Genomic DNA, 72,089 nt, shown 5'->3' with positions numbered 1-72,089 from the left:
AACTAGGTCACTAGGTCAAATCAAAGAAAAACCTTGTGTATGCAAATTTGGTCAGAATGATAGACTTGATGAAATTAAGGTCAATTTTGAATACGGGTCATCTTGGATCAAAAACTAGGTCGCTAGGACAAATCAAAGAAAAAGGTTCTGTATGCGATAGAGGCTGTATTTTTCAATTGAGGTTCATGAAATTTAGTCAGAATGATTGCCTTGATCAAATCTAGGTCAAGTTCGAATGTAGGTTACCTTGGCTGAAAAACTAGGTCACTATGTCAAATTGAAGAAAATACTTGTTCACACTTCAAGAGACCACATTTTTGGTCCAATCTAAATGAAAATTGGTCAGAATATTTGTTTCCATGAAATCACTATGTCAAACATGTTTACACTGTTATGGTGTGTTTCTCAGGTGAGCTTGGCCCTCTTGTTTACTTGTGATATATATTTTATTTAAGAAATAGTTCATAGCAAAGAGTGTTTAAACGCTATCCATGCACGATGGGCGGTTATACGTCGGGCGTAATAATTTCACTCGGGCTGCGCCCTCATGAAATTATTTGTACGACTTATTACCGCCCGATGTATAAAGTGTTAAAAACGGTTTTGCTACAATTTATTTCGATTCTAATATGCCCTTAATCTAAAACAGTAGATAAAATATAGTAGTGCTCTTTCTTTTCGTAACAAAATCTTTGACGTCAACGCACGTTAACGTGACGCCATTCTAGCGTAAGCGTGTTTTAACAGAGACAAGCATATTAGAATGATAAATATTTACTCATTTATACTTATTATATGAAATAATTTGTTCAAACATATCTAAAGATAAACATTTATGTTATAAAATAATATCAATGGATTTTTTTCGTAAGAATAGTAATCATTTTTGCGCTCATTTTTAACCCTTTCAGAGGCATTTACCAGATGGCCAATATATATTTTTGGATTTAACATACCAAAAATATGTTAAAAACGTATGTTGGGCCAAATACTAATAACATGCTTTTAACTTCTTAAATAAGCTTATATCTGCAAAATTGGACTAGACTATAGCATACATTGGATGAAATAACTCCATGCTATACTGTCTCGATGATAGAATCCCTATATAAAAAAGATTCATTTCGATTACATGTAAATACAATGTATGTTATTTCACATAGAAAGGACTTTATTGATATTCCCAAGTATCGCCGCTTTACCAAAGGTCCCCTTTGAAAAGGTCTCACCTAAATAGTATGGTTCACAGTGTGTATATCAGGCAGTTAAATTTGATGATCTGAATGAAAGATGTAGAGGTTTGTTGTAGATAGTATTCATTTATATTAATTATTCGTAATCAAATGGTATCTTCTAGCATTAGTATTAACAAAACTCAAGAGAGCCTTTGAAAGCACAACCCACATTCATGCAGAATAAAACATATAGCATATTCGGGATGTCTGTTCATGTGATGAGATGAAAAGTGTTACACTTTTCATGCCCCTGTCACAGATTTAGGTGGAACTTTATTTCAAATGAAAACTAAATGGTCTCGTTGGCTTCGAATGACTAGAAAATATAACGTCACCAAACGGTTCAAGTACGGGAAGAATGATACGGTCACCCGCATGGCATTTCAACTGTCAGTATAATAAAGCAACATGATAGCAGACTCGGTTAGCTTTTTTCATAAGAGGTCATGGAATTTGAACACCCCTTACGCATCCCATTCTCTGGCTTTAAATTGATGTTTTTTTTACATTCAGGTCAGCCGTCAGTTTACTGTAGAAAGGATCCATTGGCTGAAATGTTCCAGGGTATTCCTTTGTCGATATCTGTCACAAACGCACCAACTAAATACAGTGGTACGTCAGCTCTAGAATGTGAAGAGATATGTCTTAATGATTCCTCTATATGCAGTATGTTTGAACATTACGCGGATTACACGTGCAAAATATTTCTTATGGATGAAAATCAACTGTATTTAGATGCTGTCAAACTATATGATAACGAGGATAAATCTTGGACGCACAAGGCATTCTTGGACGAACCTGTTGTAGACTTAAGAGGAACTTTTATCTGCTGGAAAGGTATCTCATATTATTACAGTAGTTTTGGTCATACTCCTTAATGATGATACCAAACGTTATTTTTTCTATCATATCTTATCTTTCTTCTTTGATATTTCTCGTTTGTTTCGTAAGATTTAAAATGTTTCTCTTTTTGCTTAGAGTCCTTGCATACTAGTATATGTTTGTCCATGTCTGTTTTATACATATTTGTAATGCTAGGCGCTTTGCTGTATTTGTAAAACGCTTTTTACGATAAAAAGTAATATATACACGTGCATATAGGTAGTGAAATTAAATACGTAATATATTAAGCGTAATAAACATGAGTATAATGTTGTGTTAACATATCTTGAATTCAGTTTAAACTTATGTTATTTCTGCAGTTTTTATAGCGTTTACAAAACAAAGATTCACCCAATGAACGAAATGCTGTGTTAACACAGCTTACTTGAATTAATATTTTATATTTGATATCTTGGCTATATGTGTGTAAGGTATTCGTCTGATACGGATAACTTACAATTTCACTGTTTGGTGACATTGACACAAAATGTATTACTAGTGTGTTTTGCATACCATGAACCGGTTTAAGATCCGCAGTGGTGTTTTACCACCGATCAGTCCAAGGCGCTGCCTAACTATAAAAAAATTCTGTCTATGCCGTCTTAATATAGTCTTTGTATTGTGGTGTAAATGAGTATTGTTTGCCACATGTTTGCCCAAATCGTACATTTAAACCTCAGAAAGTAAAGTTATGAAAAACTGATATCTCGTAGTTATTGGAAACCTAAATTATGGTAGGAATTAAATAAAAAGGGGCCATTATTTCAAATCTAGTCCACTTCCTTCAAATTGGTTTGTTATAATCATACTTGATATATCAAAGTAGTATTTCATTTATTTTCATATATTAATAATAAACGGCCTCCGACGTTACTTTTAGAAAAATCATACAATGGTAATTGATAAAAGTTATTCAATAGAGTATTTAGACTTAACATTTTATAGTTAATACACATTTAAAGGTTCATAATGCCTTTATTTTAATTACGGCTGCCAAATTTTCCGCTTAGCTCAAAAGGTAAGAGCGTTGGTCTACGGATCTCGGGGTCGCGAGTTCGATCCTCGGGCGGGGCGTATGTTCTCCGTGGATATTTGATAAACGACATTGTGTCTGATATCACTAGTCCTCCACCTCCGATTCATGTGGGGAAGTTGGCAGTTACTTGCGGAGAACAGGTTTGTACTGGTACAGGATCCAGGAACACTGGTTAGGTTAACTGCCCGCCGTTACATGACTGAAATACTGTTGAAAAACGGCGTTAAACCCAAAACAAACAAACAAAGAAATAAACAGTTATGATCATAAAATATATCACTTTCTTGTTAAATGTTATTTCTGCTAACTACTCCCATTAACATTTGTCAAAGGTTTTAATATTGCTGAATACACTAGACTTTTTTTATTGAATCTATTGTTTCCAATACTTCCATTTTTGGCTCTAACAGTTCATGTGCAATACTAAAAGTAGTGCTAATTTTAACATGTAAGTCATAACATTTTTTTGAAAAGCTGATTAATCTGTTTTTATGACCGAAATTTAAATTTGGACCTTTAACGAATATCTTATATCAAGGTAAACTTGAACATCAAGTAATGTTTTACAGTGGAAAATTGTATCACGCTTTTAATATATAGTATACTTTATAAAAAATAGAAAGTGTAAAAACGTGTAAGTGATTATTATTGTTGACATAATTTCATAATCTAAATGATTAACAAATAAGATATGTGAAAATCGTGCTTTTCATTCCGCGTGTATTGTTTTTCTTAAACGCGATCATATATCAGTAACAGTTGTCTATTAGTGCCTAACCTAAAGACATGTCTCATTCGTTATTTTTCAGACAATAATATAGACCTGAATAAAATTTGTCATTTGAATATACGAGTGACGTAGATCTATTCTTTATAACAACATACTCATACCATAGTAATGCCAGTGTCCTTGATTGTTAGCCCCCTACTGGTTAAAAATCAGTGTCGGGAACTCTAGGAATGCACTTTTCCGTCAGTCATTCCGTCATTCAGTTCGTCAGTCCGCAATTTTGTGTCCGGTCATTCATAAAGGGATTTTAATAATATTTTGCACAAAAGTTTCCCATGATAAGACGACGTGCCATGCGCAAAACCCGGCCCCTGGCTAAAAGGTCAAGGTCAAAATTAGAGATCAAATGGGTGGTTGCGGTTATAGGAATGGTTTCCGTCCGTACGTCTTTCCGTTCTTCTGTCCATCCTTAAGTCCCTCCGTAACTTTTCGTGTCTCCGCGCTCATCAAGACGATGTGCAGAACTATGAGTCAGCCATGTTGGCTCAAGATCAAGCTCACATCTCAAGGTGAAAGGTCAAAAGTTTGAGCCTTCTTTTCTTGTCCGCTCTGTATTTCCTAAACCCCTTGAAGAATAATCACGAACTTGGGTGAAATGATTACCTCGTCAAGACAATGTACAGAACTTATGAGTAGCTATGTTTGCTATAGATCAAGGTTACAACTAAAGGTCAAAGGTTTTTAGCTTTCAATTTTTTGTCCGCGCTATACCTCCGTAAGCCCTTGAAGGTTTTTCAAGAACTTGGGTCAAATGATCACCTCATTAAGAAAATGTGCAAAACTTATGAGTCAGCCATGTCGGTTCAAGGTCAGTGCCACAAGTCAAGGTCAAATGTATGAGCCTTCCATTCTGTGTCCCTTCTGTACCTTCTAAACCCCTTGAAAGACTTTCATGAAACTTGGGTCAAATGATCACCTCATCAAGACAATGTGCAGACGTCATGCCATGTCGGCTCATGGTCAAGGTCACAACTCTGGGTTAAATGTTCCAGTCTTCCATTTTGTGTCCGCTCTGTATCTCCTAATCCCTTAACGAATTTCAAGAAAATTTGGTCAAATAATTATCTTATCAAGACAATGTGCAGAACTTACGTGTCAGTCATTTAGGCTTAAGGTCAACGTCACAACTCAAGGTCAATGCAATGGTTTGAGCCTTCAGTTTTATGCCTGCTCTGTATCTCCTAAACCCCTTGAAGGATTTCATAATATGACATGGCTGTAATATTCCACTTATCAAGACAATGTGCAGAATTTAAAATTCACCCCTGCCAGCCTAATGTCAAGGTCAAAAATCAAATGTTTAATGGTTCCATCAGATACCATCAACCCTTTCACTATCCATAACGGTGGCAGGGGATATAACTGTCTTTCAGACTACCTTGCTAAAATGCAATTCAAACCTCATGAATTAATCTATCCGCCAGGTTTTATTATAGAAATATTTGGCTAAAAGGACAATTCAACCCACTCCCCCCAAAATGAGGCTTATTGAAGGGAATACCTAACACACGAGGCAAATTTTTACTTCGTATATTAGGACTATTTAAATAGCAACTTGTCGTAATTTCAATGATCAAATTATGCAGTGATAACAAAAAGAGAGCAGAATTAAATTATATCGACAAATCAAAGAGCTGGAGTTGGCCAAAAATTGTAGATGGAAGGACGTACATAATAATCGTTGATAACGTGTTAGAATCGAATTAATATATCTCAAACTGTATTTGCATATGAATAAAGTTATTGTTTGTTTTTTAGATGCGTATTATTATATCAATCGGGCTATGCCCTCGTGATATAATTCATTTGCATCTTAATTCCAAACAATGATTTTATTTTATGATAAATCACAGTTTGGGATATTCTGTTTCTTAAATAACTATGATGGCACGTTTCTGATAAAGTCATTTAACCCGTTTTGTATATGAATATAAAGATAATATCAATGACACTAATATCACCTATGTCATTTTTATTATTAAAGAGGGTGAAAAGCCATTTACTTCCTTTTTCCTCTAAATCATAGATGTTTAAATTCAAGTCAGTTTATATGCATTCTGCACTGTATGTTGCATTTATATAGTCATTCTCTTTCCTGTAAATCGCGGCGATCCACATCAATTCAACGCAAATCACCGACACTTCATCGCGACTTCATGCTTTTGGTCGCGACAGAAGTTGTAAAATATATTACGGGGATGCAGAAAACAACGCGCATCCTCGCGGCTCATATCATAAAATTATCCGCGACAGTGTCTAATTGCGGAGAAGCACGGGCTTTGAAAAATCCAAGTAAACCAGGTACTGCAAATATAAGAAACCCTGGAAATCTTCTTCTCTGAATCCATAATAGGTCTTGATATGTGGCTTGTGGTAACAGGGTTTAACTGTCTACCGTAATGGTTCAAATTATTGCCATAGGTTCAGAAATGGTCATTCTCATGTATGTGACATGTATATAATACGGACTAATATAAAAGAAACGTTGTATATCTTCTTCTCTGAATCCAAAAGCTAAAGCCTTGATATTTAGAGAAACATAACTCTGTATTTGTACCATTACGTTATACAAACACACCTGAAATCTTAACACAGGTGAGCGCTTTAAGGTCAATGACGCGCTTTATATATATATTCCGTATGCTCCAAGTTTGCACAAACTGAAGTCTAAAAATGAATTTGTAAACAAACAACATTATAAATGATATTCATTATTTACTATCATGGCAATTTGTTTTACATTCCGGACGCACTAATTTAAAATGCATTATTTTAATTGTTTGAGTTACTGTGTACAGTAGCGGAAGCTTCTGAGACATAAAGGTGACCTCCATTATAAGCAAACAAGATTTATACCACTGATACACCACCTGTAACTTCTTATGTACCATAAAGTACATTCTATACCTACATTTTGCATTGTAATTTTAATTACATGGATGGAAATATAAACCAGACTTACATAGGTTGTTTTCAAATTAAATAAAGTTGGCTTTTTTGTATTTATGAAAACGTACTTGTTTTTCGCCGATATCAAAGTTTTGCTTGGGATTCGCATGTTTCCTCCATTATTGACATATAAGAATTTATATTATTATTCAGTCTTTAACCTAACATACAGATGACGTTGTTTTCGACTTTATGACAAAGGGCAAGTATCCTGTTTTAGAAATGATTTGTTAAAAAGAAATTGTTCATCTTGCAGGTTCAAAGGACATGAAATTTCCGCGAATTCAAACAAAGAGGAAAGGTTTGACCAGTGTTTATATCTCTCTTAATATCGTGGACAATCAGAGGAGTGTGATCTATAGCCCTGGATATCCATTTTACTACGACGCATCACAATATTTCATATGGGAAATAAGTTCTGAAAAATACATAAAAATTCTTTTTTTGGATATTTCCTTGAAAAACGGTTCAGTAAGTATGAGCATGAGAATTTTAAGCTTTAACCAGGTGGAATATTGAACGTAAATCAAGTCCTGAGTAACGATATATATTTAATGCGTAGTTTATAAAACTGTCAGATTTTTTATTCGACAACGGTCCTGCGTAATTTTATTTGGTGTACTTCATGCGAATAAAATGCCTGACAAATATCATCAAACAAAATTTTGGCCTTTATGAATTTTATAACCACTCAAATAGGCATGCTTTTCAGTGAAAATCTAGACTATAACAGTGAAATCTCTATTGACATTTAAAAGACACTGAAATACTATCTTCAAATTTTCACTACTTTGTAACTAAATGTGAATGCGAAACATTAAGTTATGCTAACTGGTGTAATATTGAAACTTATAAGGGATTTATTTCCTTGTATTACTAACTGCGTCGGAACGCCTGCAAAATATTCTTCAATGACCAAAATATTCAATATAAAAAAGAGTTTATTTTTCAACTTCAAACTATTTTTTTCATTCTCGAACACCAAAGGTTGTATTTTCAAAATATTGCAACTAGTTTTAACACGGTCAAATATTCCTTGATCTTACATGTAAGCAAACAAACCTCTATATCTTATGAAGATTGATCTCTTTCTGTGTCTGACCGTTGGATATAAATAAAACGTGTGGATAATCGTGGAGCTGTTAATGAAATATAAACTAATAAGAATTCCCAATTTAATACTTATTTATATACATTCTGAATGTTAATAAATATCTTATTTTTACTATAAATGCACCATAATCCTTATCGACATGATATAGAAAAAGATGCAACATTTTATCCACATTAGGTATCATGAAAACTATATTTGACTTGCGACCCGCAAGCTAATACAATGGTTATTGTCCTTTTTAAATGTCATTTATAAATGCTATTATATCGTGTTCAGACTACGTTTTTAATCCTATATTAAGTTGGGTTTATTTTTTAAACTTGTTTGCGTCCACACTATATGTGGTGTAAACCGTGAATTATGTAAAGGTCAAGTGGTTTCTGTAATGTAGCATTAAAACTACCTCGGGAGGTGGTTTTAATACTATATTAAAAAGTAATACTACATTATTTTACAAGTGTGAACGCAAATGTGAGTTATAACTGGTTTAACAACCCCAAATCCACATATCTTACCTTTTAGCGGAAGAACACCATATGTTTCTCTTTTGAAACAAACAATTCATGCTATGGCTGGCAAAAGTAATTGGAGTGTTGATGAAACAAAAACATTAAATTGCGATATGGAGTCATGCTGATGCTCAAAATGGACTATAGATGGAATGAAAAGAAATTCTTAGATGAACACAGAAGTTTAAACATTGATGACCCCTTCTTGTTTCTGTTAGCCTCATTCTTTGTAACCTTTTTTGCTTATTGCAAAATATTTTCCAACATTGCATGTATATATTTAAACCACATTTCTTTGCATAGTGTGGACACAAACTAGATAATATTTTTATAAGTTTTAAATGTCAGATACCAATTATAGCCAATTAGTGCCTGATAAAAATAAAACCTATCTGCTAGTGTGAACACGGTATAAATTATATATAACAAACTGTAAACGCATTTTGGTGATGCTGTTAAACGATTATTTACTGTCGCCTACACATCCTAAACTATGTATAGAAATGTCAGAGTCGTGAGTTTTTAAAAGCAGTTTAAAACAGAGTGCAAGTAGTTGTAGATCAAATTCAAACTAGTTGCCTTTATGACCGCCATATGTGCATACTGACATGATAGAACAGACTCCAATTCGAGAGAAATGATGGAGAGTTAATGTGCTTTTCATGAAAATGTATATGTGTATCAATAGAATGTTATACATGTTTGCAATATTATAACTTAAGTAATTATACTACCTATATTTATTCTTTCCAATACTTTTATTTGTTAATAAAAATGTTACAAAATGACTATAGAAGCTTACAACTATACTTGAGAACTTGATATAGAAATCATGTTGTTTATTGGTACTGTTTAGCTTCTCAACATGACCATTTCGGCCTGGGTGGTTCCAAAACTCCCATTTTCATAGTCTTTGGTATTGTTTAATCACCCCTTGGATATGGTGCCTGCTTTTAATTTTTGACCGTTTCTGTGATACGCAGGCTCCATAACCTCAGATCCCCTTCCTAAATTCCAGTTTGTTTAGTTCTGCCCATTGTTTTCTCGTTTAGGGCAAACCTTTTACTTTATCTGGGGACCAAACGCCGCTCTTCATGGAATTACACGCCTCATTGAAGGTTCCATGTTCACCGCCGTTTGAATACATCTGCGGATGTCTCAAAACTGCTTTTTGTACTTTTAGCATGTGTAACTGTTGAGTTCTGCTCAGCCCGGGGCTAGAGGGCGTGGACGGTAGCATGCATTTCAACTACCGTCCATGAACAGGCTCAGTCAAACCGAGCCTGCAACATGTTCGTTTATGTCGTGTTGAGCGACCTGTGAAGTTTTCACTTTTCTCTATTTTATTACAGAACAAAAATCAATGTCACGACAGAAAGATTTCCGACGATTTAATCCTAATTTCGAAAAAACAAGCAATATTTAGTTTGGTTAATGGAATGAATGATATTAATCTTTACATTGGATCTGAAAGGAATGGACAAAACCCAGCAATTCGTACGGATTTGACATTACTTTACCTTCATTTTTTGACATATGACAATACAAACGAAAATACAGCTCGAGGATTCAGGGCGCTGGTGTATTCAGAAGGTACGTTGAGCACATCAAAATCCTTAAGTGTTTAACTTCATAACGCAAGATTTGTCTCAATTCAGAATGCTAGATATTCCATAAAGGCAAAATGAGGTCGTTTTAGCAATGATATTGTATACTACCAACTGAAAGCGGAAATGTGCCAGCAAATACACCCAAAACGTTTTCTTCTGTGCACAATTCTCTGCTTTGTTAATAGCATAACTAATTATAACAAGCCTAAAGGGATCAAAGAATATCTGTAAGTAGAAAAAAGTCTATTATTTGTGAAAAATGTTACTATGTTAAGAGGAAATAATTTTACATGATAAAGCACAGTTTGATTTACGTCTTCTGTTGTTAATCGATATGAGATGACACATCAAGTTTAACTTAAAACGCTAAAATACAGAACGAAATAAGAATCTGATGCAGATTCTTTTCGCTGGCTTAGACCTGCGGGTAAAAAGAGTATGTTGCTCAGACTTAAGTTTAGCTTTTGAGAACACTTGCTTAGATTTATTTCGTGTGTTTTAACTTAACTAAGAGAATCACTTTCCGCTTCTAGGATTGATGTTTGTTATGGATGTTGCAGTCACTTTATATCGTGCTTTTAAACGCCTGTCTTTAATTTAAATAGCTGGCAACCTCGATCCATATTTACATATTGTAAATAATTATTATTCGTGATGCAAGCGAGAGTGTCGGCGTCGATGTTTATCACTACTATTTAAATGATTATCATCGCTGATAGTGAAAACAATTTATACTCTCTTCTGTACTTTTTAATAGATACCCCTGATTGTGGGATGCCAGACATAGATAGAACATACAAATGCAGCCAGTCCATTGTACGATTTGCTTCGCACGAACTATGGCAATTTCCCGATACACAGTACGAGATCCATTTCACATACAGACCAAAAGAAGCAGGCTGGTTTCCTTATATTTCAGTTCTATTCGAACAGTTTGAAGTCAGTTGTTTCAAAGGTATATATACATGTAGTAGACCAATTAACTTAATTAATATTTGGTACATTAAGCTCATAAAATAATATATATAGATAAATTATGATAATTTAATTTTTAAAACGAGTTCATATCTATTTTATCTAAATAAACTTCTTTGACATTAGAGGGCCAGTCAATGAATGACGACAATTACGCCGTTCCTAAGAAACGTTAAGCAAAAACCTCATGTTTAACATGGATTTATAAAATATTCACTATTTGGTTAGAAGCTCAATGTCAAACTTTTTAACAAGAGACGAGTTCTGTACTTACCTTTATAAGCCACAGCTGTGCATTGGCAACAGACAGTGGCTGCAAAAAGATGACAGTAAACCAATAAATGCAAAATTAACCAAAAATCTTAAAAATTCTTTGTATTCCGTCCTTTTCAAAACAAGAGGTACTGTTGTACAAATTCCTACACCGCCAGGAAAGTCAGTTACTGGAAAGTTTTATAGAGACGAAATATTGAAAGTTCCTAAGCGAAAATACAAAACAAATGCGTCCAAGGACTGGTCCTCGCGGTCTCCACTTGATCAGAGACAACTCTAAAACTAAAATTGAATAATTTGATTAAACGCCTATTTCCATAGATAATAATAATAATAAGGAGAAGAAGAAGAAGAAGAAGGTGAAGAAAAAGAAGAAGAAGAAGAAGAAGAAGAAAATAAAGACTTTATTCAAACAGTCATGACCGTACCCTACACCCTTATGTCATTTTACGCCTATTGCCGAATACCAGTACTTAAAGCCATATACGGTACCCTGGGTAATGGTGCCATCAGTTATTATCTAAAATTAGAAATGCTACTCACGTCGGTATCCACAGAACCTGTACCAGCTAGAACTTTAAGGCGGCTCCATACCTCAGGAATGACTAGTCTTGCGTAGTTCTGATGGCAGTTCATTCGACAGAGACATCTATTATATGTTTTGAATGTGTTGCACGGAAAAACATTACGATATTAATTTTTTTAGATGATCTCAAACCTCGTGTACTAGTAACTGCAGCAGATATCTAACGAAAATATTTTGGAAATTACTAGAAAAATATTGCTTATTAGAATCTGTGGTTCACAAAAGAGCCATCGTTTAAATGTTCCTGAGAGATGAAAATGTGGTATAATTAAAGCATCCAACTTATTCATCAGGTCTAAGTCCTTGTGACTACTTCCTCTTTCCAAGGCTTATAAATGCTGACATTGCACAAATATGTATCAGCACTTGAGTGTGATATTTTTCAATTTCGTAAGACAATATAAAGGGGGACTACTCTTTAGCATTTACCTCTTAGGTTTCTCGACTTTTGAAGTACGTTGTAATCAAGGGGGTGGGGAGATGGGTGTGTGTGTGGGGGTGGGGGGGGGGGGGGGGGGGGGGGGGGGGGGCGGTGGTTACATTACAGGGATAAACTAAAGGGCTGGGTTCGTTTTTATACACAGACTCTGCACAATATTCCAGCACGATTGTTATTATAATTAGAATGACCGTCGTACTGCAAACCTAAAGATTTTTTTTTGCAGATTCACAACTCATACTGTCAGGTCGTGGAGACATATGGAACCTTTGTAACATAAACAAGCCAAGAGAGCCAATAATATTTTATAAGAAGTTGGCAATTACGTACAGAATAACGAATAACATAAATCCACATTATCCGTTAGAAGGCTTCCGTTCCCTTGTTAAACATATTAAAAGAGAAGACGGCCCTATAGGACCACCACCAATGTCTATTGGCACAGTAATGTATGAATGCATTGGTAAATATTGTTGCTTTATTTTTCCATGCATAGTTCTGTTAAAGTGAATCTAAGGATAAATATACGAATGCAAATGTAAAGTTCAATTTTTGCGTATGTTATTTTCATTCAAACTGTTGTAAGTTTGCAATATTAGCATTAGCCGTGCGCTAATTTCAACTTAATTCATTCGTCGATCTTTAAGGACTTTTATTTATAACAATGTATTTTGATTTTTTTTTATAAGACTATTTATAAATAATTCATCATTTGGTTGCAAGCTTTATTTGATATACTCGTTGTTGTAGATGCCAGTCTCAGTCTTTCTGAGCATCAAACTTGTATTTTGGGAAAACGTTCTGTTGATGAATGTAAGTATAGATGTTAAAATATTTTTCGTTGCAATCTTTCTGGTATTTGAAAGCTATCTATAATGATTCTGCTTGTTTCCTTTGCCTCCTTATGAAATAATTTATAGCAAGAGTGTTTAACACTATTTTTGCACGATGGGCGGTTATATGTCGGGCGCCCTCGTGAAATTATTAGTACGACGTATTACCGCCCGAGTGTATAGAAAGTGTTTTCGCAATAAATTATTTAGCCCTTAATCTAAAACAAGATATAAAATATAGTAGCGCTCTTTGTTGATCGCAACGAAAACTTTGACGTCACCGCACGTTAATGTGTTTTAACAGAGACAAGCATGTTAGAGTGAATGTTATATTTTACTAACGCTTATTGTATTGCCTAATGCCCTAAATACTTACATATCATTTACTATAAAAATGTTTATTCTAGTGTGTGTGGATCAGTTTTCCAAATGTTACATACTCTATTACGATAATGTCACAACTGCGTGGACGAGAGCGAGGCATTGTGAGCACAATGGTGGCTTTTTGCTAACTTTGGACAGTCGAGAGGAGATGAATTACATACGTAGAGCTTTATTGGAATTCATGTATTATAAAGACAGATTCACTAATATTGGTAAGATTTTAGTTTTCACAAAGACAGACAACAAATATTATAACTAATTTATGTAGAGGTTAACACGACCTTCAATGAACTTAAAATGTAACTATTCTACTTCAGGTTTATTCCGTTTCGCAAACAGTGAAGGCATGGTAGAAGAAAGATGGTCAGATGGTACGCCGCTCACATTTACCGCCTGGTAGCTTATTTCTTCATTATTCATTATCACCAATACTTTAAAACCGGTCTGTCGGAAATGGCTGCATGACATAGAAAATTCTTTTCTCGCGGTCCGTTTCTGTCTTCCCGTTCCAATATTGGTCAACCGATTAGATGTCATTGATTATAGAAAGCGAAACAGGCTTCTCTATTTATTATCGCAGCAGCGTTGTTTGTGCCGTGTGGCGGCCGTAAAAAGTCTCCCCGGACATTCAATCAGGGCTGTTATATTTCGATCTTCTCAGATCGTTCAGCACGACTTTTATGTCGTGTTGATGGTACTGTTTAGTTTCTCAACATGACCATTTCGGCCTGGGTGGTTCCAGTACTCCCGCTTTCATAGACTTGGGTTTTGTATAATCACCCCCAGGATATGGTGCCTGCTTTTTAATTTTGTCTTTTGACAGTTCCTGTGATACACAGTCTCTATAGCCTCAGATTCCCTTCCTAAATTCCAGTTTGTTTAGTTCTGCCCATTGTTTTCTCGTTCGGGGCAAACCCTTTACTTTATCTGGGGACCAAACGCCGCTCTTCATGGAATTACACGCCTCAACAGGTGTATCATTGAAGGTTCCATGTTCACCGCCGTTTGAATACATCTGCAGATGTCTCTAAATTGCTTTTTGTACTTTAAGCATGTTTAAATGTTGAGTTCTGCTCAACCCGGGGCTAGAAGGCGTGGACGGTAGCATACATTTTCACTACCGTCCATGAACAGGCTCAATCAAACCGAGCCTGCAACATTTTCATTTTTGTCGTGTTGGGCGACCTGTGAAGTTTCCACTTTTCTCTATTTGCTTTTATCTGCATAAATGTAAATATGGGTATCAAAGTCATAGGAGGCATTTCTATAAGTGCAACTTCGCTAACTTGCTTCATTCACCCACAAACTCAGACACACATGCATGCATTAATTCACCCACCACTCACCCATCAATCCGCTGTCTTATTTGTTCACTCACTCATTCACTCACTCACTTACTTACTTACTCACATCTAGACGTACTCCTTCTGTCCACCCTCTCATTTGTCCACTCATCCATATACTAGGTCACAGTAAGTTGGCAGGAAGCGCCTCTTACGACCCTATACTATATTCTTATTGCTGTATTTGTATACATAATTATATATGTAATATTTTCAGATGAGAAATTATCTAAAGTCTCCTCAAACTCTTAGAGAATTTACATTTGTGATGTGTTTTGTTTAGCTCACCAGAGCCAAAGGCTCAGGGTGAGCTATTAGGATCACTCACTGTCCGGCGTCCGTCGTCCTTCGTCCGTCGTCCGTTGTCCGTCGTCCGTTGTCCGTAAACTTTTACTTCAAACGACATCTCCTCATAAACTGCTAGGCAAATTTCACCGAAAGGAAAAACTTTAAAAATCTTCTTCTCAAAAGTCAGAAGCCCTCAGGGTGAGCTATTAGGATCACTCACTGTCCGGCGTCCGTCGTCCTTCGTCCGTCGTCCGTTGTCCGTCGTCCGTTGTCCGTAAACTTTTACTTCAAACGACATCTCCTCATAAACTGCTAGGCAAATTTCACCGAAAGGAAAAACTTTAAAAATCTTCTTCTCAAAAGTCAGAAGCCCTAGAGCTTAGATACTTGGTTTGAAGCATTGCCTAGTAGACCTCTACCAATTTTGTTCAAATCATGACCCCGGAGTAAAAATTGACACCGCCCCAGGGGTCACTTGATTTTACATAGAAAAATCTTAAAAAATCTTCTTCTCAAAAACCAGAAGCCTAGAGCTTAGATATTTGACATGTAGCATTGCCTAATAGACCTCTACTAAAATTGTTTAAATCATGATCCCGGGAACAAAATTGACCCGCCCGAGGGGTCACTTGATTTTACATAAGAAAATCAAAAATTTTCTAAAAATAAACCAGAAGGTCTAGAGCTTAGATATTTTACGTGTAGCATTGCCTTGTAGACCTCTACAAAATTTATTCAAATCATGACCTCCGGGTCAAAATTGACCCCGCCCCAGGGGTCACTTGATTTTACATAGGAAAATCTTCAAAATTTTTCTAAAAATAAACCAGAAGGCCTAGATCTTAGATATTTGACCTGTAGCATTGCCCAGTAGATTTCTACAAAATTTATTCAAATCATGATCCCCGGGATCAAATTGACCCCGCCCCATGGGGTTACTTGATTGTACATAGAAAAATCTTCAAAATTTTCTTAAAAAAAAACCCCAGAAGGCCTAGAGCTTAGATATTTGACATGTCGCATTGCCTAGTGGACCTCTACAAAATTTGTTCAAATCATGACCCCCGGGGTCAGAATTGACCCCGCCCCAGGAGTCACTTGATTTTACATGGGAAAATATTTAAAAATTTACTAAAAATAAACCAGAAGGCCTAGAGCTTAGATTTTTGACATGTAGCATTGCCTAGTGGACCTCTACAAAATGTGTTCGTCAAAATTGACCTCACCCCAGCGGTCACTTGATTTTACATAGGAAAATCTTCAAATATTTTCTAAAAATAAACCAGAAGACATAGAGCTTAGATATTTGACATGTAGCATTGCCTAGTGGACCTCTACTAAAGTTGTTCAAATCATGATCCCGGGGTCAAAATTGACCCCGCCCCAGGGGTCACTTGATTTAACATAAGAAAATCTTCAAAAGTTTTCTAAAAATAAACCAGAAGGTCTAGAGCTTAGATATTTCACGTGTAGCATTGCCTAGTGGACCTCTACAAAATCTATTCAAATCATGACCCCCGGGGTCAAAATTGACCCCGCCCCAGGGGTCACTTGATTTTGCATAGGAAAATTTTCAAAAATTTTCTAAAAATAAACCAGAAGGCCTAGATCTTAGATATTTGACCTGTAGCATTGCCTAGTAGAGATTTCTACAAAATTTGTTCAAATCATGACCCCCGGAGTCAAATTGACCCCGCCCCATGGGGTTACTTGATTGTACATAGAAATATCTTAAAAATTTTCTAAAAATAAACCAGAAGGCCTAGAGCTTAGATATTTGACATGTCGCATTGCCTAGTAGACCTCTACAAAATTTGTTCAAATCATGACCCTCGGGATCAAAATTGACCCCGCCCCAGGAGTCACTTGATTTTACATGGAAAAATCTTTAAAAATTTACTAAAAATAAACCAGAAGGCCTAGAGCTTAGATTTTTGACATGTAGCATTGCCTATTGGACCTCTACAAAATTTATTCAAATCTTGATCCCCGGGGTCAAAATTGACCCCGCCCCAGGGGTCACTTGATTTTACATAGGAAAATCTTCAAAAATTTTCTGAAAATAAACCAGAAGGCCTAGGTCTTAGATATTTGACATGTACATTTGTAGCATTGCCTAGTAGACTTTTACAAAATTTGTTCAAATCATGACCCCCGGGGTCAAATTGACCCCGCCCCATGGGGTTACTTGATTGTACATAGAAAAATCTTCAAAATTTTCTAAAAATAAACCAGAAGGCCTAGACCTTAGATATTTGACATGTAACATTTCCTAGTAGACTTCTACAAACTTTTTTTCAAATCATGACCCCCAGGGTAAAATTGGCCCCGCCCCAGGGGTTACTTGATTGTTCATCGGAAAATCTTCCAAAAAATTTCTAAAAATCATCAGTTTTACATTTGAAACATGTAGCTCATATTATTCCGGTGAACGATCCAGGGTCATCATGACCCTCTTGTTACTGTTTATGTTTGTTATTGCATGTAAATGTAAAAACTGAAATAAAAAAATAAAAATAGATAAAAACAGTAGCGGATCTGGTCCTTTAAAATTCAACCATGATACTAGAAATGGATAAAATTGTTAATTTGTGTTTAATTCAGTTTAGTTATATTGTTCAGCTGTTCAAAACTATTCTGAAACAAACTGCTTAACCGCCACCTAGATTTCTTTTATCATTTTCTGCATGAGTTTACATCGTCTTGTAAGTAAAAGAAGTTCATTATAAATCTATTTGTAGATGAACAAATTCATAGATAGATATTTATTTTGTCGTTTAAGCCAGAGAGCTATGAAATGCATTTTATACTTTTTTGTTTAAGCTATGAGAAAATGTATTATATAAATGGCAGTATATCTCTACTTTATGTCTCCGTTTATGACTTTTATTACAGACGTATTTTGGGGTAATTTGCATAGCCTGAAATGTTTACCTCGTCTCCATCCGGTATATTCGTATACAGTGCAATAAAGTGTCCATAAAACATCACGCGTTAAACACTTACAGTCAGTATGCAGTAATTGTCAAAATTGAAATTTTCATGGCGATAAATTAAGAAAAAAAGCTTGAAAACATGATTTTACATCATTACCCTTCACTGCAAAGAGAAAAACCTTTCAGAAAGGAATTGAAAAAAATGAATTGTTTTGTATATATCCTTTACAACTAAAAGGTGGCATTTTTAATTTTGTATTTTCAGCCCATACATTAAACGAAAATTATAATTTAACATACATGACAAAAAATGACAATTTTTACTTAACTATTTTTACTGTAAAATCCATGCAGTTTCATTGTGCAGACTATTTTGTACATTTTACCTGTTGTTTATTATATAGATATTTAATACATGGTACAATGTCGATATCAAAGAAGAATAAAATACATATATTTTTAAAGCTCTTTGGTCGATATCTAGCAAAGTCCACATTTTCCGCTATTAAAATACAATAAATTACGGTAGATAAAGATGTGTTACATTCTGCTTTAACATGCACACTTAATTTTATCCGAAGATGTTCCTCTATCTAACCGAGATCATCGAAGATGCGCTGTTAAATAAAGGGTCAAGTTTATCGCCAGTTAAGGCATCGCCAAAGTGGCGGCCATTTTACTCAAATTTTTACATGCAAATTTTCATAAAAATAAAAGATGACTTAGTGGTAACAATAAAGTCAATAATTTTGTCATAATTATGTTCTAAATATCTATGTATCTATGTACCTATATATCTGGCCAAAATGACAAAATTTTGCAATTTTACGTGCAGTCAAACTCAATATATATTCAATACATTTAAAAGATAATTACAGCCAATTGTAAAGCAGACCGTGAAGAACAAAGTCTTAGGAAATTATTTTAAAATTTTACCTGGTTACTGAATTATACACAAAAATCCCAACACCATCAATTTATCCAATTTGTGTTATCTGTTCACACATAATTTACATGTATATAAACAGGTGATATTATAGGTCGACAGTTCAATGAAAAACTATGTTATCTCCCTATATAAATCAATATAGATAGCGTAGTGTTGCATTGAACCATCGATGTGTATAGTTTTACCTAGCTAGCTGTGGCCATTAATGCATGTACAAACAACATTTTAAATTAAATTTACATGGGGTTGTCTTTTTGTGTCTAATGCAATAATCAGGAACAATTTCGACAAAAATTCCGTACGAGTTTGCAGTATACATATTGTACTTTAAAATGAAATAAATTTTGTCTTTGTAATATTTTTCATATTGGAGTTTGACTGCACGTAAGATTTCAATATTCTTGGGTAAACTTTCGGCCTGGGTGGTTCGAATACTCCCGCTTTTATTGCTTTGGGTATTGTATAATCACCCCTTGGATATTGTGCCTGCTTTTTAATTTTGTCTTTTGGCAGTTCCTGTGATATGCAGGCTCCATAACCTCAGATCCCCTTTCTAAATTCCAGTTTGTTTAGTTCTGCCCATTGTTTTCTCGTTTAGGGCAAACCCATTATTTTATCTGGGGACCATACGCCGCTTTTCATAGAATTACACGAGCGGTATATGTACTATAAATCATCATATGCTTCTTTGTTGATGATAATTTGACCAAATGTTAAGGCTTTAGTGCAATTTTCAAGAGAAAAATACTCGGCCTAAAAATATGAACTGATATTGAGTTGTGACTGTGGCGATGCCTTAACACGTTTGTCGATATTTCAGTGCAAAGGGAAACAACTACAACGCACATAAAGCAGAAGGCAATACCGACGCTCAAAGTTGGGGATGGAGATGCACATTTGTACTTTTATTATTAAACTAAATGACTGAAATTACACGAGTATTTAAATATATTTTCTATTTGCAATAGTTATGATTGGTTTGACACCCCATGTACCAAATTAAATTTTGCACCAGAAATTGTTGCGATATATTGTCAAAGCATGCTTCAATTGTATAATGGCTACGTAGACACACGGAAACGTTATTAGACACTGTGGTAGCTTTTTTCGATCCAGCAGCACCAGAAGGATTCCCTTCACATACATTCTTTAAAGGCATTATGTATCTCAAACCCCGATCTTTTGAACGTTAAGGACGGCCTAACTAGAAGAAACGTGTTGGAGGAGTAAAGTTTCAAAAACGAAAACAGTAAATTGTTCCTTCTCTTGGTTAAAACAATATTTACAACATGAAACGCTACGTAATTAAAGCAAGAAGGATTGAATAGAAAGCCAAGCTTATTTTAAACTCTGTCCCTGAGAAGGAACACTTTGATTCGGTAAGTCACACTTGACTGAGCAACTGACCTCGAAAGCTGTTGTCATTACAAGCTGGCCAATCAAACTCTGTGACCTTAGAAATAACTTCTGACGTTAAACTTATTCATTACTGATTGTGGCGACTCTCTGATTGAACGCGCTCCGCGGATAACATATTATTAAACCCGGGGATGGTTGATTGATTCTTTCCTACATTCTTGAAGAGCGTAACATATGTACAAACAGATAGACATATAGCAGCAAATTTACATGTAAACAAGTAAATATTATCGTTACCTTCGAATGCATTGTTCATTGCGGCCCTCTAATTGTGCGCAACAAATTCACGCATCGAATCGTACAATACATGTGGAAATGGATTGACCGGGTCAATGTCTTATTGCCGTATTTACGCAACTGAAAGTGGTAACGGATTTACTTTGTTGATATATATTTATCACGTTTGTAGAAATACACAATTTGTAACACTTACTTCTTCTCATTGTGAAGATATTGCATATAAAAATGGAAATTGGTTTATTATTAATAAACAAAGCATTTAGATAAATGTAATTTTAATATGAATTTATAAGGTTTAAACTATTTGATATGTCTCATTTAAAAAGAGTAATTACTACACACTCTGCCGTAAGAGTCATACGAACAAGTCTAAAACCTAAGTATATAGATACTGTAGCCATGAACTGAATAATAGAACCTTCGTTCGGTTCGATTCAAATAACTTAAATGGGTATAATATATATAATTCATTAAAAAGGGAACATTTATGTATCTCTTAGTAATAAACTGACAGTTCATTAAGTCAGTTCTGTTTTCATTGATATTATATAAATAACACATGGCAGTGAGAGTGTTATTGATATTGCCAACCCAAAAAATGTTAACGCTTTTACTGATATGACTTTTTGTGTCATTTATTTTATTTTACCAAAGCAACCAAAATCAAGAAAAATGTTAATAGCAACTGAATTTTTAATGACCTCTGCGCAAAGGACACCTCTGCTCAGGTGTTATTAAAATTATTACCCGGGGATTATTCGAAAACGCGGATCGGCGTAAGAGACATAGCAATTAGTACATTTTGAGAGATAGGGACTTTACATAAGGTGTTTTACATGAGGTATAATAATGAAATATATCCCGACACCCTGATTCTATACCATTCATTCTGTATTTTATAAATAATTAAAAAATGGAACTTCAGTTACAGTTAAACTGAGACTGTGGCATATCCTTATACGAACAAACTCTGACAAAAATATCATAATCTTTTTTTGAATTGCAGTTATTGTTGTCGACAGTGATTTATAATCGTTGGATAATATGTTTTTAAATTCACATCAGGTCAAGGGATGACCCAGTGGGCTTAAATAGGGACTGTACGATAATGGACTTCACAAATATTTCAAACGATAGTCCTTGGCACAGAGCGTATTGCGATGATATAGTCTCTTATTTTGTTTGTGAGAAGAAATTCGCTACTACATCTATACTGGTAACTGGTATGTGTCATAAATCATTTTCGAGATCAAGTTTTACCATATACTGACCATATCTTTTTTCAAAAGTCGTTAAATCAGGTGAAAGAAAAAAACAACAACATATAGTCGCCTTGATTCAGCTTTGAGCTTTACGAAAGAAAAAAGTTTTTACTGCGATCTAATGGAATTTTGGTGTGTTCTGTAAAATAGTTCGAACGACACCGTTTCGATAATGCTTTTGTTTTTATGAATTCATATAGAAAATATAAGTATACAGCGGTGAAATTTATATCGATTTCATATGGTACTGTCACACAAATTTTTTTTTAAATGAAAATAGTCATTTCATGTTAATTTTTTTCAAATTCATTAGAAATATATCTAGTTTGAGAATAAATTTACTTCCTTCTAATCAATAGTAAATAAGACATGTTACTATAGACAAAATTTAAAGAGCATTATTTATATTGAAGTAGTTGTGTTCTAGCGATATTTCTTTTTCTGTTACATGCTGTTATTATATTAGGCACGAGAGAATTTGTAAAGACAGACATCATTGATGTAGCATCTTTATTATACCAGTGCTCTGAAGACGAGTGGATACACATATTTTCAGTGTGTAATGGTGTGACGGAATGTTCAAATAGTGCCGATGAATTTGATTGTGACGGTAAACAACCATGTTTTAATGCATACTTCACTTAAACATATTAAGTGTTTTTTTTTCTTTTAAGCCTCTTACAAGCCTCTTATAAGCCTCAATCAGTTATCTAAAAAACAATTTAAACACGTTTATAGAATACATGTCATATTTATCAAGTGACACTTAAAGCTCAACAATGGTGTGCTCGCCTAGTAACAACTTACACATACAAAGACAATGTGAGATATACAGGATTCTTCTTTATTTTAAATTCAGAAACTAGTGTGTGCGGCGAAAGATATTTTCAGTGTACAGACGGAGAGTGTATTCATTCAAGCAGGGTTTGTGATTTTAGGCAGGACTGTGAGGACAATTCAGATGAATTTTGTGGTAAGACTTTGAAAAAATGTAAACGATATCTTTCTAGTTTGTATACATGCAATATTTCTTTCGTGCTGAAGAGGAAAAGTAATATTGTTTAGTGTATGTACCACCTGTTCATCAGACAATTAATTATATGTGTCAAAATTTAATTTCTCAATCTGAATACCAATTGATATCGAATTTCAGAGGTTTGCGTGCGACACTCCGTTTGACGGAGGGTAAAATTGATGACAAATATAAACAATATTTCTTTATCTCGGGGTTGTGAATTCGAATTCTATTTCTGACTATATTTTTTCAAATTATATCTGTAAACTTAATAGGCAGGAATGTCAGAATATTGCCACACTTATCTGATCACACTTACCAAGTAATTATCATGAGATTTTATGGTTCATTTATTGAACGAATACACTTATATTCAATTTACTATTGTAAAATGTCTTATAAAATCTATCTTCGATATTAATGACGAGTTACTTGTCACCTAGGTTTCTAGAAAAGAAAGACTACAATAGAAAACAATTGAAATTTAATAAAATATGTTACATGAAATAACTTTAGAATAAAAGCAAAATCGATTATCTTACACTAAATTTGTTAAAAAAGGGGTCATCAGTGATTTCACATCCATGGTAACATTCATGAAAGCCAAAAACCTTACTGCTATGCCTCCGTGTGATTGGTTTACTAAATTGGTTTTAGAGGCGGTTATTTTAGACATTTTCGGGAAACAAATATTAACAAAAACACCTAAAAGTATTGATGAAGATTAATGAGTGAGAAGTGAATACTTAAAAACAATATCAAAATTTTAACATTTAAGGAATTGCCAGCACATTATGTCTAAACATAAATACAGAGAGATACTCAGTAGTCTATAATTGAAGAAAGTACTGAAAATTTCATATGATCCTTACCTTTTCATTTGAATTGGCACTGAACTCCATAATTGATTTAAAATGATCTTTCTTTAAAATTGACGTTATCGGAACAAATACTGAAAATTGTAGCAGTTCCAAAATTTGTTCTCTTTAAGCTTGCTAGTTATTAATCTTTGAGAGCAAGCTATTCATTTCCAGTAATTGTTATTAAAACTTGTAATAAAACTGAGTGTTCTCGTGCTTATTCTCACCAAGAGTGTTCCTTATTTATTACTTAACTTGGATAGAAGCTTTTAATTTCCATGACTCCATTATCTAAAAGAAATACTCTATCACCACCTTTGAGGCAGCGGTGGACTTGTTCACAAACTTACAAGTACCGATGGCACAGTAATTTACTACGAATAACTATCGACTGAATGCCTTTACTTAAACATATTTTACTTTACATGGGGAATTGAATGTATAACTGTATCCAAAGCGAAGTATCATATTGATGATATGGTTCGACGAATCAAATCCTATAAGTATTGGGTTTCTTACTTGCGCTGTGTCATTTTTGGAATGGATTCTTTTTATACACATTCTGACATAAATCACCTTCCATCAGTACACACTATCAGTACTTTTATTTTGCATCAGAAATCATTTTAAACTGTTCCCAAATACTCAGTAAGTGATACGAAAATTTTGATACACTAATGTCTTGAAAAGTAAAAATGAAGCATAGCGACGTCATACTTCTCATGACTTTCTGAACGTTACGCCTAAAATTTTCTTTGGTGTCTTACTTAAAATTACTGTAACTCTTAAAATAGGGAAACTAATTACTTCAGATTTTCAGATTTGAAAGGTTAAAGAATGATCTGCATGAATATGACGTAAACTCAATTTTTCTTGGTCGTTTTCTCATTGAACGGCCCATATGTAACGTTGTTTGTGATACAAATGTCAGTCTTATTTTACAAGGACGTGATTGAGATTTTGTATAAAAATTCAAAATACAAAAATTAAAGATTAATTCATTAAAACAAACATTTTTTTTTTTTATTTATTACTAAATTAAATAAATTACTTACAAATACAGATTCAACAAACTTTTACATCTTCTTGTCATGAAAGAAAAACGGATTTGGTGGAATCAAAGTGTAGCATCAGATAAACAAAATTATAAACAAAATCTTTATATTTTTATATTTTCATCATTTTTACTTAAGAATAGTTTTACTTCAAAACGTAAAAGCTTACAATTATGGTAACTATCTGCATATTGTTCGCAGTATGAGTCACAGTGCTAAGTAACTGTTTTAAATGTAAGTCGTTATACTACAATATCTTTCGCTGAACACAGCGTTTTTTTCTTTCAATTTGATACCATTGCCTTGATTAAAAGCCTCGGCTACCTAAACACAAATAAAAATGGCTTTGTACAAACTATTCTCCCAGTTTTATTGTACGCCGCCTGAAGGCGTTGTAGGTTCCAGTTTCTACGGAATTATATTTTTTTCAACAGATTTTCGCAGTTGCTCACCGGATCAGGAATTTGAATGCGGAAATTATCAGTGTATACCGCAGTACCAAGTATGCGATTCTGTGCAAAATTGTTTAGATGATAGCGATGAAAATAACTGTGGTAAGTTTTCCTGTTTTCACTTGCTAAATCAAAAAAAGTGTCAAGACATATTTTTATTTGAAAAATTGATGGCTACCTCGACTTAATGATCCGTGTACCAATGATTTTGAAATGATTAAGATTATGAGCTCAATAATAAATCAAGGATCGGGCAAATATCGAAATGTCAGCATACAACTGAAGTATGTGTTTCCGTCGTCTTAGCTTTTCAATGCTCAGCATAGCATTCTATAGTATAAAGCATTCAAATTCTTTTCATATGAATCAGAGATTGACAAAGAATTGTTTTAGATAAAAAAAAATTCTACAAATTTGCCAAAACATTTGCCTCGCCCGGCGATCAAACTCAAGAACAAGCAATCCGTTGGTCTGCGCTCTCACTAACTTAGAGGGCGAGCTCCTCAGAAATGCAAAATATGCATAATTTTGAACATAAGATATCATAATAAGACTGATGTATATTGTCATTAGTGTCAAAATAAACATTAAAACGAGTTTTGACAATTATTTACATTATACCTTTTCGAAGCATTTGTCAGCGGTGTACATGTAAAATGTAAGCCTTTACAGTAATAGAAATTCATGTGAAACAGTTTGTCGTTACTTAATGCAGCTTATGTGCTATATTATTGCCGAGAAATCAGTAGCTTCAATGTGTTAGTCTTTGGAAGAGTTGTGTTACTTACATATTACGTTGACTTTTCTTATGAAAAAAATAAAAAAATGCTTCCTTAACATATATAAAGTAACTGTTTTAGAAACGTGTAACTCATCAATAGCATTCGCTTGCCGTGACAAACGTTGCATCCCCCTTAGATTAACCTGCGACATGTACGCTGACTGCACATATGGCGAGGATGAGGAGTCCTGTGAGAAGCTGAACTATCTTACGTGTGACGACGTACTTCTGGGTGGCATTAGAGAGTCTGGCTTCTTTCTAGTTGGTAAATAATACAAAATTAATTTGAAGAAAAGCCGCTATGATACTCAATCCATGTTTATTTTTTTAATTTTCCCTCGTATGTAAGTAAATATAAGTGATATGCTAGATTTCAAACTTAATGAATTGTAACTGGATGATTCTGCAACTACCGAGTAAAATGTATTGTCATACTGTATAATTGTTAATGGCTGTAAATGTAGAACCAGGTTATCAGTTATATCTTGATTAAATTCATTGCAAAATAATATTCATCGATAACGTATTTTACAAAATTCATTCTGTTCATTTCTTCCAGGTAAGTCATTAAATATTCTGTTATGCTTAATAGTGTGATGATACTCGAAGCTTAACAATTCTGATCGATTTCGTAAGGTAAGTTCGCGGCTGTTACTTAAGTCACACGTCAATTCTCTTTATGTTTTAGCGGGTGTTTGGGTGGAGTGTGTGTTTGACTTTTATAATGAAACAGTTACCATGGAATACCAAAACACAGACCTGGAACCACATGAACCATTGGATGATGAATTTCTTGAAATGTCTTCATTCGATGATGAGTTTTTTAAAATGTTTCCATCGGATGCTGAGTTTCATAAACTGTTTCCCTCTGACGCACTTCAAGAAGCCGGAAGAAATGGATATGTCTGTACTCTGAAGGTACTTTTTAATCCTTAGATTAATCACAATGTTTGATCCACACAATTCGTTGCAGTGTTTATATTTATTGGTAATAAAAATGGAAAAAAGGAGTTACGAAAAGATGAGTGAAACAGAAATGTTTAGAACTTTGCGATTTGAACAAACGCATTGTCTTTATAAGCACTTCTGATCCATAACCACACGTTATGAACATACCGTTTAAGTCCTAGAAATATCTATGCTGCTAAAACATCAAGCTTCTGTACAATTTAATATATTTTCACATTTGATGCTTTAGCCTTAGTGGTTCTCTTAATATTCACGGACATTAAAACCCTTGATGCTCTGATCCAGTTTTTACAAATGTATTGATAGGCTACGCATATTTAGGTGATATCTTACATAGTATTCAGTGATAGGGTTTCCATGTAGATAATTGGTACTTCTCTTCCGATTGTGTTATATTTGTTTGGAAATGTTACCTATCCTAAAATTCTGTACTTAAGGTCCTTCTTAAAAATGTTTATGAAATGTAAATCTTAGTTAAACCAAGAACCTGAACTCAAATCCTTTGGGAAATAGACTAGAAAATATATACCTTCTTAGTAGGGATATTACAAAAGATAATAGGTTAGGTTAGATTTCTCTGAATCACAGAACAGTAAAATCACAGCCTTAGAACCATGCATTTGATAACAAGGCCCGCAACAAGAAGAAGCTATAATGGAAAAATATTAAAAATTCAAAAGTACATTTAAATATTTTGCAAAATATAGATAGAGTGGGGGTAGGGGTGGGTGGGGTGGGGGAAGGTTGAAGGGGAAAGTAGAAGAAGGATGAATATACAAATGGAATGTTACGTTCCTTAATAACAGTTACACTACAACGTAAACCACAATAGCGCAGATATTCATGTACCGTACCAAAGATAAACGCACAGCCTAATTAACAAACTAACATAGATAAACAGACAAGTAGGATACAACAACACTGTAAGGCACCACCCAAGACACACAAGCACAAAAACGCACACATATAAGGAAAAAACAGCACAAAATATAAGACAGACAGAAAAACGCCTTGTAACGGTCATTAAACTATATAAAGGAAACTGAAGGTTTAAACGCGTTCAGGGCATACCAGCCTCACACTTATACTATTTTCAACAAGTTAGACAACACAATGTAAATAAAATCCCCGCTGAGAAAGGCTCTAACATTAGCAAAAAATACCAGATCATACAGTAGTGAGTTAATCACTAAACATGCACTGTGCTTCACGAATTTCGCACCGTATCCCCTTTTGATAAACTTTTTGACACAGATTAGAATAAGGATGTTTAATTTTCCGAATTTATAAACTACTTCTCCATAGTATTCCGGGTGTGTAAGTCCAAGTTTAAAAACTTAAGCATTAAACTGTGTGACATTTGTAGGCACGAAGGTTTGGTTGCAAATGCAGATTTGGTTAAAAATGAGATTAACCACAGTTTGGCAGATAGACTTGTTTAGCAAAAATTTTGAAGAGAAGTTAACGAAATATAAGAGCATCAGTTATAAAACTAGTACCTATTTCATTTGAATTGCTGTACAGCTTATGTGTTATTTATCATTTCTTTGAAATATTTTCAGTACAGACGATAATTATTCAAGTTAGGCTGTGAACATCCGACTTAATGTGGTGATTAGAAAATCAAATTTTATCATATATTCAGCGCCCGTTCCTGTTTTCTATTGATTTGCTTAATTTCAACTTTTTTTTGAAAGTCTGCAAATGTTCGAAGAACATTTTCTTACATTTCCCGCTTAAGGATTAGCTTCATAGAATAAAGAAGTGCAGTTTTGTAATCATATAGATTTTTCTATTCATATAATACGTTTTTATATTTTTTATACTCTTGGTACATTGTATTATTAATTAATGAATTCGTTTTGAATTCCATTCCGTTTACATTCGGTAACTTTTTGTGACTATTAAGCAGTAAGTTACAATATGAAATTTATTCCCTACATATATTATAGAACTTCAGCTCAGATATATAATAATTAAGATAAAGAATGAACAGTCAAATTGCACCTCGATGTATTTATATAGGCTTTCCGTCATTACAGTGGTAAGACCAATAATGCATTGTAAGAATTTATCAATCACTTATTCATCGAAGTAAACGTATACTAAACGTACATTCAATAAAAAGTTCATTTAGGAAAGAGCAATGATTATTGAAAAGAACGATTTCTTTATACCTTTATGTTAAGAATCTCCTCATTTTTGTTTACTTTTAATACCGCTATATTAATTTCTGTTTCCAATGCTAAGCAGTCTAAACAGTTGGAACTTTAGGGTATGTTTGTCCTTTGACAACATCAAACATACTAGAAATATTTTGACAAATCTGTGTATGCAGCTAGATCGCAATAAGGAAATAAGAAAGTTTCTTTTTATCGCTGATAAGGCAAAAAAGGTAACTCGTGCTGAAGCTGTGAATGAATTAATTGTTCTCTTGTCTCATTTAATTGAACAAAACATAAATAGGCTTTGGTACATATTTGACGGCAAATATCGCGAACAATATATCGCGGAGTCAATTCAGCAATATAAAATGTCAATATTTCTTATCCTCAAATTTGCCCTCGTCGCTTGACATGACTTATTTGTAAATATAAAATGTGCAACAACACTCAAAAGGTGTAAAACTTGTAAAAAAAATGTTGAAATATACATTCAATGAAATAAAGCAGTAATTTGATATTCATTATATATCGACAGTAATATACGTTTAAGTAGGCGGGTTTTAATTAACATTCAAAAAATGGTGTTTGATATTTAACAGTTACATTTGCTGACAATAATATATTTGTTAACTGCAGTCTCAAACATACGTACAATTGAATAAAGTTATATGTCATTTTGCATTAAAATTGGGATATAATAATGATAAATAAATGAATATAGATTCTCTATTATTGAGGAATAAAACATATCTTCTAAATTATCAAAGATACTGGGATAGAGAGTGGGCATAAAATGTGTTTTCTGCCAACTGAACCGAAACCTTGAGGGAAGTTAAACCTAAAAATCTATATATACTGACAGAATTACACGAAATGCTCATGCAAAAATAAACAAGAGGACCATGATGGTCCTGAATCGCTCACCTCTTCCCACATGACCCAGTTTTGAGTATGACGTCGTTTTTTCTATTATTTGACATAGTGACCTAGGTTTTGAGTTCATGTGAACCAGTTTTGAACCTGACCTAGATATTATCAAGATAAAAATTCTGACCAATTTTCATGAAGATCCATTGAAAAATATGGTCTCTAGAGAAGTCACAAGGTTTTTCTATTATTTGACCTATTGAACTTTACCTAGATATCATCAAGGTGAACATTCTCACTAATTTTCATGAAGATCTCATGAAAAATATGGCCTCTAGAGAGGTCACAAGGTTTTTCTATTTTTATACCTACTGGCCTAGTTTTTGACCGCACGTGACCCAGTTTCGAAACTGACCTAGATATCATCAAGTTGAACATTCAGATCAATTTTCATGAAGATCCATTGAAAAATATGGCCTCTAGAGAGGTCCAATAATTTTTTAATTTTAGACCTACTGACCTAGTTTTTGACCGCAGTTGATCCAGTTTCAAACTTGACCTAGATATCATCAAGATGAACATTCAGATTAACTTTTATACAGATCCCATGAAAAATATGGCCTCTAGAGAGGTCACAAGGTTTTTCCTATTATTTGACCTACTGACCTAGTTTTTTATGGGACATAACCCACTTTCAAACTTTGCCTAGATGTCATCAAGATGAACATTCTGACCAATTTTCATGAAGATCCATTCAAGGGTATGGCCTCTAGAGAGGTCACAAGGTTTTTCTATTTCAAGACCTACTGACCTAGTTTTTGATCGCAGTTGACCCAGTTTCAAACTTGACCTATATATCATCAAGATAAACATTCAGACCAACTTTCATACAGATCCCATGAAAAGTATGGCCTCTAGAGAGGTCACGTTTTTCCATTATTTGACCATCTGACCTAGTTTTTTATGGGACGTAACCCAGTTTCAAACTTGACCTAGATATCATTAAGGTGAACCAATTTTTATGGAGATCCATTCACAAGTATTGCTTCTAGAGAGGTGACAAGGTTTTTCTATTTTTAGACCAACTGACCTAGTTTTTGATGACACGTGACCCAGTTTCGAAGTTGACCTAGATACCATCAAGGAGAACATTCTGACCAACTTTCATAAAGATCCCATGAAAAATGTGACCTCTAGAGTGGTCACAAGCAAAAGTTTACGGACGCACGCACGCACGCACGGACGCACGGACGGACGACGGACGCCGCGCGATCACAAAACCTGTCACTTATCACTTTGTGACAGGTGAGCTAAAAAGAAATAATACATACAATAGAATTCAAAGAAACATAAAACTAAAGACGGAGCAATCTTAGGATAGTTAATTTAGAAGCGATGATAATTACGTACTTCTATGGTATCGGTTAAAGCAAGAAATAATGCGACTCCTGCAATATTGAGAAAAATTCTTGTGATGTTCTAACGAAACAGGTTATGTTATGCAAAGCGCAACATAAATACTATTTTATTATAATTCGGTTAGCAATTAAAAAATCTGCACATTCGAACTGTGCAATGGCCAAACATCTTGGAAAATGACTGTTCAAATAATGATTTTGATGTCACCGTTCAATACTAAACCCTGTCAGTATATGTGTGTTTGCTGATGAGTGGTGGATGGGGTTCAAGGTGATGACAGAAAACATGGGTGACTGCTGTGTGACTGACATGACATATCAGATCACAGTAATGATATGTCCGGTTTCCTTCTGCAATTTTACTTCCGAAATAAACTTTATTATGGTAAGACACAATTTAATTCAAACAGAAATAAATATACCAAGTTTGAGCAAACTTAAAGAAGATCAGGAAGAAAACAAGAATTTATGTTTAACACAGTCCTATCAATATGGTTTCATTATTGTACACCTTCCTTACACCACAAGCAAAATCTTTTCTCATGTCACAAAAGTATCCCTTTGTTTGTGTTTGCCTTTTTATTGTTACGTAGGGGTCGATATGATGGTAAAAGATGAATCACATATTCGTGAATTCTGCGCGATATGTTTTCGTGTGATTTATTCACATTTTTGTTATTCATCATTTCTCAGTGTATATGATAAATACTTAATTAGTACATGTTTTGAATTTCCATTATATAGGTAGAGTTGTATGATTTTAAGGGTTTTTAAGAAGAATGAACAACTAAAATTCTTGGGACAAACCACTTGTCAGTCTGTCAGATGTTTTTACATATGATGATTCGACGCTGTTTATAAATGTGTATGTTGCTATAACAGAATCATTTCAAGTGCAAACGTTATATCCAAGGTTCATATCTAAACCTGTATCTTAAGTATCTTTTAATTGGAGGATGTTAATGATATATATATATATATATATTACCATATTGTCTTTTAAGAGTTTTATATATACAATGTTACCATAAATTTTTGTTAAATGTGTAAAACTATTATGTGTATATAAGCTGCACAAAATTACAAAACTGCGCACCTGTTCCTTACACTTACAGTTAATATCTGATTACCCAATTTACCGAATCAAACTGGACGAATTCTTAAATCAAGGGAAAACATCCAGTGCAGACACACTGTTGATGCCGATCTCATTCACATCCGACCAAATGCATAATTATATGTTCAATGGGTAAGATGTTTTATATTTCCTTGCGATTCGTTCATATGTCCACTTAAATAAACAATGAAGTTGATATTGTTGAGTTACAAAACAATTATTATATACTGATATCTGAAAAGTAAGAAAGCTCTCCATCCAAACATTTGAAACACAGGGGATATTATATGACTGAATTTATAGAACAAGTTGAAAAAGAAATAAAAATGTGCAGTTCTTTTATTAAATGCGTTCAACAAATTCAATGTGGATAGACACAAATGTAATATTCTTTTCATCATATGTAAGCTTTTCCGGCTGAAACCACAAATAAAATCTCTTTCTTCACCTATCGTAAACCAAGTCGATTTGACTAACCTCTCCTATGCTTGAAACGTGGTAAACGTCAAAGCTTTATTATTTTGGTTTAATACCAAATGTATGTAATCATGTGAGAATGCAAATTACTTTGTAAAGATCCTATCAAAAGAAAAATATTCATTATATAACATTGACATTATGGGCATGATATATTAGCATGTTTGGTAACTCAATGGCATTATAATACGGTGTATGATCAGTCCTATATTTTTGGTACAAAACTTGCGGTGCTTTCACTTTTTGGTATAAGCAACGAACTTTTACGTACAAAAAATGTCAACATGCTACGGAGCAGGAGGCGAGTACGTGGAAAAATACGATTTTAGAGACGTAAGTTGATTTTACTTATGTAATCACGGAACTTAAGTAACTTCTAAGCTTCCACTTGCATAAAAACGAAATGAAAAGCTTCAGCAGTTTTCGCTAAAGAATCGTTACAGTTTGAGTACTGCTGTACAAATGACGCAAAAGTAAATCGTTTATTGCAATTCTTTTACAGATTCGTGATGTTTTGAGCACAATTTCGTACAGATATATTAAAATTTTTATCCGTCGAAACAGTAAAAGAAAGGAAACCATTTTTTAAAATCAATTTATACTCTTAAAAACACGATTTCATCAAAATATAAAGCACCTATATTTTACGTATAACACTGAATTGAGGCACCTCCGTTATTTTCCAAAATTTTAATGTAATATTTAGCAAATATGTTTTGTTTTTTCAGTGCCAAGACTGGTAAGCGGCGTTCATCGCTACTTTGGCTCCATACGCCAAAACGAAGATCATTGACAGACCGTGTAGATGTGATAACTTAGAGAAACGCAGCTACACACTCCCTTGTACCGCTGCTCATCACATTATTTACAGAGTTAGATCTACTGTATGAAACACAAATATAGTCCGTGCATTTAGAATGCTAGTAAATGATTTGTTTAATAGACGCTTTGTGTTGAAGAAACTAATTGTGCCGAGGGTACCAGTATTCTTAAACCTTGTTAAAATGTCGTTTCAAAGTTACGTAAAATATCTTGACATTAACCTGTTGCAGAGGTGGAAGGACAACTGCGTGGCGATTGCGCGATATACGCTGTGGAAGGCGAAGGGCAACAATTTAATTTTAATGTCACGTAACAGGATTACGCAAACTTTTTCTGTAAATTAGATGTTTCAGACGAGGCAGTCATGGTTTTGCCGTAATATGTACCACATACGCTGGTGTTCAAGCGAGAGATTCGGTCGGGAAATGAATCTTGTATTTCTTGTATTATATTAAGCATTCATACACTATATGAAACCAGTATACATAACAAACAGACTGTGTCACCAAAGGACGAGTTTGAAAAATAGCCTATTTTGCTATTTGAGAAGTTTACATTATGTAATGGCAGTGGCTAGGATCACGGTACCGATTCTGTGATTACCGAAGTTCCGTAATTCCAGATAAACCCATGAGGACAGGCTAGGATTACGGAAGTATTTATGAGACAGTTGTTGTTAGCTTACTTATTTTACTTAAAATAGCGAGTTACAGGTCTGCCGTTGAATTCTTCATTATCTGTTCGCCATTTTTGATTAAACCATTGCATGGAGGAAATATCGTTGTCATTCTCAAATGATTTAAGCTCAAAACATGGTAAATAAAACGCCTTTTTTTCGTCATTGCCTTTTTCATTAAGGAATTTTTTATTAACTTTAAGCATGTTTTAACGTAAATTTCATGCTCATAAACACTTCTGTACTCTTAGCCTATCCTCATACATTTGTATATATAGGTTTACACTGCCTTATGTAAACAACTGTGTAATAGCAAAGCTTGTATGTAGATCGGGGAGAACATTTTTAGCCGAAAAAAGGAATATTAAGTTAATCAATGTGATCATGAAAATTTGTATAATATATACTAATACAACTGAAATACAACATTGTATTATTTGTTCTCGATTGCGAATCAAGATAGATAAATTGAGAGAGTGTGTGTGTGTTCGGGTTTGACGTCTTTTACAACACTTTTTCAGTTATATAAACGACGGTGTCTACTTGTAGCAGTGAGCACAGTGCCCAACTTTATAGTGTTGCCTCACTGGAATATCACGCCGTAGACACGTGGCATAATACCCCACCAAGTCACATTATACTGACACCGGGCTGACCAGTCCTAGAACTATCCCCTTAATGCTGAGCGCCAAGCGAGGAAGCTGCTAGTACTATTTTTATGTCTTTGGTATGACGCGGCCGGGAATCGAACCCAAGACCTCCCGCACTCGAAGCGGACGCTCTACCACTAGGCTAAAGAGGCGGTTAAAATTGACAGAAAGGGAGAGAGAGAAAGAGAGATCGCTATATCTACATTTACTCAGATACACTCAATGGACACACATACAAAGTTTGCGTCTCCTTTGACCTAGCGTCCGCCTTCAGAGCGGGAGATCGAAGTTCGAATCCCGTCAGGCCGCCTGACCTACAAGGATAGGATTCCTGAGGTGATGCGCACAGAGAAAATGTGTCTCATAGTCCAAATTTGACTTGACCATTCAATAAGTCGACACTATAATAAACAAAGTCTTATAGAAAACTTAAAAACTGGCACGCGCATGTATTGGCAAATAGGCCTATATGCCGAAGGATAAAGGAAGGATTTTTCCAGTCGCCCCTCACAAATACCCCCCAAAATTAATGTTTCCTAAGCTCTGGGACGAAATATTTGTGGCATAATATAGGTGCCTTTATACAAAAAATATAGCTGACTTACTAAAAACTAAATTTTGCAAGATTTTTGCATTTGCGAGAAGCTATTTCTGCTATTTTTATGTATAAACAGCATTCTAATATTAAATACCATATAATTAAACATCCGAACAATACCAAAATACCAAGATTCGTATTTTAAATGCATTTTCAGCACACATGTTACCTTCTTCTACTATGACATGAAACTGAAAACACATTTTGTTTCATACATTGGATACAAAGTTTGGCAAAATACTGTGTCGATTACATTTTTAAATCTTCGATTTGTTCCGTAAAACCATCCACGATCTCGATCCTATGACTACTATTTATGGATTATTCGTCATCATGCTTTCAAATCGTTTATATTAATGGTTCCTAACTACCTTACTTTCTTATCCTTATGTATAAAAATGTAATTGTTTATCAATTTACATTTGATTGACTAGTGAGAGCGCTGAACTACGGACCGCGATGTCGTGAGTTCACTCCCCTGACAAGGCGTATTTGCTTCATTAGGATTGTCAAAAACATTCAACGTGTGTCTGAAATCATTCGCCCTCTATCTTTGATTTTTGCGTACAAAATAGGTTAGTACTGGTACAGAATCCAGGAACACAAACATGGCTAACATAACTGCCTTGCATAATTACGTGAAATACTGCCGTAAACGCAAAAGCTAAGAAATACATTTGGTTGAGTGTTTTAGAATATCTACGAAAGGAAAAATGGAAAACCACCGTTCGCCCAACATGACATTAACAAAAAGTTTGCAGGCTCGGTTTAATTGAGTCTATACATGGCCGTTAGTGGAAATGCAAGCTAACGTCCACGCCTGCTGGTCTCGGCTTGAACTGAACTTAACGTTTATACATGTTTTAAGTACCAGAATCTAGTATCTAGAAATATCCGCAGATGTGTGCATACGGCGGTGCACACGAAACTTGAATTTAGACAGCGGATCTGTGGTTATTGAGCCTGCAAAATTAAAAAGCAGGCACCATATCCAAGGGGTGATTAAACAAAATCCAAAACTTTTAAAGCGGGGTATTGGAGCCACTAAAACCGAAATGTTTAAGCTGAAAAATTAAACAGTACACTAGCGCAACATAAATGTCGGGCTGAACGCCATGAAGAGATAAACAAAATCGTAAAAGGGAGGAAACAAATTTGATTGACTTTTTATCAAAAATTAAGTTTCTCATATAGTTTATCATGGTTTGGAAAAGTGTTTTAAAATATTACTGAGACCTTAAAACAGAAAGAAGTACTGGGATAAGAAGAATTGGAATGTTTTCTATTATACGATAAGGAGATCAGTAAGAGTAAGACGTGTCTGTCTGAATGTAGAATTCATAACACAAGGGAAGATTCTAACCTCCATTGTCGAAACCATATGTTCTAAAAATATTAAAAACCATATGACTACAAGAAAACTTGTATTTTGAACGTCTAAATGAATTCAACATGTGTTGGCAGAGTACATCTTTTATACTTGTTACCATAATAAGCGCATCTATTAACTTATAACATACTTTAGGTTATTGTTAAACACTTTAAATATTCGACACTTTTTATAAAGACTGACTTGTTTTTAAAACTATTGAACATGAAATTGTCTTCTGCAGGTCTTATCAAGTGTTTACTCTCATACATAACTGAAATTTCATCATGTGATTATTATAGATTAGAATACTTCATACACAAGGGAATAATCCGTGTGTCCTTTGGAAGGAGTTGGATGAAAGAAACAAGGACAGATGATATACGGCTAATATCTTGTTCTAAAGGTAAATGATTACAAACGTTGAAATACCTCGCGATGAGATACATAGTAACTGTCCGTTAGTTTTGACGCCATAATCTCCATCAGATGATGTATACAGCTGTGTGGTGTAAATTTTAAGAGTATTTGTTTTAATGTAATGACTTGAAATAATACACTGTTAACACAGCTTCAAAAGAGAGTATCGTATATGAAGTTATATTTCGACATTTAGGAGCTGTGCCACTTTTTTCATGTAACTATTCACCACTAAAGTCTTGTGAATATTATTTGAGAAATAACAAAGATTAATCAGTGAAAAAATCAAAAGGTATAGTTACGATGTTTCTTTTTGTTATTGCTGTTTTAAGTATGCATTAAAAAATATTACTAATAATATATTTTTACTATAATTTTGCAATAATTATCAAAAATGCATATCTTTCTCAGTGCCCAGTTTGGTTTTATTTTTCTTCGGTTATTTTCTTCAGACCTTGGAGAAGCCACTAAAAATGGACCGGAAATTTCTGTGCTTGAATTCGTTTCCTCCGATGTGTCAGGCAACGATTACTGGTTGAACCTTACTTCTTGTGGCTTATATCTCCGACCTGTCTTTGTTGAGAAACCATGCGTGTTTGATGCAGACGGAACCAGACCAATTGAAGGATGTAGGTCATTGGAACACCTGAAGAACTGTGGTATTCGACAATAATAGCAATATTAACACATAGTGTTTATTATTTTTCGTCTCGCCGACGAGACTTAGGGTCAGAAGGCGACGTTTCAGTTTTTCCGTAGTGGTGGAAGACCCCAGGTGTGCCTCCAGGCCTGCCTTTATTATTGACGGGTACATGAGTAGAACAAACGACCTTCCGTAAGGTTAACTGATGGCTTCCTCACATGAAAATTCTACTCCCTAAATGAGGCTCGAAAACAACCCTGAGAGTGGCAAGTGATTCGAAATCAGGGAGCTTAACTACTTGGCCACAGAGGTCCCTCTACAAGGCTTTACGTTAGATTATTAAAGGATTAAATACATTTTGATTTACATACATTTGCTTTGAAAATATCTTTATAGATAAATTTATACGTTAATATAATGCCCAACGATCTATAACTGTATTATAATTTTTAGAAAAACACCAATGTTCTGCGGGGTATTTTAAATGTCCCAGAAGTTTTTGTGTTCATTACCATCGTGTATGTGACGGGCGCGTGCACTGTCCCGATGGAACAGATGAATCTAACTGTTGTGAGTACAATTAATTTGACATATCGGCAAACTAACATAGTTTTTAGGTATTTCAATTAGTTAAAATAATTTGTACCAAAATGACTTACTAAGTATTAAGTTTTTAGATGTTCAGTTATAAGTCATTTAAAGTTATTACAACAGGAAGACCGGAAAATACAACATACGATAAATTCGAGCAAAATAAACAGTGCAACTAAATGACTATATATATTATTACTATGACTTTGTTGTATTACTTGAAGCTGAATAAAACATTTGAAAATGAATGTATGAAAGTACACACAAAAGCTGTAGTTTCAGACTGACAAAACAGTCTAATTTTGGTCTTTATGCTTAATATATCAATAACATCATTCGTCCACAAAAGGTTTTATATTTAATTAGAGGTTTTAGTTATCCAAACTGTTAGAAAATACTGCATGTTTATTGATATGTTTATATACTAAATTATTGTTGTTTTTTTTATTTGTTCTCAACACTATGAAGTGTTACTGGATTATACTCTTGTTTCTTTTTCTTTTTTTCTATAAGCTCTGAAACGTTACCGGATTCCATTTGTTTTTATCAGTTTTCGAATAAAAAAAACAATCATAAATGGAGTCTGCTCATTTTGGTATCAAAACTTTATAGCAATCTGAAAATATGTTCATGATTCTATTGAACATTTCTAGATTTATAATTGCCTAACCACGGAATGGATAAACTTTAGTATCCTTTGAGAATGATTGGCCTGGTGATTTCATTTTTCTTGAGATTTTTTATACTTTGTTTCAGACTTATTATGAAAAATTTCTAAGACGACCGTGCAATATGTCCAAAGCTTTGTTAAAAGGATAATCAAAATAAATATTGACTGCCATGTTCTTCATAATTGATTAGAACTGATACTATAGCTTCAGCAATACTCTCATAACAGTACAATATTTTGCAGCCTCGCTCCAGAGCAAAACAAATGTCATCATTCATTTCTTCGGTGTGGATAGTGACATAGCCGATGCAGCAGAAAACCTAGCTGCACAGCTTTATCAAGAAAATTCAAACATACAAGTCGTTAGCCTCGTTAAAAAAATAAGCACTGACAAACATATGTCTGGATACCTGATACGAACACACACCGTGACTTCTGGTGTGCCATTTATTCACAGAAACCAGGAAGAATATAATGTGTCACTGGATAATTTTGAAACAGACATGAGTAAGATTTTACAATACTATAATGCAAGTGAGACACTGTCGATTTTTCTTCAAAACAGAAAACTCACGAAAGAAGAAGAAAGCTTATTAAACAGAACTGATACCGCAATATCACACAAATTCAGCTACAGGATAGAGAGGGATGAGACGTTCCACAAGAAATTGCAAACGTCAATTACAGAAAATAAGTCATCAAAATATGTTAGGATTAATAGTTGGAAAATTCTAAGAAGTGGAGGATCTTTACTTTTTCCGGAAAACTACAACGGTAAAAACGACTTATATGTATATTCGTTCGTGTCTTTTTATTGTTTTATGTCCATTTAATATGCCATGATGAATTGCACACTTCGGTTAGTATCTAAGATTGAACATTCTCTCTAGCGGACAAAAAGTCTAAAAAGCTATTTAAAGCAATGCATTCGACTTTCACGCCATTCGACATGCGATTTTCGTACATGCAAAATCGAATGTTCATTCTTGAAATCCAGCTTGTCGAAACATCTTGCATAAACAAGACAATTCACGTGCTAATAATACATCATTTTAATTTTTGAAATGCTTCGGTAGGGATGTATATGTTTTACGGCGCATATTGTATTTGCGTCTAATTTCTTGCTGTATCAGTTACAAACACCAAGTGCACTGCTGTCTTTTCTACAGAGTCAACAAAGTGCGCACTGGCCTCTCCCTCTGTTTACCCCCTTTGGAACTCCGCATCGGTTCAATTTTTTGTGAATGACCATGACTCTATTTAATTGCGTGCGAACTTGTGCGATGGTTTGTTTTTAGGAATCAAAGCAATGGTTTTGAGAAATATCAGCTGATATGTCTTTATTAAATTTCACATAGAATAAATCTTGAAAGCCTGTTGTACTGTAAACTAAAGAAGTGTTTGTACTGAAACAAAACTCGAATGTAAAATTGTTATTCTTAATATAGTTCATGTTTACCGACTTTTTAAATGGTAATTATGCAAACTTGTAGGTAATGGCATGTTTGTAATAGCTGAAAATGAGAAAAACCGTTTACAAAAATTCAATACATGCATTTGTTAATGGAGTTTGACTTGTGTGCCCTGGTTATGGATATCTAAAACATGTTAACCGTTTTCAAGAACAACAGGAGTGGAATAAATAATTGTACCGGTCACATGAAAACAATACATTTAGTCTTCGTGTTTAGTTTCTTATGCCAGAATAACATTAATACACGTTTGTTTTGTGTATTAATGTCTGTGGGAACCCTTTAGATTATGTTAATGATCTTTACCTTGGGTACATAATGTTGTTAACTGTGTGAATATTGACTCAATCGTTTTTGTATAGTTTAATAATTTACGCATCCTTACATATAATACTTATTTAGGGTTTCCATATAACGGGCGGGCTGCTTTTTAAATTTAGCTTTTCCTGCTTGATTCTAGTTTGTCTATTAGGACATTTGATAACTGCCAAAGCTCGTTTGGAATTTGAATGAATTTAGTCCAGATATTTTAGAGAGGAAACACTTCAACTTACGTTAATCAGGACATGATTTTCTAAATTATGTATCAGAATTATTGAATTTGTGAGCTGCCATACGTTTCATAGTTGTCAGTATCAAGTAATTTCAGACAAACATGATCACGTGTAAAAGTAGCTTATCACCTCTCACTTAAAAACGGATAATAGAGTGATGAAGCAGATTTGATTGCATTTGATTCCATAAGTTTTGAAAAATTTGCATATAGACAAGGAAACAGATAACAATACTCTTCTGTATGATAGATTTCAGTAAACGTAGGAAAAATAAACTTGCTTGTTAATAACTAAAACAATTCAAACTTCTTTTGTAATTGTTATTAGTAACTGTAATTGGTTTTGATACTTTACCATTTGTAATTTTTGAGGTTTCCTCAACGCGGGCTAGAGGGCCTGGACGGTAATGGAATGCAAGCTAGTTTGCATTCCACTACCGTACATGGATAGGCTCAACCAAACCGAACCTGCAAAATGTGTTGTTGTTTTTTTGTCGTGTTGAGCAACCTCAGAAGTTCGCACTTTTTTGTAAATTTGTTTCTTGTTTGTTTAAAAAAGGTAAGTGTAATGTGGTATATGATAGTATATAATTATATAACAAAACATGTGTTTGAGAAATGATCTAGTTACTTTAAGCATCTATTATATACTTGCCAACATTAACAAGATTTCTATCTACTGAAAAAGGGCTCTAATTATATCACTTTCTGGCAAAGTTGAGAAATCTATTCCGCCTAGATAGTTAAAAAAGAATGAGCTTCAGTTATTGCACCTATGACAGTGAAAAATGAAATGTACTTCGTTTTCAACATTGCTTGCAAAGTATGTTTGCTTAGGCCATACCATAATAGCGACCACTTTCAATTTCGGTTGGCAGGGGTCCAGATCTCATCTGAGTAATAACACATCTAAACTGCTTACTAAGGTTTATTTTTACATATTGTTCAGTATGAAATTCTGTTTTTTTTTCTATAAATATCAAGTTTTCTCTGTGAATTTACCTCATTCTGTCATTTACGTATAAAATTTCCAATTAATTTTGATTGAATTTCTTTAAAAAATCACTATGATTAAAACCTCTGATTGATAGTGTTCTAAATGCTTCTAACTCTCCATTTGCTTGAAATATACTTGACACAATTACTTCACTGGACCAACGTTGTTTACAAATCGAATAATCGCACAAAAATATATTTTTGGTCATTCGGTTATTGCTCATAGAAATTAATGTTATATAAAGACGAATACTGTTCACCTTTCTTCTGACTATAGGTGGTATCAACCCCATATCGCCCTGAATTACGGGATTTGAAGTACATTTGTGGACACCGAGGAAATATTTAATTATTCTGTTGTGCTGAGTGTCTGGCTTGGAATAAAGTTTAAAGCCCTATTACAGAACACGAGTAGTCCATAATAGAGACTAATCTACTTTCATTATTTTCGTGTATGTAATAAACATAAGGTCATTTTTACTGTATCAGTTTGATATTAAACTTGCAGAATCCGTTAAAACATTTCCTGGTTCAGAATAATCTAAGAATTTATAAAGCACAACGTCTAGATATTTGTAGTTTTGACAAATTTCAACAACAGAACTACCCAGTTTAAACATGGAATCAGTTCTATCTTTGCTTTTTATCCTAAAATACACTACTTTAGTTTTTATTGTACCCCCGACAACAAAGTTGTAAGTGGGGGGAGGGTATACTGGTTTCAGGTTGTCTGTCAGTCTGTCTGTCCGTCTGTCAGTCTGTCTGTCCGTCTGTCCATAGACACAATCTTGTGCGCACCATCTCTCCTCATCCCCTTGACACAATTTAATGAAACTTCACACAAGTGATCAGTAACAAAAATAATTGTGCATGGGGCATGTTAGGTTCTTTCAGAATAAAAAATTGCAGAGTTACGGGACTTCGTTTTTTGTTACTATACTATATACATAGACACAATCTTGTGCGCACCATCGCTCCTCATCCCCTTGACACAATTTAATGAAACTTCACACAAGTAATCAGTAACAACAGTAGTTGTGCATGGGGTATGTTAGGTTCTTTCAGAATTTTTTTTGCAGAGTTACGGGACTTTGTTTTTTGTAACTATACTATATATAGACAAAAACTTGCGCGCACCATCTCTCCTCATCCCCTTGACACAATTTAATGAAACAAGTGATCAGTAACAACAGTAGTTGTGCATAGGGCATGTTAGGTTCTTTCAACAACAAAAATTTCAGAGTTATGAGACTTTGTTTCTTGTTAACATACTATGTACATACAGTCTGCATATGCAATCTTGTGCCGCCAAATCTTCCGAACCCTTGCACACAATTTAACAAAACTTTACACAAGTGATCAGTACCAACCCTAGTTGTGCATTATGCATGTTACGTTCTTTTAGATAAATATTCTGCATAGTTATGGGACTTTGTTTTTTGTTACTATACTGTATACATACAGTCTATATACATACAGTCCACATAATTATGCAATCTTGTGTGCGTCAAATTGCAATGTACTGTGTCAGTGCATGCGGGGGGTACATTCACCACCTTTAGTGATAGCTCTAGTTTATATTGACTTGCATTTTGTTTTAGCTACACCAGTGGTTTAACGCGACTAACCCACACATTGTGAACTGTAATTTAAAAAAAAACTATATCACCGAAAGTCAAACCGACGCCACTGTTTTATATATGAACAAGAAAATAAATGGCTGATAAATTTCTAGTTTCTGCATTTACGGGAACATTTATTTGAGTATTGCAGTTTTTCTGACGCATTTTTATAAACACAACGCTTTAATTTGTAAACATTGGCTTTATTTTGTAAACATCGATATAAATATAGAATGAGACGCGGCAGTACTTTGTGACACTTTCATCACGTGCGCAGCAAACCATACACTGTGCACGCGTTTATTTGCTTCTAATAATAGAGCGGATACGTATCTATAGGTATCGCACAGTACTGTGGCGTGTTTGGTTTAAAAAAGTAGCGCCCAAGTTAAGAGTGAACATATACGCTGGGTATCAGTAGATGGCTTGACGGCCCTGTATGTTGAGTGGATGGATACATATTCATGTATAGCGATAGATTTGACCGTTTGAACCTTGCATTCGACCGACATTTTGTTGCATTACATACTTGTAAAATTGTGTTCCCCTCGTTTCGAATTCATTGTTTGTTTCTTATTTTCGTATAAAATCGGTAGTATCTATTACTAAGTCGATACTGAAATCATGACCGGAAAACCGAAAACCGAAAAACCCTTATCAGGAATTGTAGACGAATGTTTTTAGTTTTGATTTATTAGGAAAAAAACGAGTTTTGACAGAATTGGATGAAAAATACATTGTTAGAACATTAAATATGCCACATAAATTTCAATATAGGTAAGCGTTTGATTAAATAAATTCTCACACCACGATGTGTAAGTTAGTCGCTTTAAAGTATCTAACATCAGCTGGAGATTTTGTTGGCGCTATCAAAAGTATGTCATCAGCAAACAACAACATAGACGTAAATAAATCATAACTTAAGTTTACTCTTATATTTTACGTTTAATTTCCTCTTCTAAATTGTTTATAAATATTGAAAATAGCGTAAGCAAGATAACATCCCCTTGTTCAACACCGGAAGTGATGTCAAAAATGTTAGTATACTTCCGTTAACGTCAACAGCAGACTTGCATTCAGTGTCAAGTGCTTTTATTGACTCAAAGATGTGACCGGTAACGTCAATACATATATTCGCGCTATATTAGATTCAGAGTTTGGTGAAAAAAATATTAAAAAACCTTGTTAAGTATTGTATTATTGTTTCTAATTTGTTGATACCGCACGTCGTGTTTTAGTGTCTTTGATAATACTAGTTTAAAGTGTGCAATTTTATCGAAATACGAGGGACAGTTGAAAAATAATGTAATTGGTTATTGTACCGCCAGGCTTTGCACGTTAAAAGCATAAATCCATTCTCTATACATAAATACCATATTTACATTATGTACATGCTTTATCATTGCTAGTACCTTAACAATTTTTAAGCAACAATAGTAATTGACACTATGTTAAAATGTTCGGCAAGAAATATGTAATGGCAGCTGGAAATCGAGGTTATATAAAGACTCGATGCAAGCCTGGCGTATCTGCGAAGGTGATTTTTGAGGAATCGTGCGGTGTTCATAGGAAGAATGAAGTGTCGTATGCCTAAGTCACGAGGTGGGTTTTAAAAGCGGCTTTGACTACATGCACAAAAATCTGGACGTCCTTACAGTGCCATAGTGCCACTTCTAACAATATGGTCGAAAAAGTATCATTGTGGTTATGTCTGACGCTAGAACTGTTCATGAGATAACTGGTATATTTTCTCACATTATAACTGGAGATGAGACAATGGTACACTTTTAAGCCTCCTAGGCAAATTAACAACAAAATATGGGATATCAAAAAACTGCCGCCGCCCCTCAATTGCCAAAAGGTTGATGAGTGCTAAGAAAGCAATATTTGTTATATTCTTTGATATCCGTGGTCCGATTATTCAACTGGTTGTACAAAATCGACACTCTGTGACTGGATTATTTTGTAAAGAGAAAGTGTTGAAGAAACTTAACTTAAACAACGTTTTATAAAACGCTCACACACTGCATTTAAGCACACATTCCTGCTGCACGACAACGCCCATACGCATATCTGTCATTGTTACCACGTTTTTGAATAAGGAAAGGGTTTTTGTTCTTCCACATGCACCATATTCCCTAGACCTAACCACTTGTGACTATATCTTGTTCCCTACACTGAAAAATCAACCTTTAGCTGTAAACATTATAGGTCGCAACAGGTTCTGGGATCCGCTGTTTATCAGTGTAGTATGCAAATTAGTATGAAAATGCCTTTAAAATATGGTTTAAACGTTTGAAACTATGTGTTGGTAGCAAGAATGATTTCTTTGAAGATATGACACGTAAATAAATTTAAATCTATCAAACGAGCGCTTTTTATTACCCCAGTTGAATTACTTTTGAAATGCCCCTCGTATAACATGAGTATAATCAAAATATGACAGGAAAGGGTACGTTCTTTTTACAGAATATTCGAATATTGTACAATTACATTATTCCTGCGATTTGGTTTAAGTAGGTTGTTAGGTCCTGCAATTTATGATTGTATGTTTCCTAGGCTAGGCAAAGGCGGTTATTAGTTTGTACTAATTTATTTAAGCTAGACTAAATTAAAACTTTTAATCATATTGGACAATTCTATATTATTCATTTCTTGGAACAACTAGAACTGTTGTCATATGAGAGGGCGTGATCGTTAACAAAGTGAAAACTAATTAAACACTGAACACCTTAACCACTATATCAACGCTCTCATGAAGCCAGAAACAGTTCTTATGTGTAAATGTAATTGGTTTCGAAAGCACTTAAGTCGTCTTTAAGTCAGTTAATTTGATTTTGGTATTATCATTTTATTTTACAATTATGAGTATATCATCCTAACATCATTGTTTCCCCTTACTGGTATTAAGAGTTGTTTTTGTATATATTTATGGATATTCGGGAAGATCTCATCGAATCGATTCAATATCCGTGCAATACAATTTCCCGTTAGACGATGCTGGGGGAACGAGGAATGTTGCACTTCCCATTACCTCTCATCAACAAACCCGATCACTTACAGTCTGCTTTTAATTTGCTTTGTCTATGGTGACCGTAAAAGTACATAACTTTTAACTTACTATAATGAGATAGAGCTCAATGCCGAGGGATAGTTTGCAATTCTAGCAACAGACGAATATAATCATGCCATTGTACAGATATACTACAGCCTTTTTATACTGTCAGAACAGTGTTTACCAAAGCGGAAATATACTAGCCGATTTCAACCGTACATTTCTTACACAAAATGCGCAGTTTAACAATAACTACCATGCATATTAACCGAATGGTTATTTATCTTCCGTCATGCACCAGTCAACTATTTTCAATATTCCGTTTCACTGAAACATTCAATGTACTTTTACGTTTTCCTAATCGCGATTGTAAAAATACACGGATAACATTCCTTACCGATCTTCCGGTCAACATATATTGTGATTGGCTAATGTAGAATAAGTGTCGCAAATTTACGCTAAACTGTGCTAATGCAACATCCATATGAATCGTTGTATGTAAGATTTCTCAACGAAATCATGTCTAAGACGACTTTCATTAATCGTTTCGAGATTTATTTATAACTGTGAAGACTGCATATTCTGTTTTGTTTGCTTACGTTTCGCCCACAAATGCACACGGGAGTGTCGTCGAGGCCGGGAATCAGTAGGGAAAGTTATCCAAGTTCTTTTTTCTGTAAAATTGACGATATACGATGTATGTTTGTGATAAAAAACATTTAACATGTGATTTAAATGGGTTTGTATCATATTTTCCCATTATGTACCATGGCTCTGGGTCTTTCCATACCTTGTCTGAAGCCGGCAGAGGCCTGTAGAGAATGGCACATTACATCCTCTTACGATCAGACTAAATCAAACTATTTCCGTTATTAATTTACTTAACTGCATTCCATGATTTATAGATGTTGATAGAAACATTTATGTACAATGATCTTGATAAAACATCCACAATAAGCATCTATTCGTATTGACAACAAACAGCAATTTTGAAGACAGAATGTTAGTTCTTCAGTTTGTTAAAAATGATTTAACAACCATATTGTTTTGTTTATCTTAAATCATTAATCACCACAGAATAACTTTATCATTATGGATTAACGTCAAACTATTACGCCAAATTTCAGCTGATCCAGTGTGCAGAAACGCTTTTCGGTGCAGCTTTAGCCATGTGTGCATACCTTTGTCGAATGTTTGTGATACAAAACTACAGTGTCCACATGGAGACGATGAAGAATTGTGTGATTTCAATTGTCCGAAAAACTGTACATGTGAAGGCTATAGTGTCACTTGTTCTGGACAGTCGTATAATGTATTCAACTTTTTACCAGGTTCAGTTCGCACTCTAGATGCAAATGACTGCAATGGGTTTAACGGAACTCTAGATATACAGCTTAGATTTTACTTTTTAATCGAAATGAATATTTCATTTTCAAGTTTAGAACTGATCAAAAAGGAATCTTTTACACACACACCAAATCTGTTGAGGTTAGATTTAAGTTATAATTTACTTACTATTATCCAATCGAACGTGTTTAATGCATTAAAATATTTGAGGATGTTGCGAATTTCGGGAAACAGACTGATATCTTTGATTGAGCCATTTGCCTTTAATGGTTTGACATTAACACAAATAACCATTTCTTACACAAAATTAAAAGTTATCATGAAAGACAGTTTCAATGGATTAAACCTATCGAAATTGGATTTGTCACATAATTTAATCGAAACAGTTGAAGATTTTGCTTTTGAGCGCCTGATAGTAAATGAGCTTGATATAACTTTTAATCCAATAAAGAACTTTAAAAAGGCAATGTTTAATGGCTTGGTAGGCCTACACAAACTTAAAACACCAAAGTACAAATTTTGTTGCATGCGCCCAATTTATTTGGAAGAGCAAGACTGTTTTCCACACAGAGATGAATTTTCGTCGTGCGGCGATTTGATGAGGCGAACTACTCTTCAGTTTTTACTTTGGATCATAGGTATTCTTGCTATTTCTGGAAATATCTTCTCTATAGTGTATCGAGCGTATTTTGACAAGAAACGTCTGAAAATGGTGTATGGAATTTTTGTGACAAATCTTGCTATGGCTGATTTATTGATGGGAGTGTATATGCTTATTATTGCCGTAGCTGACAGTGTGTACCGTGGTAGGTGAGTTATCGCTATCAGTCATCAAAATATAGAAAATCTATATATTTTATAACACAGTATTTACCCTAAGGGGTACCAAATGTTTAAAGACTGAGTGAGAACTATAGAGTCTTTATATATTTTATGTCAGTCCATTTGCTCCAGATGATTACATTGTAGGGTATCAACTTCATTAAATTGTCAAAAAAGAATATTAGTGTCTTTGACGTTGCTCTAGTCGTGTTTATCAATTTTCAGTTCAAACATAACCTACATTTGGCATGATGGGAATCAGATATTTTTGATAATTTATATAGCTTTTGTAATGTTGTGATTTTTAAATCGTGTTTTAAAAATAACGTATCTTCTCAGTCTTTTTATATTATCACGCACTTATTCCTTTTTTACCCTCTAGTAAACATTATTATAACAGAAAACAGTGACATTTTATGTCAGCTTTACAAAATTGTTTTGCTTATAAATTACAAATTACTTGAAATATTTGTGTTAGTTCATATTTTTTTCTGTCTGTCCGTTTTATATGTATCATACCGGTATTCCTTAGGTATTGCATTTTTATTTTCATTTTTCTTTTGTTCAAAGATATATTGAAGAAGATGAGCATTGGAGAAGAAGCGTTTGGTGCACCTTAGCCGGAATATTATCTACTGTTTCTTCTGAAGCTAGTGTTCTACTTATTTCCCTGATTACAGTAGACAGGCTTCTTGTTATTAAATACCCATTTGGATCAGTGCGAATTTCAACACGTCTTGCCAAAGTGATGGCCCTATTTTGCTGGATCGTTTGCTTTCTTATAGCTATTTTACCTATTGCACAGTCAAAATATTTTGGAGATCAGTTTTACTCTAAATCCGCTGTGTGTCTAGCGTTACCACTTACAAAAGATCGGTCTACCGGGTGGTTGTACTCTATAGTTATTTTTATCGGGTTCAATTTCGTAACATTTGTTATGATAGCACTTGGCCAAACAATGATCTACTATGAAATTAGGCATCAGTCATTAGCGATGAGAAAGAACAGCTCTGCAAGACGGAATGATTTAAAAGTTGCCAGGAATCTGTTGCTTGTTGTTACAACTGATTTTTCGTGTTGGTTTCCGATTGGATGCATGGGTATGCTAAATCTAATTTTGAAAATTATTGACTTAAACCTTTAGTCCAATAATGAGAATATTATGTAATAACCTAAAATATTTCATTTTTATAGATTTAACTATACCAAATATTACCTTGATATTACGGCTTCCTTATCTTATCAACATATCCCTATGTTAATCCGAACTAAACAGCATATCTTTGCCATTTTCTTAGAGGTATAACTTCACCGCAAATTATTTAAAGTTAGAAGTAGATTCTTTTGAAACACTAAGCACTACTTGATCATAACTGTAATTTTTGAATGATATCTAAGGCTAGTCTCAATGCCGTATAAACATTCATTTTATTTTTTAATCAAACATTGATATTTCATTGTATTACTATCATAGATTACAATTAATTTTTAGGATTAATGTTTTCTTTCGTTGTGAAGTTATGCCTTTGAACGACATGGGCGTAATTTGCACATATTGCTGATGACTAAGTTAATGCGGCTGTTTGTCTCACGTATATCTAAAAGAAGTCGTTGTTAGAAAACAGGGGAATAATTATTGGGTCGATGGCAGTATATTAAAATGAATGCATTATACTGCCCAAGTAGCATTACAGCTTAGGTTTTAAGACCTCCAAAAATAACGCTCTCGAAGAAGAATGTTAGTATTAAGTCATATTCACATATCGTCCGTGTCACTGTGTAAATACATAATAAGGTGAAATATTTTCTGTTTTGCTTCTGTAGGTTTATTGTCTGTGAACGGATACACTATACCTGGAGAGGTGTACGCATGGACTGCAGTTTTAATACTACCCATTAATTCTGCCATTAACCCATTTTTGTATACATTAATGGCTATAATCAATAGCAAGGTAAAACATCAAAACGATTAACTTGTTTTTCTTTGGTAATTATTTTGTTACAAATCTGTGAAATTTTATTTCTTTTACGAAGTCAGAGTTGTTATCTATTTATACCCTAAACCTTTAGCCGCTATTAGCAATGAAAGTTTTTAAATATTTTATGTCATCCGTTACATACAAAATCGTTACCACCGAATCCGAAATTGAAACTCGCTTTATAAAATTGCGTCAATTTCCTTTTTCAGAAATTCAACCCGAGCGTAAACGAACAACAGAGTATGTCAGAGCATATTGGAGGTACATTGCAATGAGAAAAAAACATCTTCTTGTTACCATTATCTTGCTTATGCAATCACTAAACAGGGCTTTGCATTGAAATTAACGGATCAATCGAGTGCAGCGTAAAACTTCATCATTTTAAGTACATCTGGCGATTCCTTCTCTATATTCAATCGAGCCCACTCATTTACAGTACCTACAAGTAAATAAGACGAAATCAGTAGAAAAAAGCAAGAGCTATTAAATTCAAAAATGTTATGTTCAAATGACTGTCTGTAAATGCAACTGCTGATGTAAGTTTGTATGTGCGACTTTAACCTGATAGAGGTCATCTACAGGCTGCATACAGTTATTACGTGATGCCTGACAACTGAATACTTTCAAGTACTCTAAAGCGTTCTCAACATATTGGTCGGAAACAAATTTCAGCAAGGTCACTTGACCTTGGTCTACTTACCCATAAAAAATACAGATAATCTCCTGATCACAGGCTATCATCATATGAAGTTATACAAAGCAGACAAAGCGTTCTCCAGTGACATATCTCTGTCTGAAGGTCACTGAGACCCTGACCCTTTTAAACAATCGTTGGTCATCTACTGGCAACAAGCTATAGTCCTTTGAAGTTTAAAAATACAGGTAAAAGCCTTCTTTACTTATTGATTGGAAACAGTTTTCAGTCTGAAGGTTACTTTACCTTGACCTTTGAACTACTGACCTCAAAATAATAGTTGTCATCTTATGATCATAGGCTACAATCATATGAAATCTAACTACTGTAGGCAAAAGCGTTTTTTTTCTTATTAAGAGGAACACATTTTCAGTCTGCATATCATAACGACCTTAACCTTTGTCTATCTGATCCAAAAAACAGTAGAGATCATCTTCTGGTCACAGACAATCGTCAGATGAAGTTAGACAACTGTAAAGCCTAAGCATTTTCTAGTTAATGATCTGAACTCAAGGTCACTGTCACCTTAACCTTTGACCAAGTAACTCCAAACCAACAGGGGTCAATCGGTCACATTCAATCATCCTTTGAAGCTGAACGATTTTATGATCAAACGTTTTTTTTTTACTTTCTGTGCAGACACTGTTGTCAAGCGGAATGTCACTTTGATCTTGACCTTTGAGATACTGATCCCCAAAATAATGAGGTCGGGCAGTCATCTACTGAAGCTCGACTACTTTAGGACATAACATTATCTAGTTATTGATGAAAAACCAAACGGTATATCGACTACCAGCCGACAAGGAGCAAAACAAACCACTTTTCTTTGAAGAGGCATAATAAGAATTGAATTCCAATACCAAAAACTGAAACCTATTCCGTTTGCAATAAATGTGCATTTCCAATTATTCTATAATCTTCCGTCAAAGTTACTACAATCCTCTTACAGGGAGTCAATGAGATCTGCACGATCACTTAGTTCGACAATCGTTTCTTGAACTATGATCGCTGTATGACTATGCAGTGAAGAATTACTACTCGATTACTCTAACTGGCATTAGATATCGCAGAGGAAATGTAATCAACGTCTTGCTTGGTGCTAGTGGAAATATTTCAATGAATTTATAAAGCATTCCCTTGTCTCTTTCATGAACAAATATCTTTGTTCCGGAAGCCAGCTGGTCAGTTTCATTAATTGGGCGTTTAAAAACAATCAGGAATTTACGTTTTATGCATACAAAGATAGTAAATACCTTTTCTGTAGCATGAAGTCTGTTTCAGCCGCCTAGCAACAGGCAAACATTCCTTCCTACATCCAATATGGGGTGAACAATTTTCCATCACGAGGTCATAGGTTGCCTTCATGCTTGGTTTGCTAGGGTCATGAAGGTCTTTGAAACGGCAACCATGCATGACGTCACTGATATTGAAGGCGCATTCTGTTACATCCTTCCAGGCTGAACACAGGGGAATCGGAATGTTCTCTGGAAATGAAAAGCGTCGTGTTGTTGCTTCTAATAAAGAAAGCCGAAATAACATAAACTTAGTGCAAGGAAAGGTAATCACTCCAGAGAGTTTGGAACTATTCAAATGATTAGAGTATTTAACCACTATACATTTACATATCATTACGATGCTTATATTACATCTAATCTCCAACCCTTACCTTTAGGATAGTAAGTTATGAATCCATAACACATTTCGTCATAAGTACCATCACCCATAAACGTTGTTGTTGTTCTTGACATAGAGTTAAAGTTACATTCTGTCCTCATTTCATCACCAGGTTTAAGGACCAATGGTGTATCATAACTGTTAAAAAGGCAATATATACGTTATATAAGAAATATCAGGTGGGGGAGGTGGAGGGGTCTTCGGGTTTTGTTCCAGACAAGGGCAGGCACCGTGGTAGAACCACCGACTACCCGTACTCCAGGCATGTAAGGAATTCTACATCCAAGGGGAGGTTTTAATTCCGTATCGGTACGAGCCAAGCAATTCAAAGTTAGCGACAATAACCACTCCTCCGTAGAGACCAACCCTGCCTCATCCTCTCCAACCTTTAAATAGGAACAGATATCATTATATCTCGATGAGACATTTTATAATAAAATATTTGAAAATAGTTAAATTGTGATTTTATGGCTAGGCTCTTTTTGAAACGATTGAATATAAGTCATAAATAAATATAATGTGTAAACAGCGAATTTCATATATGTTTTAAAAGTTTACACAGATATTATTTCAAAAATAAATTGATCTAGCAAACATATGTAGTTAGCCTCCTTAGTCCATTAATGTAAGGGACACAATCCAAACCGTACAATACCGTGCAGGGGTCGTTAAAGGTTCATAATGCTGTAAATATGTTATCTTAAAAACAGATGAAACAGCTTTCCAAACAGATGTTATGCGTATTTACGCGATTAGAAAAGCACTGCTTTTAATGGTGCACATGAACTGTTAGAGACATAAAGGGAGGTAATAAAAAACAATAAATTCAATAAAAACGTTCTAGTATATTTGGCAATATTCAAAGCTTTAACAAATGTTAAAGAAAGTAACAATCGGTAATAGGATTTAACAAAGTTAATGTATTTTATGTTCATAACAGAAACATATTGTAAACAAAGGGATTATGAGCATTTAAACTTGCTTTACTTCATTCAGAGCTGCGTATCCCCTAAATCTGTCAGATACTTACATGTGTAATTCAGGTGTGTTGTAATCATATTTAGGATCGTACGTTATGTCCTGAATTTTTCTTCCATCACGAATCAGCTCGACCTTCTGAGAAACCCCTTTAAAACGAAAAAATTATGTAAAGTAAAGTGTAAAGTATAAAGTAATGTGTTTGTTAATTACAGTGTCACCCCTACTGAAAGGCGCAACAAAGTTGGCTTATGAAGCACCTACATAAATTGAACAACATTACTTCCTGATTCCTATGTTTTTAATGCCAAGCACCAGGCAGGTAGGAAATCGGTAACCATTATCTATCTTTCTGGCGGCTCACCAACCGGTCTCCTTTTTAGTAACAAGTCCCGCCTATGACAGACAGAGCTAAAACCTTCGACCTCCCGATTGCGGGACAGGTACCTTATCCATTAGGTCACCACAGCTCGGTGTATATATGTATGTTATGTATTTCAAACACGCAATTTATTTTACACGAAACTTGCACTTTGATGAAAAGAAATAATTACTTTTTTGTCTTGGTTTAATTACATGATAGATCCTAACACTTAAAAAATCATTTAACAGCGTGTCTCGGCCTCGTGAAAAAAAAATCACTTGACGTTTCTGCAACCTCAGACAAATGGTATTGACTATAGACCGGCAAGTCAATCGATAAGTGTACGTTAATATAATGCTTGTTTCATTACTAAGCCCGTGCATATGGTTGAATGCTACTGGAACTTTAACTTCATCCTTAATAAGCCACTTTGAACACTCAGACGAACATACGCCGGTGAACTGAACATGTTCCTCTCCTGGTGGAATAACTAGATGGTCTTGTCCGACGGATAGGATTCCGGCGTCGTATTGTCGTAACTTTTTGGTCAGATGTAAAACCATACCAGAACTGTCTGTATAGTCGGATCGTTGCTCCGGGTTATTCCAGTGAAGCTTGAAAACGGATATAGATTCTCGATATATATAAATCAGCGTTTAAGTTTATGAAACAAGAGGGACATTATGAACCTATAATGCCCACTAGACTTTCACACATCAAACCAGTTAAACAAGATTTCTGAAAAGTAGTGGTTTCCCTTTTTTTTCGAAAACTGGCCAGCGCCCCTTAGCAACTGTTTTGATTTTGTTTTGACAAATCGGAAACAAATTTGCATATTGTTATGGAGAGGGTCACCCAAAGAACCTTTGCTAAACAGTACCAACAGTTTATGAGATGTCACTTGAAGATGTTTCTATTTTAGCCATGTTGTTACATATCAGAATCCCCTAAATGCTCTAAATAAATTACTAGTATTCTAAAAATGGGCCACCAGTTTCTGAAAATAAAAATTGTAATGTTGTCCATGTAAACGTATAGCGAAAAGTGACCTTCACCCATAACGTCTATGTTAAGAAAAATCATAAAAATGAACAATCTTGATTTCTATGGATCCGGCTACAATGCATTTGACGAACAGTATAATTTGAACAGTCTTTCTAAAAACCGCTTAGGGAACATCCGTGGAAAATTATTTTGAAATTTGGCCACTACTTTGTATCGAAAAGATTTTTTTAAGTTTCCAATATATACAGGTAAAGAAAAGTGGCCACGCCATCTTGTGGCAATATTTGTGATGATTCGGAATACTTTGAACAATCTGGTAGAGAGTTGCCAAAGGTTCATGTGAAACTATTTTAAAGTCGGGCTAGCGGTTACTGACAAGACCTTTTTTAAATTTCCACTATGTACAAATAGGGTTAAGTGACCACGCACCCTGTCAATCCTTTTTGAGTGGATCTGGTTAATTTGACCAGTCTTTGACAGGTCAACTAATGATTATTTGAGATCACAATGCGCATCCCTTGCTCGGATTGGAGCAGACAATCGATAAAATCTTCAAATGCTTTTATCGTTTTTTATCATATTTATATAAATTTATAAATCTTTGGAAATATATTTGCAAAAATGTACAGACTTATAATCTTTCTAAATATAAATATATAAATCTTTGAAGATTTTAGCGAATAAGATACGTTGATAGCATGTGAATTGAAATATTTGGTACAGAGGGAACCTATAATCACTCAAAGAACTATGATTCAGCTTTGCTGTTACAGCAACAGTTTAAATACAGCCTATTATAAGCTATTTAACTTTGTCAGTAGTAACTTGAGGTGTTCAGTGAAAGGATTATGACAACTAACTTGAATCACTCCTCGCTTATATCCGTTCCTCCCGATGCGGAAACCCATGTCCCTGTGGGCACACTCCCCTAGCATCCCGAAGCTCCAGATCCCTATGATCGCTTTGCAGTTCTTGTCTACTTCCATCGCACAGTCGTAAGGTACTCCAGGTGGGTTTTCTGTATCTAAATAGGTTAAGAATGAAACTTAAGCCAAGTCAAAATTTCATACTTGAAAAAAAATGAACCCTCACTATACAGATCTTACGTATTGACAAAAAATATGTTTGTTTGTATATACAGTATCGGAAGTTTGGTTAAAATTTACACACTAAATAAATGTATAAATAGCCAACGAATGAATTTGAACTACCATTAAAAACTGGCAGTTTTTTAACACATGGCTGCTACTAATTAGCTGTGAATGCAGCATATATATACAGTTATTTATTTGACACCTTACTTCAACAATGAAGTATAGAATGTACTTTAATCGTATATGTTGTCAGATCATTATAAAATCTTTAAGAGTATCAACCTATTCATACAGTTAAAGCATACGAAGATGTTTGAAATCTTTTAAGGGATATATAGGCTCCTACCATGGCCGTCACCATATATATAAATGCCATATAAACTTTCTCGAGAGACCACGGCTATAAAGAGACCACTTTTGTGTTATTAAAGAACAGTTTATGCTGTACTAAGAGATCATTTATGTTAGCAGGCCACTTTTTTCTTCCCTTGGGTGGTCTCTTAATGCAAGATGTACTTTCCTAACTGGTTTTAACGCCATATAATTACCTAACTGTTTCGTCGCCATATAACTTCCTACCTGTTCCGTCGCCATATAATTTCCTGCCCGTTCCGTTGCCATATATTCTTACTACCTGTTCCGTCGCCATATCATTTCCTACCTGTTCCGTCGTAATATAACTTCCTACCTATAATTTTCTACCTCTTTCGTCGACATATAACTTCGTACCTGTTCCGTCGCCATATAAATTCCAACTTGTTCTGTCGCCATATAATGTCCTACCTGTCCGTCTCTATATAACTTTCTACCTGTTCCGTCGCCATATTGTTTCCTACCTGTTCTGACACCACATAATGTCTTACCTGTCCGTCTCTAGATAACTTTCTACCTGTTGCGTCGCCATATTGTTTCCTACCTGTTCCGTCGCAGCCCATTAGCAGAATATGGTGCATAATGTTTAGATTGTCAAGCACGGGCTCATTGGCCACCAAGTGATAGTCGCCATCTTGAGGATAATCAAAGACCATACACTTGTATATAGTTTCCCGAGAATCAACTGGTGTATCCGCAGGAAGTCGGAATGTTACATTGGTCGTCCCTGGAAAAACGACATTTATTTTACAATTTGTAAATGTATAGGTGATTGTTGGCAGAAAACTTATATTATTTTCTAAGCCGAATTAACCAGTTATGCGTTACCACACCGTACTTAAAGCACCTAAAATTTGTCGCTCTTAAATTAGTTATTACAAGCTTTTAATTATTAGACATGAGATTTCCTATGGCTAAGCTACAGTAAAAGTTCAGCTCATAAAATTAGATGGTTAATTGTTTCGGATATGCATGTCAGAGAACACGGTCGAGGAAATAGGGCATCTCAAGCTGGAAGCGTTTGAAAGTCGAAATATATGGGTGCAAGAAATGAACTAGCCGATCGTTAGAACCATTTGATTTTTTCCTCATCTAGTTTTTAAAATTTTTTACCATAATTGTCTGTAATGATAGCGAGTAATTCACACTTTCAGCATATGCTTTTTGCACTTGGGCTGCACTTGAGCCTTTGGTCGTATATGTGAAGAGTAATTGCTTACCTTCTTCATGTATAGCCGGACAATCCAACTTATTTGAGCCGCACTTGAAAAATGTTGTCTTGTCCTTGCATTCAAGGCTGTTCCAGGGATCACAGACACCTGCAATGAGACAAAGAGAGATGGTGCCGAACATTAACCGTCGTTAATCTTGTTTCCCTTCAGTCAGATAATTCAATCTTGTAATTTAATGTCAAAAATATATAAGTAAGATGTTGATGCCCGACCAAAACTACTGAATGCGAATAAAAATCCAGTAATATAAACAAAAAGTTAGTTCCATATCTCACATTTCATGTGCTATCCTTTCATTTTCCTAAGCGCTTGCATGGCTCTAAAGAGGGGTTCCCAGTTAGGTGTCTGCGCAAAATGTTTTTTGATTTTATTAATATTTTGAGGTAATATACCTACATGTATTCAGTTTCATTAAGAAGTGTTAATGTTACCAGTTTTTACTTACTTCTATAGATATTCACATTTAAAGTGGGTGGGGTAATCTGACATGTGACCAGCCAGGAACACAATTTCTGTTATTCTTTTAAAAACAGTTCTATCTTTTTACCTGAAACTTTCATGGTAAAATAACTATGCAATGGACATTCACACAACATGTTTCATTTTAAATTGTACTGAATACTTTTTTAATCACAGAGCCACAAAGTGGTCTAATCAAATTTACTGATTTTCAATGGACGAACTTTACCAAAAAGCTAAAACATTTTTCATTAGTTGAGATATTAAGGTGTTATTTTCAGCAGATATTGTAAACTAAATAAACATTAAAATGACAGTATATCAGTATATTCTGATTAATATTGGTAGAGTGGTACACTCTCAAACTGGGAAAAAGTGGGTGGGGTAAATAAATATTCGAAGCAACACTACAAAAATTGTACAGTTGTTAAGAAATGGCCTCAGATTGTCTATTACTATCTTAATTTTATTAAATACAGCATTGATAGATAAATTTTAACAAAATAACAAAAAAATTCCCATTTTATACATGTGTGTCATGGAAAAAGCATGGACCTTGAACATGACATGTAGACAAACCAAATTAACTAATGAAAAATGTTTTAGCTTTTTGGTAAAGTTCGTCCATTGAAAATCAGTAAATTTGATTAGACCACTTTGTGGCTCTGTAATGAATAAAGTATTCAGTACAATTTAAAATGCAACATGTTGTGTGAATGTCCATTGCATAGTTATTTTATCATGAAAGTTTCAGGTAAAAAGTTAGAACCATTTTTAAAAAAATAACAAAAATTGTGTTCCTGGCTGGTCACATGTCAGATTACCCCACCCACTTTAAATGTGAATATCTATAAAAGTAAGTCAAAACTAGTAACAACAATACTTGTTAATGAAGCTTAATACATGTAGGTATATTACCACAAAGTATAAATAAAATCAAAAAAAACATTTTGCGCAGACACCTAACTGGGACCCCCCCCCCCCCCCCCCCCCCCCCCCCTTTAACTTATCACCGAATGACAGACATTTTGAAAATACAACTGTGATGTTGAATCAAACCTTTATGCTAGCTGAAATAAATGTACCGCACAGTAGCAAAAAGATTTTATGCTTGGAAGACATTACTTCATAAATAACGTCTCTGCATCTAATTGTAATGTTGATAAGGTATAAATGAGATATACACAGTTATATTATAAGCTATTAAAAGACAGAAAACACTTAAATCCCTGTAACCTGGGTGAGAGAGTTCAGTGTTCTGGGCTGGTTCCTTGCCGACCTCCCAAACACAGTCTGGGTCTCCGAGCTCCTGTCCGTTTGACAGTCCATCCCCGTCGCTGTCTTTCAAACATAGAGTTCTGTCCCATTTCTAAAACAAGGGCATATATGCAGTTTTTAATAAATAAGAATATGCGACTGTTCATTATTAAGATACAAATGTAGTTTCAAGGTCAGTCAAGGACTGTGTTTTAATAGCGGTTTTCCTGAGAGGTCTGAGGTTATGCCCCAACTTTCCGTCCATCCTACTCTTTAGCTCAAACTTCTGAATGAGACTATTGTACTCCAGAATGCATATTTGGTGTCATCTTCTACATTTTCATAGTTTGTGAGGTGATTATTCACCGTGTCCCACACTTGATTGCATACATTTAATGATACATAGTCAACGAACACGGCGAGTCGATTTCTTTTTGTCTGAAATGACTTAGGTCTTCAATCGAAAGAAAGCCATGCAATATGTATAAATGGCGAGGGTTTAGCAGAAATGTGCACATTTGACATTGTCCTGATGCCATGATCTTGGATACATGTCTTGACAAGATTATTCTTCTCTCTAATAAATTTCGGTCGATCGAACAGGGAAAAACGACAACAACCATCTATCTACACATACATAATATGAAGAAAAACTACCTTTCCATTCGCATGAAAATCAAGACCGAATACATTTCTGACACCTCCTCCTTGCTCATTTTCATGCCCGACCCCCATCCAGACATCTCCTGGTCTACAAGGGTGGGGCACGTTAGCTCCATTCGGTATTCGGTCCTGGAAGAATCGAAACTATGGCAACACGTTACCAGGAACAACACACTCACAATTATACGCAAACTGAAAATGAGAAAAAAATATATCGAAGATAAGGAAAGACAAGAGTTCCGCTTGTGTGAAGGAGTGTGAAGGCTGTTGCACATTTCATTAGGACCAGTTTAACCAAGTCTGTGGTTCACTTTCTTGGTTGCGTTCTAAGCTTCAAGGGGATCTTCTTATAATTCCGTTTTATCCCTTACCCTATTAAATATAAAGAACTCGTCCTTCTTTCAATTTAGACAGTACCATTAACTGTTAAAAGGGATGCTTTTCAAATATATACTGACTGAATGGCGAACAGTGCAGATCATGATCAGACTGCGCGGATGTCAGGCCCAACATGATCTACACTGGTTGCAAAGGAAGAATCAGTCGTGTTTAGCATGATAAGGGTTCTTATACCACTTTGCAAATTGGCGCATCTATGTTATTTGTATAAAACTGACATACGCATGCATGTGTTGCAAGATATGGTTGAAGCAGTTGTTTGCTATAACACCATAAAGGCCACCATTTTCAATTCTCAGATTCACCACAAACAGTGAAAATATTTGTATTGAGAGACCATCTGCCAACAGAGACCACATTTTTTTTTCGTTTCCAAAGGGGGATCTTTACATGTTATTGAAATATAACAATGTAAGATATCTGATAGATACGCAATGAAGTGTTACTGGTTGCGTGTAAATACGTACCGTGGCCTCAGCGCGAAACTAGTCTGTCTGCTTCTATTTCTATATACACATAGACTAGTTTCGCGTTGAGGCCACGGTATGTAAGTTCATAATAACTTTCACTCGTGAAACCTTGCATTTTACTCGTGATTATGCCACACGTGGAAAGAGCGCTTAGAGTGTAGTTGTTGTAAGACTGAAACAATTATTCTTCAAAGATCTTCAAAAGAAAAGTACATGTAAATATACTGATAATTGCTAAAAATCACTCTTTATTGAAAATTCATTAACTTTTAAAAATGTGATTTTACAGATTATAATTTTGTCATGTATTAGCTGATACAAGAAAACTCTTAAAAGTGATATTTCTCGGTCAGTGGAGATGGAGAAAATCATCCGGGCTTGGGGGAAGGTGAAATAACATTTAATGAAATCTTTAACCGATCTCTAAATGCCCGAACCATAACCCCGAACCTTAACCCAAGTACAAAAGTTCAAGCTGTAACACATCCAATAAATATGTCAAACTAGGTTACCATTGTTCAGAAGTAGACAATTTAAATGAAATAATTATATCGTACTGTTCTTGTATGATGTTGTTGTTAAAGATCTAACTAGCTACAAGACCTGCGGAGGTTGTGTCAGTGCGCGGGACTAAATATATCTAGTAATGTATCATGTACTTTGTCTGGACACTTCGTACGTATCTCCGTATAATAGCATAGCTGTTCAACAAACAATATAAAGGCCAAATCTAAATAATTCTGCCTTTACAAATTCAGATCTGAGTTATTGTCGCTTTTGTTGGTGATTACGACAAGACTAAAACTGCCATCTACATAACTGCCAAAGCCAGAAGTAGTTTTCAAAAAGAAGCAAACTCCTTCAAAGGAAAAAAATCATTTTGAAAGACATGCTCTGTACGTAGAATGACTGACCTGTAATGCCACAAGAGACACAAAAAGTCTGGTTAAAATTTAAGTTTGAGCAGGCCCTTTTTGTGTAAATATGAATGCTTTATATTTATTTATTCTAGCTTTAATATAAAAACTAATAATTTAAATCGTCAATTCATGATTTACAGGTTTTTGCGCAATGAGGAAATAAAAGTATCTACATTTGTATCTGAAATCTTTCAAATTGGAAACGTTTTATTCCTGAATCAAGTTATTAAAAATGGAGGTTGTAAACGCTGGAATCACAGAACTATGCCTTGTGCTATAGAATTTGTCATGGAAACTCAGGTTATACACCACCACTACAATTTGGCCACAGATTGACTATATTTTCCTTGCAGCGAACATGACCCACGATTTTCTTTTGACTATTTATTTAACACTGGGGATGTTTTTGCAAGAAAATGTGAGCTACACACATTCAAGAAATGGAACATGTGTGCATATCAGCTTTTGGAAAGAAGGCCAGCTATTTTTTGTATATATAAGGACACATTCCAAGCAATTATGCATAGTTTGATTTTGACATTTGACAGTTCAATTAATAGACTCGTCTGCCAATTAGGGAGATCAACATGATTAACCTTGCCTTATTTAAGTCAGATTACACAATAACACTACCTAATTTAACGGACAGTTCCATTATTAAAAGTACAAAAACATTGCTGACCTCGAAACCGAGCTTATAAAACCCACACGCGTCAATGTCAATATAACATGGTCATTGGAACACATGCATCATTAAATGTAAGGTCATTCTGTCATCATACATGTCACTGTTGTTATTTGTTTTTTTTTTTTTTGACAAACAACATTATCAGTTCATTAAACCATATATTACTAAACTAATCTACTGAGTGTCCTCCAGGCTACGTACTTATATCACAAATATTCAAAAACCCACAGCTATTTCCTTATGTTCATATATTCAATAAATTACCGGAAAAAGTGAACTTTTGTCTAGCAAATATGGCATGTTCTAATCTCTGGCCTGGCCTGGCCTGGCCTGGCCCGATGAGCCCAATTTTCGACTAGGCCGGGCCAGGCCAGGCCAGACCAGACCAGATGTTATTGTCCATAGAGAAATGAATGGCATAAAATCTAAATATACAATTACAGTAACAGGCAGTATTAACCTGTATTGTTTACTTGCTGCATGTCAAACAAAATGAGAAACCAGTCCTCTGGAGTATCATTAATTAGCCGTTATTCATCTTATTTGAAATACAGATTTGCACTGAAGAAAATGGTGTAACTAAATGATAACTACCCATTTTTTCTGTGATCAAATTATTTAAAGTCAACTTTAACACTTGGTTTTAAAACTAATGGCTAATTTCATTGATAAGTTTACCTGCTGCAATATAACTGAGTATTTGCATGCAGTGAATGCATCTCTTTGGGAATTGTAATTACAGGTTGTGTCCCTACTATCCTTAGCTGACCTCTTAACTGTTCAGTTGAACTTTTAATGTGTGTTTGGTTTAATTAAGCTGATGTTCAATTTATTGAAGAGTAATGAAAATAATATTCATTGTGGGCCCTCTAACTCATTGTCAGGGTGTTGGCACTTTAGATTGTTGATATTTTTCTTGCACAAAAAATAATGGTGCTTTGTGTTTATGTTATTTCTATATATATTTAACGCTAAAAGATGCTCTTGAGCCTGTTTCACAAAACTTTGTAGGATATTTTTTAACATACTTAGATCAATATAAAAACAGTATATGTATCAGTATTTGTATAACCTAAACTCCAAAATTTATTTATCGCTTCCCTGCATACTATCCCAGATCCTAGAACGGAGATAGCATTATTTTATAAATTGAAAGTTGTTGTCCGTTAGTATTGACAGGTGCCACTCATTAATCTTCGCCAATATTTTCGGGCGTTTTCTTTATTTTACACCATATTTGTAACCTGAAAATATCTAAATTGACCAAAACAACATGCATAGTTTACCAATGGCACCGTGAGTGGCGTAGTGATAAGTTCTTCGACTTTCACGCATGTTACCGTGGGTTCGATTTCAATTCAGATTGTTTTCATTAAATGAATATAATGTCATTTTATCGATACTGTTTTTATTCTTACAGCATTTTATGGTAATAACTTGTATGTAAAAGAATGTCAAATACTTGCGTATTTCTTTCAATAAATGAACAATAAATCACGATTAAATGACAATTTTCCTGCATGCTAAGTTTACAGATGAAATTTTAAAAAAAAATTATAAAGAAAATGGTCAGTGTCTCGAACTCACAGTCCCGAGATTGGTAGCTGAACGTTTTGTCAGCACAACTATATCTGCATGTACGACCTGGCGGTAAAGAAATGTTTATATATTCTATTTGGTTTTCAATATTTATATTTTTATTTATGTTTGGGCACCGAAAATTTATTTACGGAAGCATACGGAATATTCTTGAGTGCTAGTTCAATAATTTCGGACAATACTAAATAATCCACAATAGATAAAATAATAATAATTAGTTAGGTTATTCAATTGGGGGAAAACCAAGCCACCAGTCAAGAGGTGGAGATCCCCTGATAATAGTCATAACAATTAATCAGGCATCACCTTTAAATTAGACTTAATAGTTATGTTAGCTACAGGCTTATTCCCAGGTGTATAATTTTACAGAGCGGGAATTCAAATTGTATTTATATAATGTCTGAAATATCCAAACTTACTCCTCAAGTAATAATTTTCAAAAGTCAGATTTAAAAGATGCAATAGAAATCACGTCCACCTTTTACAAAATTGAAATCTATGGCCTGGCCTGGCCCGGCCCAGTCGAAAAATGGGCTCTTTGGGCCAGGCCAGGCCAGGCCAGAGATTAGAACATGCCAGCAAATATTTTAGATACAAACAATTTGCACATTCAATTTAAACAAGTATTTGTATATATACAGAGGACATTACACGAGTGTCTTTTCGTAATTAATTTATTAAACGAGTTGAATAAAAGGATAAATGCGTTTTTTAAATTTTATCCAACGAGTGTAATAAATTCAATGTGGAAAGTGACAAATTGTAAAATTCTTTTTATCACATGTTAGCCTTTCCCATCGAAACATAATAAAATTCTACTTCCTTTTACTATATAAATATAAGTCAAATTGACTAACGTCTCTGCATGGCTTTATTACACTCCCGCGACGTCAAACATGTGATAAATACATATTCTTTTCCCAAAAGTTCTTTTTATATTTTTTTTTCTTTTCTTTTTTTAAATAAAAAGCGTGTGTTTGGGACATCTTTAAAAATTCGTTTAGCATAGAAAGTGTGCTCAAATTAATAACTAGCATTTTAAAGTCTTTGAATGGTGGACTATGGAAGACTTTTTGTGAAAACGTTCCCAAAATATTTGATTAAGGATATCCGCATTATGTGTTATTATATGAACGACTTGGAGCGGAACAATCAGGGAAAGAAAACTTTTTCCAGTTGCCCTTTATCTTTTATCAGTTAAGTAAAAGCGTAAAATCGAAAATTAAAAAGCGCTATATATTATAGCCATTTTAATTATTTCACCACTTCTCAAAACAGCAGGAATATTTTCGGAAACATAACATTTAAAAATAATTAAAAATCTAGCTGCAATTCAGTCGCTCTAATGTTCTAGTTATAAATACATCATCAATGTTATATGATTTTTTTTTCATCTCGGAACTTTTAGAATCATGAAAAGAGTAAGAAATGCAACATTTTAAAATATAATGTCGCAAAATTATTTCTGTTTTACATTTTTATAAATAAATAAATAACTGAAAATTTTGTCTCACCGTTCCATGGTTAATTTCAATCAGTCAATATATCGATGTGAAGTGGTCAGAGGTTAATGGAAATCTGGACATCCAATATACTGCGTACCATATATCAATGGTTGGTGGACGTAATAAGTAGTTCGGCCACTTTGATAGAAGTATAATAAGTAATGTCATTTGACATGTATTACTGCACATATTAACCTGTCACAAAATCTCCCCTGTGTTAGTAAATCGCTTTTATTTTGAAGCAGAATCACGGCTGCAGAGGCTCTATGTGTCATAAAATAATCAAAAACTAGGTCATGGTTGTCTTATTTATAAAAGTTTTAGTACATTCACTTACGATGTGTTGGATATTAAATGCTGAAAGCAAGCTAGAATTCTTGAGTTTTTATTCCCTTTAATTTCTTTTAGATCGTCTGACAATAAGCATTTGCCATTTAACATTTCAAATATAACATGTGGCATTAGGTATGTAGCATTTGGCGTTAAGTATTTGGTATTTAACATCATAAAGAACTGTTATTTAGCATTTGGCAATTAACACAGAGCACCGGCCTTCCATAGAGATAGTATACTATCAAACTTGGAAGCATAGTTCTTGGCGTGTTTCGGTGGTACAGCCAGGAAGCATAGTTCTTGGCGTGTTTCGGTGGTACAGCCAGAAAGCATAACTCTTGGCGTGTTTCGGTGGTACAGCCAGAAAGCATAATTCTTGGCGTGTTTCGGTGGTACAGCCATTGCCATCATCGTTTCTGTTGTTCGCCGTGTAATTTGTCAATTAATGAAAGCCACCTGACGACCAGGAAGAAGGGAACACAATCTGCTTGCGCCACTTGGCAGTTTAGAACGCGTGTAACACAAGTTGGTTAACACTGATATTAGCCCTCAAGTGTTGACTAAACAACTTTTTTTTCAGCGCAGATTGAGTCTTGCTGGTTTGTAAGACAGGGCTAGTCCGATTTGCATGCAAGTCAAATATTTATAAACCGAACAACGTTTGTAGCCGGGGCGTTGATTGATCAGTAAGAGTTTAAAAACTGACATGCAATATATTTGTATCTTTTTTTTGCCGGGAAACGTATTGTTTGTTTCTAAAACAGTGTTTAAATCTGTTCTCATCACCATTTCCAGAAAACGTGTCATATTGTTACCTTCTGAAAATATATAGTCTGTTTCTAAAATTATGAACCGGTTCACAGGGGAGATAACCGCTAAAAACCTACAAACTATACTGACATCGGATAAAAGTCAACGAACGGATTCCCTCAGTCAAGTGTTAGTTAGTTTTTAACATATTTCCACGTAAGTCGCCAATTCAAAAAGAGGGTGTCTAGATATTATTTGAACTTTTCACCAACACGTCCAAGACGGCAACTGCAGTAGGTATATACAATTTATCAGTATTATTATAACAACTATCTGACAAAGGTTGCATACCCTTTCAATATATAAAATGTACGTCTACTTTAACTGTTTTCAAACATTTTCATTAGTCGTTGTTTAAATCACCACACATCTCTTGTATATGCATTCAAGGACTTCGTTGACACCTTTCATTGGCCTTGAATTACGTTATGGAAGCCTAGCTGTGACTGATATTTTTGGCGTTTGCGTTAAAAACACAGAAAAATAAGCAGTATTGCGTTCATTCAACAGTGGACAGTTAACTATGGGAGCGTATATGGCACACCCTGATGGTGATATCATGTCGTCTATTTTGAGATGCAGTGTCCTCGTTTTCGCAATAGCACTAACTCCTCCAGGGAAGTCTGTTAATGTTTGTTTGTTTTTGTTTTTGCTGGATTTAACGCCGATTTTCAACAGTATTTCAGACATATAACGGCGGGAAGTTAACCTAACCGGTGTTCCTGGATTCTGTACCAATATACAAACCTGTTCTCCGCAAGTAACTGCCAACTTCCCCACAGGAATCAGAGGTGGAGGACGAATGATTTCAGACACAATATCGCTTATCAAATAGTCACGGAGAACATACGCCCGAGGATCGAACTCACGATCCCGCGATCCGTAGACCACCGCTCTACCTACTGAGCTAAGCGGGCGGGGTCTGTTAATGTATTGCAGCATAGGTGTATATCGTGCTACATTGTATTCAATTGTCTAAACATCAGTTTAAGCCAAATGCATAATTATGATATTCAAGAACCCATTTCAACGCAAAAAGGAGAAAGAAATGTGCACTGCTCGTTACTTTTGCTGATTCGTAAAGGATACATTGCGTCTGCGGTAATATTGAAGTAAAGATATCTGAAATATAATTAAGAAATATACGACATATAATTTGGCGTCTGTTAATGCCTTCTAAATTAGCCTACCTTCTAATTTGCTTTTCTTGTCATTCAAGAGAGAAGTGGAAATCTTGCGTCAAACTGACTGCTAAACCTTCTGCATGGTCAAGTAAATACCTGCAAGGCTATAATAATGAAAAGGCAAAAAAAAAATCAATTTCAGAATTATTAAGGGGAAACACGTTTTACTTTCCAACACATCTGACATGACACGGAATTTAAAAGCAAAGATATCGCTAAATACATTGGGGTCAAAATCTCTAAACAATATATATTCAAAGCAAATAACTCTCTCTCTGTTGCAACAGAAGAAATGTCAATACTAACAATAAGGGAATTAATACAAAGACTTATATCATATTCGCTCCCAAATATATTTTTCAGCTGTTTTGCACCCTTTCCAGAACGGTCCCGAGCTAGCAAAACTGCAATAATTAACAGAACAAGTTTCTGTAGTGTTTCTGTAATGTTTCATATATAATAAATACCCTAAACTGGCAAACCAAACCTCTTTCATTGTAAAATCATTGTATTTTACAAAATCTTAACCTTGCATAACTTCTCCCCCTCCTGGAACTCCAGATGAATTCACGCACACAGCTTGTAGATCTACTATAACTCAGATTATCTTTCTTTTCAATATTAATTCGTCTGTGAAAAAACCTTGGAACCAAACAATGTATAATCCAGCCATAGCCTTAGTCTGTTTGCTCAGCGACTGGCACTGTATCTCTTATTTATGTACAGATTAATGAATCCGGATATAGATCTATATAAAACTGGTCAACACCAGCGAAAGTAACGGTTATTAATAAAACCCGGCCCGACCCCAAACCACGGAAATAGCCGATTCTGATTGTACGGAAACCACCGGAAACTTACGGACGGAAGGCTAATATAATTACGAATGATATCGTGTCGATATCAACTTACATATTTAGAATTAGTAAAAAAAAAAACCACGGATGCCCGCGAGGAACTTCTTTGATGAATGGGTTAAAACTGCGTGTTCTATCTGGTTGCAAAAACGTCTTAATATAATTTGTAAACTTGTACACAGGAAGTCGTTATACATAGCGTTGTTTTGACGAGCCTTCGAATTAGTTCCCGATATTTTGTATCGTTATCATTATATACTATTTTATAATCACGTTTTGTCCAAAAAGTTGTTATATTTCGAAGAAAGGAATTCCTCTCGGGCCTCAAAGAGTTTTTGTTTCACCTGTGCATTCCCAAAGCCTAAATAATTCTTTGTGTCCGGTAACATGCCTAAAAAATAGGTAGTAAAAAGTCAGGATTTTTTGTACTTTTTTGTTCAATGAGACTTTACGGAAATTATATATATTTTTATGTCAAAAAAAAATGAATACGAATAATTTCTAATATCACTGACAATTTTTAAAGAATAGAATGAGCAGTTTTTTAAAACTTTTTATTAAAAAGTTTTTTAAAAAATCTCAGACTATAAAACATTTAGGGTCATGTAAAAAAATAGGATAGGTCGGGATACCGATTACTCACGAAGAATGCAGCATTGAATATTGAAAAGTTTTACACACGGTACCCCATATTTTTAAAATATTCCTGTATAAATATATAGAAACAAATACTGAGACAGGTTTGTTCACGCAGTATTCTGAGTATCTCTTGAACTTAGTCGACTGAATTGACGTACGATGAAAGTCACAAATTGAATATATTGTGGTACATTGCAGTTTGTGGCATAGCCTTTGCACTTTCGATAATCGATTTCATATTCGGCAGGTTGCTATAATGTTTTAACATTTTTTTTTTTTTTTTTTTTTTTTTTAAGTTTGCAAGTAATCTCTGAATAAACTGACTTACTTAAGTTATATTCAAATTAGTTCAAAACTATATAGAGTAGAATCGAGATACAAATTTTACCTTTTTTCATTTTTGTACAGAAGTCTCGTAAACCGGAGGTCGCGGGTCGAATCCTGTCAGCGGATTTTGACCGTGACTCAAACAGTCCTTTCTTTCGGTGCGAGTACTGGTTACTTTCCAGGAAGCAGTCATCGAGTGTATTTCACATTAGTTGGTGAACCAAAACTCGACGCGAAAAAGAAATCCTTTAAAATGGGAACAAAATTACATTTAAAAATGGTTACAACCAGTATCTGAACCTATTAATCTGCAATTTGTGAAAAACCATGTTACAGATTTGTTGCACCCGAGACAGAAGCTGTTTTCAAAGATTCCACTGTCAGACCAAGTCAGAAATTTTCTTATAATAAAGTTGATTCTAATTCTTTTTGATAGAGAACTATATTCCTGATTTTTTAACACTGTTTTAAATAGTATAACAATGTGCTCTCTTACTTTAGTCCTGCTGTTGACTTAAAGAACTATTATAGGAAATATTGCATGCAAAAGATTAGGTCCAGATAACATACAGTCATGTAAATATGCTATTTAAGTGTAGAATTGAAGCACAATGTCTTGAAATGAATATATGTATAATGTAAAATGATTGTTAACTATGTTTGAAAGAGGACCATAGGGAACTGTGCCTTCCTCTATAAATAAAGTTTAATTTTATTTATTATTATATACAGAACAGGAGTACAATATGTCTCAAAATGCCATTCAAAATGCGTATTTGTACAATAAATTCATTGTAGGTTTTACAATTCCTTTCAAGGTGATCAGTATCATTTAGACTAGGATTTCATGGATTGACAGGGAAAATAGAACATATTTAATACCATTAAATGATACCTTCACATTTCCAATAAATCCAAACTCTTACAAAGTTCATAAAATTTAAAATATCACATCTTTCTACCAATATTTAGGTATTTTAACTGGCCTAGATGATGTCAAAGTACATGAAATTTAATTAATACTGGACTTATTCAAGGAGACATTTTCTCTGT

At 34.5% G+C, this 72,089-nt stretch overlaps 1 protein-coding gene across 1 annotated transcript; it reads right to left on the bottom strand.

Annotated features, from left to right (window-relative positions):
- Nucleotides 1-51,863: 51,863 nt before the first annotated feature.
- On the bottom strand, nt 51,864-67,627 carry LOC123547136 (uncharacterized). Its single transcript, XM_053524068.1, has 11 exons — nt 67,439-67,627; nt 61,300-61,449; nt 60,622-60,754; nt 58,915-59,013; nt 58,239-58,421; nt 57,089-57,252; nt 55,390-55,837; nt 54,912-55,008; nt 53,874-54,019; nt 53,461-53,664; nt 51,864-51,952 (listed from the first exon to the last, which is right to left on the bottom strand). Exons 1-11 carry the CDS (start codon nt 67,625-67,627, stop codon nt 51,864-51,866), a joined length of 1,902 nt encoding a protein of 633 aa, XP_053380043.1.
- Nucleotides 67,628-72,089: the final 4,462 nt, after the last annotated feature.

Source organism: Mercenaria mercenaria, chromosome 15 (assembly GCF_021730395.1).
Source record: "Mercenaria mercenaria strain notata chromosome 15, MADL_Memer_1, whole genome shotgun sequence".
NCBI lineage: Eukaryota > Metazoa > Mollusca > Bivalvia > Venerida > Veneridae > Mercenaria > Mercenaria mercenaria.
This window is presented reverse-complemented; position numbering and strand designations above follow the sequence as displayed.

Bases quoted from the DNA above. Each gene is read 5' to 3' on its own strand.
- LOC123547136 (XM_053524068.1), bottom strand. From the start codon at position 67,627: ATGGCAATGGCTGTACCACCGAAACACGCCAAGAATTATGCTTTCTGG. The intron at 61,450-67,438 runs GCCGGTGCTCTG...GTGTTGCCATAG, and splicing joins GTATACTATCTCTATGGAAG to TTTCGATTCTTCCAGGACCG. The intron at 55,009-55,389 runs GCAAGTTTCGTG...TTCGTTTTAAAG, and splicing joins TTATTTCTTTTCATCAAAGT to GGGTTTCTCAGAAGGTCGAG.